At 46.7% G+C, this 72,089-nt stretch overlaps 1 long non-coding RNA gene and 2 pseudogenes across 2 annotated transcripts; 1 reads left to right on the top strand and 2 right to left on the bottom strand.

Annotated features, from left to right (window-relative positions):
- Positions 1 to 16,923: 16,923 nt before the first annotated feature.
- LOC134970031 (uncharacterized) lies at positions 16,924 to 64,724 on the bottom strand. Of its 2 annotated transcripts, none has more exons than XR_010189620.1 (5): positions 64,480 to 64,724; positions 21,070 to 21,138; positions 18,938 to 18,987; positions 17,552 to 17,591; positions 16,924 to 17,106 (listed from the first exon to the last, which is right to left on the bottom strand). It is a non-coding gene; the product is annotated as an uncharacterized LOC134970031 (long non-coding RNA). The 2 variants fall into 2 exon arrangements; XR_010189619.1 differs by lacking the exon at positions 64,480 to 64,724 and adding an exon at positions 22,917 to 23,005.
- LOC134971447 (5S ribosomal RNA) lies at positions 37,442 to 37,560 on the bottom strand (annotated as a pseudogene).
- On the top strand, positions 39,162 to 39,280 carry LOC134971301 (5S ribosomal RNA; annotated as a pseudogene).
- Positions 64,725 to 72,089: the final 7,365 nt, after the last annotated feature.

The raw sequence follows: 72,089 nt of genomic DNA, 5'->3' as shown, positions 1-72,089 counted from the left end.
TGTGCCCGATACCAACAGCGTATTCTCGCGAGCGTTTGTGTCGCTCGAGCGGCTCGCTTCCGATACAGCGTCCGCTACGCTAAGGGCGTACCCTTACGGTACCTGTACGTCCATTGCGTACTGTGTTCTTTAACCTTTTAGAGTGTTTTAAATAAGATAAATATTAGGCTTTATCATTGGGAGAAAAAGCAGCCAGTGTTTTGTTCCCCCATCAGATGAATGAATGAAGTGTGAAAAGAAGCGTGGTTTCCCCCGATAAGAAACTGGTAATTTCTAAAAAGTTACTGATGGCGTACCCTTTCCCGCCAGAGGATAGGTCACGTTGGGAGATATCACTTAGGGTGGATAAGGCGCTCACACGTTTGTCAAAAGGTGGCACTGCCGTCTTAGGATACGGCCACCTTGAAGGAACCTGCTGATAAAAAGCAGGAGGCGATCCTGAAGTCTGTATTTACACACTCAGGTTATATACTGAGACCTGCAATTGCCTCAGCATAAATAGTGCTGCTGCAGCGTGGTCTGATACCCTGTCAGATAATATTAATACGCTAAGACAGGGATAATATTTTGCTTACATTGAGCATATTTAAGACGTTGTCTTATATATAAAGGATGCACAGAGGGATATTTGCCGGCTGGCATCCAGAATTAATGCAATGTCCATTCTGCCAGGAGGGTATTAGAAACCCGGCAGTGGACAGGTGATGCTGCCTGTAAAAGGCACATGGAGATTCTGCCTTATAAGGGTGAGGAATTGTTTGGGGATGGTCTCTGGGACCTCGTATCCACAGCAACAGCTGGGAAGAAATTTTTTTACCTCAGGTTTCCTCACAGCCTAAGAAAGCACCGTATTTTCAGGTACAGTCCTTTCGGCTTCAGAAAAGCAAGCGGGTCAAAGGCGCTTCCTTTCTGCACAGAGACAAGGGAAGAAGGAAAAAAGCTGCACCAGCAGCCAGTTCCCAGGATCAAAAATCTTCCCCCGCTTCCTTTGAGTCCACCGCATGACGCTGGGGCTCCACAGGTGGAGACAGGTGCGGTAGGGGCGCGTCTCGGGAACTTCAGGGACCAGTGGGCTTGCCCACAGGTGGATCTCTAGGTTCTGCAAATAGTATCACAGGGATACAGGCTGGAGTTCGAGGCGACTCCCCCTCGCCGTTACCTCACATCAGCCTTGCCGGCTGCCCTCGGAGAAAGGTAGTACTGGCGGCAATTCACAAGCTGTACTTCCAGCAGGTGAAAGCAAGGTACCCCTCCTTCAACAAGGCCGGGGTTACTATTCCAAAATGTTGTGGTACCGAAACCAGACGGTTCGGTGAGACCCATTCTAAAATTGAAAGCCTTGAACACTTATATACGAAGGTTCAAGTTCAAAATGGAATCGCTCAGGGTGATTATTGCAAGCCTGGAGAATTTCATGGTATCACTGGACATCAAGGATGATTACCTGCATGTCCCTATTTACCCTCTTCACCAGGAGTACCTCAATATTGTGGTACAGGATTGTCATTACCAATTCCAGACGTTGCCGTTGGTCTGTCCCCGGCACCGAGGTATTTACCAAGGTAATGGCCGAAATAATTATTCCGTACTTGGACGATCTCCTTATAAAGGCGAGGTCCAGGGAGCAGTTGTTCGTCGGAGTAGCACTATCTCGGGAAGTGCTACAACAGCACGGCTGGATTCTGAATATTCCAAAGTCGCAGCTGGTTCCTACGACGCGTCTACTGTTCCTGGGTATGGTTCTGGACACAGAACAGGAAAAAAAGGGTTTCTCCCGGAGGAGAAGTCCAAGGAGTTGTTGTCTCTAGACAGAGACCTCCTAATACGTATACAGGTGTCGGTGCATCAATGCACGCGAGCCCTGGGAAAGATGGTAGCTTCTTACGAAGAAATTCCATTCGCCAGGTCCCATGCAAGGATTTTCCAGTGGGATCTGTTGGACAAGTGGTCCGGGTCGCATCTTCAGATGCATAGGCGGATAACCCTGTCTCCAAGGGTCAGGGTGTCGCTGTTGTGGTGGCTGCAGAGTGCTCATCTTCTAGGGGGCCGCAGATTCGGCATACAGGACTGGGTCCTGGTGACCACGGATGCCAGCCTTCGAGGCTGGGGGGCAGTCACACAGGGAAGGAACTTCCAAGGCTATGGAAAAGTCAGGAGACTTCCCTACACATAAATATTCTTGAACTGAGGGCCATTTACAATGCCCTAAGTCAGGCTAGACCCCTGCTTCAACACCGGCCGGTGCTGATCCAGTCAGACAACATCACGGCGGTCGCTCATGTAAACCGACAGGGCGGCACAAGAAGCAGGATGGCGATGGCAGAAGCCACAAGGATTCTCCGATGGGCGGAAAATCATGTGTTAGCACTGTCAGCAGTGTTCATTCCCGGAGTGGACAACTGAGAAGCAGACTTCCTCAGCAGGCACGACCTCCTCCCGGGAGAGTGGGGACTTCATCCAGAAGTCTTCCAAATGATTGTACACCGTTGGGAAAGGCCACAGGTGGACATGATGGCGTCCCGCCTCAACTAAAAGTTACAAAGATATTGCGCCAGGTCAAGGACCCTCAGGCGATAGCTGTGGACGCTCTGGTAACACCGTGGGTGTACCAGTCGGTGTATGTGTTCCCTTCTCTGCCTCTCTTACCCAGGGTAATGAGAATAATAAGAAGGAGAGGAGTAAGAACTATACTCATTGTTCCGGATTGGCCAAGAAGAGCTTGGTAACCAGAACTCCAAGAAATGATCTCAGAGGACCCATGGCCTCTGCCGCTCAGACAGGAACTGCTGCAGCAGGGGGCCTGTCTGTTCCAAGACGTACCGCGGCTGCGTTGACGGCATGGCGGTTGAACGCCGGATCCTGAAGGAAAAGGGAATTCCGGAGGAAGTTATCCCTACGCTATTTGAAGCTAGGAAAGAAGTGAACGCAAACCATTATCACCGCATATGGCGGAAATATGTTGCGTACTGTGAGGCCAGGAAGGCCCCAAAGGAGAAATTTCAGCTAGGTCGATTTCTGCACTTCCTACAGTCAGAGGTGACTATGGGCCTAAAATTGGGTTCCATTAAGGTCCAGATTTCGGCTCTATCGATTTTCTTCCAAAATTGAACTGGCTTCACTGCCTTAAGTTCAGACTTTTGTTAAGGGAGTGCTGCATAGTCAGCCCCCGTTTGTGCCTCCAGTGGCACCGTGGGATCTCAACGTGGTGTTGGATTTCCTGAAGTCGCATTGGGTTGAGCCACTTAAATCCGTGGAGCTATAATACCTCACGTGGAAAGTGGTCATTCTGTGGGCCTTGGCGTCGGCCAGGCGTGTATAAGCATTGGCGGCTTTGTCATACAAAAGCCCTTATCTGTATTTTATATGGATAAGGCGGAATTGAGGACTCGTTCCCAATTCCTTCCTAAGGTGGTATCATTTTTTAATGTGAACCAACCTATTGTGGTGACTGCGGCTACTTGGGACTTGGAGGATTCCAAGTTACTGGATGTAGTCAGGGCCCTGAAAAGTATATGTTTCCAGGACAGCTGGAGTCAGGAAAACTGACTCGCTATTTCTCCTGTATGCACCCAACAAGCTGGATTGCTAGCTGGATCTGTAGCACGATTCAACTTGCACATTCTGCGGCTGGACTGCCGCACCCTAATTCTGTAAAAGCCCATTCCACGAGAAAAGTGGGCTCTTCTTGGGTGGCTGCCCGAGGGGTCTCGGCTTTACAACTTTGCCGAGCTGTTACTTGGTCGGGTTAAAACATTTTTGTAAGAGTCTACAAGTTTGATACCCTGGCTGAGGAGGACCTAGAGTTTGCTCATTCGGTGCTGCAGAGTCATCCGCACTCTCCCGCCCGTTTGGGAGCTTTGGTATAATCCCCATGGTCCTTACGGAGTCCCAGCATCCACTTAGGACGTCAGAGAAAATAAGATTTTACTCACCGGTAAATCTATTTCTCGTAGTCCGTAGTGGATGCTGGGCGCCCATCCCAAGTGCGGATTGTCTGCAATACTTGTTTATAGTTATTGCCTAACTAAAGGGTTATTGTTGAGCCATCTGTTGAGAGGCTCAGTTATATTTCATACTGTTAACTGGGTATAGTATCACGAGTTATACGGTGTGATTGGTGTGGCTGGTATGAGTCTTACCCGGGATTCAAAATCCTTCCTTATTGTGTCAGCTCTTCCGGGCACAGTATCCTAACTGAGGTCTGGAGGAGGGTCTTAGTGGGAGGAGCCAGTGCACACCAGGTAGTCCTAAAGCTTTCTTTAGTTGTGCCCAGTCTCCTGCGGAGCCGCCAATCCCCATGGTCCTTACGGAGGCCCAGCATCCACTACGGACTACGAGAAATAGATTTACCGGTGAGTAAAATCTTATTTTCTATGACACAGAATCTGTGTTATAAATATCTTCTTTGTATTATGTTAATCATTATGACAGGGGAGGCTCTCCCTCCCCTGACTGCACGTCCCTGGTGTACACACGGAGCAATTTGTGCCTAATTTCTAAGCAATCTAGACAGATCGCTTAGAAAAGAGGAAAAAATTGCCCTGTGTGTATGCCCCTTTAGAGTGGTATCTGTGACTGGACTACAGGTCCGCAGATGAGCATAAACATCCCAGAATAATTGCCTATCATGGTGTGCCGGCAACATCGCCAAGCGTGTTTGCACTTGCTAATGCAAGCTTCCGTCGCATCGGCTGGGTACACATACACATAGGGGGGTACTCACGGAGCGATATTCTAAGCAATCTGACTAGATTGCTTAGAATTTCAGCATTATCGCTCTGTGTGTACCCGCTGGGTGAAGTGAGCGCCCCCCGCACGCTCAGCACAGATCGCGCTGTGCTGAGCGGCGGGAGAGATGTGTGCTGAGCGGTTCGCTCAGCACACATCTCTCCTGCATCGGCCCGTCTATATGGGCCTATACTGTGTAGTGGTACCCAGCTTAAAGCTGGGTACACTGAACGATGTCTGATCCGTCAGATCGGACCAACGTATCGTTCACATGTCGAGCAGTGGGGGTCATTCCGAGTTGTTCGCTCATTGACGATTTTCGCTATGCTGCGATTTGTTGCAAACTGCGCATGCGCAAGGCACGCAGGGCGCATGCGTAGTTATTTAACTAAAAACTTAGCTGATTTGCTGTGGATTCTGCGGCGCTTTTCAGTCACACTGCTGTTCGGTAAATGATTGACAGGAAAGGGGCGTTTCTGGATGGTAACTCAGCGTTTTCCCAGCGTTTGCAAAAAAACGCAGGCGTGTCAGGGAAAAACGCGGGAGTGTCTGGAGAAACGGGGTAGTGGCTGGCCGAACGCGGCGTGTTTGTGACGTCAAACCAGGAACTAGACGGACTGAGCTGATCGCAATCTGTGAGTAGATCTGGAGCTACTCAGAAACTGCAAAGAATTATTTAGTAGCAATTCTGCTAATCTTTTGTTCGCACTTCTGCTAAGATACACTCCCAGAGGGCGGCGGCCTAGCGTGTGCAATGCTGCTAAAAGCAGCCAGCGAGCAAACTCGAAATGAGGGCCACTGTGTATGTGTATGCGCCATGGCCACTAGTGACATAAACATCGCACATTAACATCGTTTCAGTGTGTACGGGTAATCTGGGCATTCGTTCGGATGTCGGAACACAGATGGTCACTCAAGCGCGTACCCAGCTATAATCATTATCTTAGTGCTACAGTATGTTATGTAAAACAGCCACGTGAATACAGCACACATTTCCTATTGGGTGTAGTATGGTATGCCGGCGGCCGGGCTCCCGGCGACCAGCACACCGGCGCCGGGAGGCTGACCGCCGGCATACCGACAGTGTGGCGAGTGCAAAGGAGCCCCTTGCGGGCACGGTGACTCGCACAATTTTATTCTCCCTCCAGGGGGGTCGTGGACCCTCACGAGGGAGAATAGCTGTCGGTATGCCGGGTGTCGGGATCCCAGCGCCGGTATACTGTGCGCCGGGATCCCGACATTCGGCACCCTTCCTGGGTGTAGTATGGCATGCCGGCGTCCGGGCTCCCGGCGACCAGCATACCAGCGCCGGGAGGAAACCACCGCAATACCAACAGTGTGGCAAGCACAAAGGAGTACTGTGCGCCGGGATCTCGACATTCGGCATACTGAACACCAGTGACGTGCGGTGAGGTCACTGGTTGGGGAGGCACTGGCAGCTAACAAGCCCCCCCCCCCCCCGGAAAAAAAAAAAAAGTGTGGTCCCCCGATACATCAATAAAACCAGCACTAGGCAGAACCAGCCAGGGGGAGTAATGCCATAGCAGGGGAGACACTCAGTGTGGGGTCCCCCTGCCATAACATTAATCATCCCCCCAGCCAGTCAGCCCAGGGTTGGAATTCCTCGGAAAGTGGGAACCCCAAAAAATAAAAATGGGGTCCCCCCTCCCGAGCAATAACCAGCACTGGGCTGATAGCCCAGTGCTATGCCCCGCACCCCTGGTGGCGGTGGGTGCGGGGTTCATTGTGTGTTAATATTGTTCTTTACAGGTGGCCTACAGGTCCCAGCAAGCCTGCCCCAGCATGCTGGCATTTGGAGAACCACAAGTGCCAGCATGCCCGGACATAAAGGGCCCGCTGGCACCTGTAGTCCACCTGCAAAGAATAGTAATATTGTTCTTTACAGGTGGCCTACAGGTCCCAGCAAGCCTGCCCCAGCATGCTGGCACTTGGAGAACCACAAGTGCCAGCATGCCCGGACATAAAGGGCCCGCTGGCACCTGTAGTCCACCTGTAAAGAAAATATTAAAATAAAACACCACACGGTCTTAAAAATAAGTTTTATTAAACTGGATCTTCACCTGGGGGCGGCGGCCTTTAAGCTCTTTTGCGTGGCCGCCGCCTTCCCAGGGCTTCCTGCATCTTCACCTGGGGGGGCGCCACCTCCCCAGGACTTCCAGCGTCTTCACCTGGTGGGCTGCGGCTGCTAAGCTCTTTTGCATAGCCGCCGCCCATCCAGGACTTCTGGCGTCTTCTTTCTTCAGGAGCTCTTCACAGCTCCTCCTCCTCCGTCGGACTGACGCTCCTCTGCCTCGCGCTGACTTATATAAGTCAGCCGGAGGGGGCGGGGCGATGACGCGGCCATCTTGAATTACAAAAATGACGCTGAGGCGCCATTTTTGAAACTGGTACCGCTCCGCTGCCAAACTCTGCAGGCTAAAGGTAAACCTCCGCCGCCCGCACCGCCGCCGCAACCCGCCGCCCGCTCCACCGCCGCCCGCACCACCGCCGCATCCCGCCGCCCGCACCACCGCCGCATCCAGCCGCCCGCACCACCGTCACATCCCGCCGCCCGCACCACGGCCGCATCCAGCCGCCCGCACCTCCTCCGCCAGCGTCGCCCACACAGTGATTGACAGCGGATCCAGTGACGGATCCCCTGGCCAATCACTGTGGCCTCACTGACAGGGACGTGCTTTCATAGGTTGAAAGCAAGTCCCTGTATGAAAGCGGCACCTCTAATGGTGCCGCTTTCCCATATATTTTCAATGGGCTTTTACTGCCCATGGCTAGTCCCCGCCCGTGCCCGCCCCCCGCTCCCATACCTTTCCCCAGAGACAACGGGAGGCACCACGATCGGTGCCTCCCAAACACATAAGGAGGGGAGCAATGATTAAGAATAATATTAAGAGGATACATATGACACAGAATATGTGTCATATGCATCTTCTTTGTATTATCTTAATCATTAATGACAGGGCCTCCCCTGACTGCACGTCCCTGCAGCAAACACTCCTGAACCTGCCCCGCCATCAGCTGAAGCAAGAGGTGGTAACGAGGTGGAATTCAACCCTCTATATGCTTCAGAGGATGGAGGAGCAGCAAAAGGCCATTCAAGCCTATACATCTGCCTACGATATAGGCAAAGGAGGGGGAATGCACCTGACTCAAGCGCAGTGGAGAATGATTTCAGCGTTGTGCAAGGTTCTGCAACCCTTTGAACTTGCCACACGTGAAGTCAGTTCAAACACTGCCAGCCTCATCAGGCTTTTGCAGAAGCAGCTGGAGAGATTGAAGGAGGAGCTAAAACGGAGCGATTCCGCTAGGCATGTGAGACTTGTGGATGGAGCCCTTAATTCGCTTAACCAGGATTCACGGGTGGTCAATCTGTTGAAATCAGAGCACTACATTTTGGTGCTCGATCCTAGGTTTAAAGCCTACGTTGTATCTCTCTTTCCGGCAGACACAAGTCTGCAGATGCAAAGACCTGCTGGTGAGACACTTGTCAAGTCAAGCGGAACGTGACCCGCCAACAGTTCCTCCTTCATTTTCGCTGCCAGGAAAAAGATCAGATTTCCAAAACCATCCGCTGGCGGTGATGCAGGGCAGTCAGGAGCGAAAATTGACATCTGGTCCGGACTGAAGGACCTGCCAACGATTACTGACATGTCGTCTACTGTCACTGCATATGATTCTGTCACCATTGAAAGAATGGTGGAGGATTATATGAGTGACAGCATCCAAGTAGGCACGTCAGACAGTCTGTACGTATACTGGCAGGAAAATTAGGCAATTTGGAGGCCCTTGCACAAACTGGCTTTATTTTACCTAAGTTGCCCCCCCCCCCCCCCCCTCCAGTGTGTACTCTGAAAGAGTGTTTAGTGCAGCCGGTCACCTTGTCAGCGATCGGTGTACGAGGTTACTTCCACAGAATGTGGAGAAGATGATGTTCATCAAAATGAATTATAATCAATTCCTCCGTGGAGACATTTACCAGCAATTGCCTCCAGAAAGTACACAGGGACCTGTGATGGTGGATTCCAGTGGGGACGAATTAATACTCTGTGAGGAGGGGGATGTACACAGTGAAAGGGTGAGGAATCGGAGGATGATGATGAGGTGGACATCTTGCCTCTGTAGAGCCAGTTTGTGCAAGGAGATACGTGAAAAAGAATAGAAAGAGTGCGCTGTCAAAAAGCTGCTGGTGTAGGGGGTGGTAATTCCCCAAAGAAATGTATACAGTAAAAATAGTGATCACCAGCGCTAAGTTGTATGAAATATATATAATACACTAATTATAAAAAATCTAGGACGGTAGGTTATGTTGAAAAAGTATATATAGTAAATTTAATAAGAGTAATATCTTAAAATCACAGATGTCTTTACAGCACAATTAGAAATTGATTAATCATATAAAATGACACATCCACATATCTCCTCAATAAAGTATTAGGTCATACCCCGGCTAGGACTCCCTCTGGAATTATGTCCATATAAATTGTTGGAGAATTGATGAAAGCAATGGAGTTAAGAATTTCACTCTGGAGGAAGCTGGGTGCTAATACCAGCGAAACGCGTTGAGTTAGAGACTGCCAGACACATCTTCAAAAAATCCCCTCAACACCGTTGGATATTCTCATTTCCACTACCCATACGGCACTAATTGGACAGCATTTCCCTTGGACATCACCATCTGTGGAGGAATTGGAGTTTTCCCTATCTGCTTGGAAACGCTTGCATTGGTATGCTTAAAAGGGACATTCTTAACTCCATTGCTTTCATCAATTCTCCAACAATTTATATGGACATAATTCCAGAGGGAGTCCTAGCCGGGGTATGACCTAATACTTTATTGAGGAGATATGTGGATGTGTCATTTCATACGATTAATCAATTTCTAATTGTGTTGTAAAGACATCTGTGATTTTAAGATATTACTCTTATTAAATGTACTATATATACTTTTTCAACATAACCTACCGTCCTAGATTTTTTATAATTAGTGTATTATATATACTTCATACAACTTAGCGCTGGTGATCACTATTTTTTTGTGCAAGGAGAGATTGATTGCTTCTTTTTTTGGTGGGGGCCCAAACCAACCAGTCATTTCAGTCACAGTCGTGTGGCAGACCCTGTCGCTGAAATGATGGGTTTGTTAAAGTGTGCATGTCCTGTTTATACAACATATGGGTGGGTGGGAGGGCCCAAGGACAATTCCATCTTGCACCTCTTTTTTTTTATTTTTTTATCTTTGCATCATGTGATGTTTGGGGACAATTTTTTTAAGTGCCATCCTGTCTGACACTGCAGTGCCACTCCTAGATGAGCCAGGTGTTTGTGCCGCCCACTTGGGTCGCTTAGCTTAGACATCCAGCGACCTCGGGGCAAATTTTAGGACTAAAAATAATATTGTAAGGTGTGAGATGTTCAGAATAGACTGGAAATGAGTGGAAATTATGGTTATTGAGGTTAATAATACTATAGGATCAAAATTACCCCCAAATTCTATGATTTAAGCTGTTTTTGAGGGGTTTTTGAAAAAAAACACCCGAATCAAAAACACACCCGAATCTGACAAAAATTTTTAAGGGAGTTTTTGCCAAAACGCGTCCGAATCCAAAACACGGCTGCGGAACCGAATCCAAAACCAAAACACAAAACCCGAAAAAATTTCCGGTGCACATCTCTAGTTATTAGTATTTACTTGAAAGGAAACCCCGTCTTATATCCGTCAGAGGATCATCCACTTATTGCTGGATGCTCGGGGGTGCTACCAGAGACAAATAATGTTATACAGAAAGAAGGAGAGAAAGAATGTCTCTTTGTTGGCGCACAACAAAGAGACATTCTTTCTCTCCTTCTTTCGGTATGCTGTTTGGGCAACAGCATACCTGCACTGTGGGAGTAAGTGGGGGATGGTCACCGGCCTCTTGAGGTGCATAGCTGCTTCCCCCCCTGAGGGGCTGTTTGTTCAGCGGGGCATGGCGCCGTGGCTGTCACAGCCGCAGCATACCGCACACCCCTAACGCTGCCTGAAGGTGATCATTGGTGGTGAGTACTCGCCGGCGACCCCACTAGGGGGGTCCTCCGGTTCACTGTGTGGCTGAAGCATGGGTGAGGCGTATGGATCCCGCTGTAGCCCTGCGTGAGACTGGCTAAAATACATTGTACCAAACATTTATGTGTGGCTACAAACATAGGGTGAAATGGCCAGTATAAATATAAAACAGTAGCTCCGGCGCCATGGTGGGAGGTGGAACTACCTGAGAGCGGGCTCAGCTGCATTTTGGCGCCTTCCTCTGCATAGCAGCAGCAGCCTCAAGAGCTCCTCCATAACAGTCCCTGGATCACTGGTACCGGGTGTAGAGGGGAGAGCCGCTATAGTGTGCACAAGTAACATCCCTCTGAGGGATTTTTCACAATACAGTCTCACTGTTGTTTACATATATAAAACGCTGAAAGCCTAACTGGGGCTGTACAGTGTTGGGTGCGCTGGTATTCTCTCTCCTGTGTCTCCTCTCACATGCAATAGGGCAGGCTTGTATTGTATTTCAGGCTGTGTATGTGTACTGAACCTGTTTTGCTTATTCAATATGGTAAAACAGAAGTTATGCAGTGTTTGTAATGCTAGATTCTCCCCTAGTTCATCTGGCTCAATGTTATGTGAACAGTGTAGTCAGTAATCTCAGAATGCTGATAACAATGTGGGGGAGAGTCCAGAGCACTCCTGTTTGGGGGCTATTAAAACTATGATGTCTGATATGTCATCTGAGCTCACCACAAATTCAAATAAAACTCAGGAACTGCAACAAACAGTGGCAAGTCTAACTGCTAAACATCTCCCCTGTCTGCTACAGGTGCACAAAAACGTGTCTACCTGCACTCCTATCAGATACTGATGATGATATACAGGATGATGGCGATGATGTGGACCCCATAAGGGATTCCACCCCTACCCAATGTATTGAACCCCTCATATTGGCTATTCGGGATGTGTTAAAGCTCCCCCTGGAGGATGCTAATACTCAGCAATTTTTCCTCCCACAAGATGACAGTCACATTTCCTGATTCCAAGGAATTGGATGATTTATTTAAAATAGCCTGGAAAATACAGATAAATATCAGGTGTCCAAATGGTTTCTGCATACATTCCCCTTTGCCCCTGAAGGCAGAAAATCCTGGGAGGAATCTCCAGCGGTAGACATCTCAGTCTCTCACCTTTCTAAAAAGGCGGTACTTCCTGCTCCAGGCTCCTTTATGGTAAACAACTCGGCAGATAGGAAAATTGAGGCCACTCTAAAATCTATCTACACTGCTGTAGGTGTAGCTATAAGACCAGTCATTGCTGGTGGCTGGATAACACATGCAATTCATTCCTGGGCTTCTCAAATTCAGGAAGGTCTTTCGGGTGATATGGCCTTAGTTACTACTGTAACTTTTCTAAAACACATTCAGGACATGGCAAGAGTCCTCTGTGACTCACCTTAAAGAGATTGGCAATATTAATGCGCAGAGCCATATGGTTGTGTCAGTGGATTGCTGATGCTGACTCCAAACGTAATGTGGAATCTCTTCCCTTTATTATTATTATTATTATTATCCTTTATTTATATGGCGCCACAACGGTTCCGCAGCGCCCAATTACACAGTACATAAATAAACAAACAAACAGGAAAACAGCAACTTACAGTTGATGATAGTATAGGACAAGTACAGGGTAAATAAACATAGTTACATCAGCAGATGACACTGGAATAAGTATCAGGTGGCAGAAGATTGCAGGATGTGGTACAGTGTAAGATTATTAAAGTAAGACAAAGGATAAGCACATGAGGGAAGAGGGCCCTGCTCGTGAGAGCTTACAATCTAAAGATGAATGGCTTTACAGGTGAATGGCTCTTTGGAGGTGAATTGGACGCATGGATCTCCAAAGCTGCTGCTGGGAAATCCACGTTTCTCCCTTCGGGAGCTCCACCTGCTAGACATGTCTACCCGGGACCATCTACTCAGTCCTTTCGGTCCTCTACATTTTGATCTAGGGCCAGGGGGGCCTCCAACGTAGCTAGAGGCACCAGAGGTAAGCCTAAGAAACCAGCCATTGCCGGGTCTCAGGATCAGAGCACCAGTTCTGCTTCTGTAAAGACTTCAGCATGACTGTGCCCACCCACCCCGAGGGGATCTCATGGTGGTAGCTCGGTTACGTCACTACAGACACATCTGGGATGGTTCCTGCCAAGATGCTTGGGTTAGGAACCTTATCTCTCAGGGTTACAAGCTGTAGTTCGACAGTGCTCCTCCCCAATGATTTTTCAAATCAAGCGTACCAGCTTTGGAAAATATGTGAGGTACGCTGCTACTGGTCATCAACAAGTTGGTCCAGTCCCAGGTCATTGTTCCAGTACCCCTACAACAATGAGGACAAGGTTACTACTCCTGTCTGTTCGTAGTACTAAAACCAGACGGGTCTGTGAGACCCATTCTGAATCTAAAGTCCTTGAATCCTTACCTGAAGGTTTTCAAATTCAAGAAGGAATCTTTGAGAGCAGTGATCGCAGGACTGGAACAATAAGAATTCCTAGTGTCCCTAGATATCAAGGATGCTTACCTCCATATCCCAATTTGGCCTCCTCATCAGGCCTATCTGCGGTTCACCCTACTGAACGATCACTACCAGTTTCAGGCGTTACCCTTCATCTTGTCTACAGCTCCGGGTGTGTTCATGATGGTGATGACGGAAATGGTGTTTCAGCTCAGGGTCCAGGAGGTCAACTTAATTCCATACCTCGGCCGTAGCGTACATCAATTGACAAGGAGGGACAAAAAGCAGGGCCTTCATGCAAGAAGTGTCAAGACTACTCCTCTGGGCAGAAGGAAATGCAAGACCACTGTCCGCGATCTTCATTCCGGGAGTGGACAACTGGGAAGCGGACTTCCTAAGTCGCCACGACCTCCACCCGGGGGAGTGGGGACTACACCCTCAGGTGTTTCAACAGATCATCGACAGGTGGAGATGCCCACAGATCGACTTGATGGCCTCTCGCCTCAACAAGAAGCTTTGCTGCTATTACTCACGAAACAGGGACCCTCAGGCGAGCGCAGTCAATGCGTTAACATCGCCTTGGCCTTACCAGCTGGTCTATCTGTTTCCTCCGATTCCATTGATCCCAAGGGTGCTCAAGTGGATCAGGCATCAAAGAGTGGGAGCAATCTTGATTGCCCCGGATTGGCCCAGAAGAGTGTGGTACGCAGCTCTTCTGGACATGTCCATGGAGGACCCTTGGCCTCTACCACTAAGAAGGGAGCTTCTTCAACAAGGACCGTTCATCTACCCGGACTTACGGTGGCTTCGTTTGATGGTATGGAAGTTGACCGGAACATTCTAGCTCACAAAGGCATTTCCAAAAAGGTCATTGCCACTATGGTGCAAGCCAGAAAACCTGTGACGTCAAAACACTATCATCATATCTGGCAGAGATATGTCTCCTGGTGTGAGGAACGCACATATCCCTCTGTGGAATTCCACTTGGGTAGGTTCCTATGTTTCCTGCAGGCTGGAGTGGATAAAGGCTCACGTCTGGGATCCATTAAAGTCCAGATTTCAGCTCTTTCCATCTTCTTCCAGTAGAAGTTGGCTCTCTTGCTGGAAGTTCAGACCTTCTTGCAAGGGGTGCTTCACATACAACCTCCATTCGTTCATACGGCACCTTAGGATCTGGATGTAGTGTTACGCTTTGTACAGTCCTCCTGGTTTGAACCTCTGGCGACAGTAGAAGATAAATACCTCACATGGAAAACAGTGATGTTACTGGCCCTGGCTTCTGCTAGGCATGTCTCAAAATTGGGGTCCTTGTCGTGCAAAAGTCCGGACTTGGTCTTTTACAAGAACAGAGCGGAGCTCAGGACTAGACAGCAGTTCCTGCCGAAGGTGGTCTCCACGTTTCACTTGAATCAACCTATTGTGATTCCGTCCAGTTCTGACACTTCTGCTCCTCCGGAGGCACTGGATGCAGTGCAAGCCTTGAAAGTCTATGTCAAGAGGATGGCTCGGATAAGAAAGACAGATTCCTTGTTCATGCTGTATGAGGCGCGGAAAAAGGGTTGCCCTGCTTCAAAGCAGCCCATTGCTCATTGGATTAGGTTTACTATCCAACAGGCCTATGCGTCGGCAGCCTTACCTGTTCCACAGTCTCTGAAGGCCCACTCTACCAGATCAGTGGGCTCTTCCTGGGTGACTGCCCATAGATTCTCGGCCCTACAGCTATGCCGAGCTGCTACCTGGTCGGGGAAGAACACCTTTGTGAAGTTCTACAAGTTTGATACCCTGGCCAAAGAGGATACCCAGTTTGGGCAGGCGGTGCTGAAGATGTCTTTGCACATTCCCACCCATTCTGGAAGCTTTGGGGCATCCCCATCGTACTAATCTGTCCCCAATATCCCTTATGGATGCTAGAGAAAATAGGATTTTAAATACGTACCGGTAAATCCTTTTGTCGTAGTCTATAAGGGATATTGGGTGCCCAACTCTGTGCGGTGACTTTCTGCAGGTTCTCTGTTCTGTGTTTCCTGTTCAGCTGTTGCTGTTAATGTTGCTGTGCGTTTCTGGCTAGGTTATATGTTGGTGTGCTGGTGTGTAAATCTCACCACACTTCTTCTTGTTGTGTTCCTTCTCTCAAGTATGTCATTCTCTTTCGGGCACTGTTTTACCTATAACTGACCTGTAGGAGGAGGCATAGAGGGGAGGAGCTAGCACACCCAGTTGAAGAAATTTAAAGAGCACTGGCTCCTTTGGACCCGTCTATACCCCGTCGTATTAATCTATCCCCAAAATCCCTTATAGGCTACGAGAAAAGGATTCACCGGTAGGTATTTAAAATCCTTTATTTTTTATTTTTAATAAATTTGCAAAAATCTCAAAAAAAAAAAACTTTTCACGTTGTCATTATGGGGTATTGTGTGTAGAATTTTGAGGGAAAAAATGAATTTATTCCATTTTGGAATAAGGCTGTAACTTAACAAAATGTAGAAAAAGTGAAGCGCTGTTAATACTTTCCGGATGCACTGTATATACGTTATCTCATTGAGAAATAGTAATGAAAGACACTACAATGCTTCTAATTTCACATTTCCAATGTTCGCACAACTTCTTCCCCTCTTACACACACCTGCTCTAAGCTGATGCCTAACCAGTCATTTACACTTTCATCCCAATAACCGGCTACAGCACACCAAGATAACATTATATACCTGAAGACTGTGGCCCTCATTCCGAGTTGATCGGTCGCAAGGCGAATTTAGCAGAGTTACACACGCTAAGCCGCCGCCTACTGGGAGTGAATCTTAGCTTCTTAAAATTGCGACCGATGTATTCGCAATATTGCGATTACTAACTACTTAGCAGTTTCAGAGTAGCTCCAGACTTACTCTGCCTGTGCGATCATTTCAGTGCTTGTCGTTCCTGGTTGACGTCACAAACACACCCAGCGTTCGCCCAGGCACTCCCACCGTTTCCCCGGCCACTCCTGCGTTTTTTCCGGAAACGGTAGCGTTTTCAGCCACACGCCCCTGAAACGCCGTGTTTCCGCCCAGTAACACCCATTTCCTGTCAATCACATTACGATCGCCGGAGCGAAGAAAAAGCCGTGAGTAAAATTACTTTCTTCATAGTAAAGTTACTTGGCGCAGTCGCAGTGCGAACATTGCGCATGCGTACTAAGCGGATTTTCACTGCGATGCGATGAAAAATACCGAGCGAACAACTCGGAATGAGGGCCTGTATGTACTCTCTGAACGTGCAAAATACATTTCAACAAAAGCCTTACAGTACTCATTAATTTAAAGAGCAGTTGTTTTTTTTTATTTTTTTTAATGCTCTGGGTTGGAAGGGGAAGGGGGGGGGGGGTAGGTAGTAAATCCCCCCCCATGGGTGTGACCTGTATGTGCTGGTGTGGGTAGAACTGCTGCCTTAGATGTTATTATCCATGCGAGTCAGTGGGGGGTATAAGGTGAATTTGGTGTCTGAGGTCCATGGTGAGGTCAGCTGTGATCACGCGGTAATCCTCTGTTGGCTTACTAGGAGATGGAATAAGTGGGGCAGACTGGAGGAAGTGTAGGTACTTACCCTGGGTGTAGCTGTGGGGAGTTACCTGTTTTTCTAGGTTGCTCCCCACAGCTACACCTAGGGTAAGTACCTACACTTCCTCCAGTCTGCCGGCCTCTCCTAGAGGATTACCGCGTGATCACAGCTGACCTCACCATGGACCTCAGTGTAACTGCAACCCCCCACTGACTAGGATTAGGCAGCAGTTGATGTTGTCACCCACACCAGCGCGGTCACACCCACACTAATCTCCCTGGCGGTGGTGTTTCATCTTGTTCCTGTAAAGAGAAGAAAAACCTTGTAAGTGACAAAGGTACAGGGACTCATGTACACAACACAAACAGTGTAGACAACCATAGATATGAACATTATGAGGGAAAGAGAATGGGAAAACGTTGTGGTTACCATAGCTGAGAAAAGGCGGGAGGGAGTATGTATGAGGATGAGGTTGGAGATATAGGGAGCTGAGCAGTGCAGTTGGAGGGGGCCTTGTATGTGAGGGTGAGAGATGGAGGAGTATTCTGTAAGTGAAGGAGAGCCAGCGTTAGGCAGGGGAGGCAGATGTGGATCGGCGAGACAAGTCTTGCTGCAGCGTTAAGTATGGATTGAAGGGAAGCAAGATATGAGTGAGGGAGGCCTGTAAGGAGATGGTTGCAGTAGTTGAGATGGGAAAGGATGAGTGAGTGGACAATAGTTTTATTGGCAGCTTTGAAAGTCACTTACTTATTTGATTGTCTTTTCTGTTTTGGGGGTTACGAGATCTCTGTGGTACAGGGAAGAAAATACAATACATTTTAGGAGGATTATAGAGAGTAATCACCAATACAAGCTAGTTACTACTACCCCTTTTCCACCCCTTAAGCACGGGTCGCAGCCGGGAGCCTAACACGGGTGCTACTCGGCTGCAACCCATGCTCAGCCCCCTTTCCCACTGCGCTCACCAACCCGGCATATTGCCGAGTTTGTGCCGCTGCTGGCGACGTGGCAGGGTGCAGTGCTGGGAGATCACATGATCTCCCAGCGCTGCCCTTCCATAGACTATGAACGGGAGCCGTGTCGCATCGACACGGCTTCCGTTTACACTGCACAGCTTACCGAGTTGAACTCGTGTTCGACCCGGTAAGCTACCCGGGTAGGATTCCCAGATCACTTGATCCGGGTTGACCCTTTTCCACTAGCAAAAAACATGGGTAAATGCGCGCCCCCGTGCATTTACCTGTGTTTTTTGCGCTAGTGGAAAAGGGGTACAAATGTTACAGGTTTATTCAATATCGTTCAGATTATAACAAGATGGCCATAAAGGTTGCAGATAGCCATAAGCAGACTAGGGTAAGCAGAGGTGGGGGTGTCAGTGGTGGCTGATGTAACGGGAATCCAAACACTATTGTCATTATATACACTAGTATATTAGACACAGTGGCCGCTAAAGATGGGTACACACCTACGCGACCCTCGGCTGATCGAGTAAAACGTTCCCAATCAGGCAAGCTCTGTGTGTACTCAGCTGTGACCCCTATGACCTCCTGTGAGGCGGTGGTTGGGGGGTAGTAGCTCCTCTTTGGGGTTTGGGAGGTCGCATGTGCAGCACATAAGATGTGACCTCCTGGTCCTAGCTGTTGCAGGAGCACTATAAGCCATTTATTGTCTAACACTCCTACATCCATACAGAGTACACACCTATACAATCAACGGCTGTTCACCTGATATCGGGAGAACAGGGCGATGATTGTATAGGTGCGTACTCAGCTTTATTCCCAGCTGCAGATTACCTCGGTCCCACATAGAGAATTTTGATAGACAATTAGAACCACTTGGCCCATCTAGCCTGCCCTAAATACATGTATATGCACAGACTAGGGTTAATATTGATGGGAGCCAATTTACCAGATTGTGGGAGGTAACTGGAGTACCCGGAGGAAACTCACACAAGCACGGGAAGAATATACAAACTCAGGGCCATGGTGGGTACTGACCCACGACTTCAGTGCTGTGAGGCAGTAATGCTAACCACAGCGCCATACGTACTGCCCAACTGCTGTATGCCAGAGCCATATGGCTCAGTCTCCCTCACATTCCCTAGACTGACATATAGATGTTTTATTCACTCACCCTTATTGTCTCTAACACATCCACAAAGGACAAGATATTTCTTTCAATAGCTGTAAAGAAAATGTAAAACAACAGTCAGTGTCTTGGATTCTGCAGCTGCTCATTGATGGGCAATGTGACTTGTACAATGTTTCTAATAGCCGCTGAATTCAACTTAAAATGGGTGGGCACAAATTTTTTTGCTAACTAATTAGATGTGCACATTTACCCACGTTTACTCTTCATAGGATTTAAGATGTCCATCTCTTCATAGCCCCTGAGCAAGTTTGTAAAGTTTGGGAAATCCCTATTTTAAGATAAAAATATCAGGTCTTGGTTCAGGACCCCTGGGGCACTCCCAGTCATTAATGATTAGGCACTTAGAAGTTTTAATTAGCTTAATTTGGCCAATCATGTTGTCATTTTTGGGAAGATATTCTGCAAGAATAATGGGATAACTGATGCTGGACATGTATATGGGTGTTGTGTTGAAAGGACCAGTGTTTTTAGGCTAGCAGGTGGGAGTTACAGGGGTTTTCAACACATTTTAGAAATTGGCAAAAATGATACAAAAAATCTATGTACCATGGAATTATGAGTTAAGTGTGAGCTCCACAGATGAGCTAAGTGACATTTCCCTGCAATATGTGCATTAATTAATTGCGCGTTAAACAAAATATTACAGCCTGCTAATTGAATCTGCCCCTTAGTGGGAAACAGTGTTTAGCATATATCAGCTATGTGGAGTTCTCTGTAACTGTAATATAAGTGCTGGCATCAGTATAAGACCCACAATACCTGAGCGCAAGTGTCTTATACAAGGCTATGACTGACCCATCTTCCAATGCAGATACTCTCCCACTGCTACACTGATCATGGCTGTACAATTTATGGCCGATCTCCCAATGCAGATACTCTCCCACTGCTACACTGATCATGGCTGTACAACTTATGGCCGATCTCCCAATGCAGATACTCTCCCACTGCTACACTGATCATGGCTGTACAATTTATGGCCGATCTCCCAATGCAGATACTCTCCCACTGCTACACTGCTCATGGCTGTACAACTTATGGCCGATCTCCCAATGCAGATACTCTCCCACTGCTACACTGATCAGGGCTGTACAATTTATGGCCGATCTCCCAATGCAGATACTCTCCCACTACTACACTGATCATGGCTGTACAACTTATGGCCGATCTCCCAATGCAGATACTCTCCCACTGCTACACTGATCAGGGCTGCACAACTTATGGCCGATCTGCCAATGCAGATACTCTCCCACTGCTACACTGCTCATGGCTGTACAACTTATGGCCGATCTCCCAATGCAGATACTCTCCCACTGTTACACTGATCATGGCTGTACAATTTATGGCCGATCTCCCAATGCAGATACTCTCCCACTGTTACACTGATCATGGCTGTACAACTTATGGCCGATCTTCCAATGCAGATACTCTCCCACTGCTACACTGATCATGGCTGTACAACTTATGGCCGATCTGCCAATGCAGATACTCTCCCACTGCTACACTGATCATGGCTGTACAACTTATGGCCGATCTCCCAATGCAGATACTCTCCCACTGCTACACTGATCATGGCTGTACAACTTATGGCCGATCTCCCAATGCAGATACTCTCTCACTGCTACACTGATCATGGCTTCACAATTTATGGCCGGTGTGGGGCTCCATGGCTGAACACATTACTTATTATTCCCAAGTGCATGATTAGGAATTGACATGACTATGTGAAGTGATTAGTGTTACATGTACCTGCAGCTGCCGGGTGCATACAAGCGTAGTTTAATACACATCAGTCCCAAGACGGGGCATTTAATTAGGTGCAGAGCTTTTGGGAGCAACCACTACACACTATGAGACAGGGGCGTCACTAGATATGTGTAGGCCCCATAGCAACTGTTTATAAGATCTCTTATATACCACCAAATGATACATAATCTATACAGCACAGGAACTATAACAGGGAAGATAGCTCACCTCAGGTGTGAGCTGCACCCCCATAGCCTATGGTAGTTCTGCCCTTGTATTCAGTATCCTGACTGCATAATTCCCCAAAGGTGTATTAATTGTAATCAACAAGAGAATTCACATCATTTCACAGCTTTATCTACTTTACTTACTGGTCAGTCCTTCATCCGCGCGCATCGCGCATCCCAAAACAAAATCGATGATCGATGACATTCTTAGAGCTGTTGAGTGCAAATATTAAAAAATGAGTAATCTGTATAATATATATACATACTAATAAATCTGATGGAGAAATGTAACACAGTAACAAGGACAGGCGATGTGCAATTATGATCTAGGTGGTAATTTGAGAACCTGTACGGAATTGTCTAATGTGCTTACTTTGTATTATGGGCCTGATTCTGAGGTGACAGACAAGCTAGGTACACACTATACAATTATTGGGCCGATTTACCAATAATCAGGTTCTCAGGCAAATATTTTTTATAGTGTGTATGAAAGAGCGTTTCAGCATTTTGCCGATAATTCTGGGAAACCTCTCCCACGTACACATGAGCGATCGATTTTGCAATCTGTTGCCCCAAACCAATAATCTTGGCCACAATCTCCTGATATCGAGCAGTATGTGTGTAATCTCAATAATCTGCCCATATTTCCTATGTTTTCCTGTCACTATGTCATCCTCCTTGCGGGCGGACATAGGCAAATGCGGTGTGATATGGTAACTTTAAAAAGAAAACTGTTAGTGTGTAGCTCAGATATTAGTGCCTACAATGTCCCCAAAAATTGGTTGATTGATAGGCCAACATAAAAAAAAATCTGTCAGTGAGTACCCAGCTTTAAGCAAAGATCCAGTAACTGCACCTGGACAGACTATGCTGCCATGTAAGTGGGCAAGTACACTAGATTTTTTTTGCCTGCAGGGTAAATACTGGCTTCTTTTGCATGTAGCCCACAAATGTTGGACAGCTTTATTACACTGTAATTTAGATTTGAGTTTGGACACGCCCCTCGCACATGTAACGCTTATGTTACTTCTCCCTTCCACCTGCAGTGCAGCATCGTATGTCAGCCTCAGGCCTGACATATACTTTGTTGCTGCTACAGTATTATTCTGATAATTATTATACTGTTATTCATTTCTGCATAGATGTACTAGTATAAATATAAAGCCAAGGAAATGTCACTGACAAGATAGGTCAGAGATAGCTCAGAGAGGCAGCCCGAGAGCAGTTGTAAGCTGGATGAATTACGAGATCACAATGCAATGATGAATTATGACATCACAGTGGTCAGGCCATGGCATGTAAAGGATGTAAGTGTGTTTCTGTGACATTGCTCTCTAATACGTTTTTCCATGATTTGTGCGTTAAATGATACTGGTTCAAAAAATAAACTATAATACAAGGGTAAAGCCGCCTTAATAGTGACCAAAAGACCACTGAAGAGCCGCTATTACACCCGCGTTACCGAAATGTTATACTTTGTGACAGTTTTTATTTTCATTTTACATATAAACCAAACCTTGGGGTATATTTACTAAATATCGATTTTGTTTGGTTTTGTTTGATTTTAGATCGATGTTAAAATGATTTTAATTGATTTTGGGCTTACAGGGTTAAAATACATTTACTAACATTTAAAAATTTATATAAAATATTATCTGCTAGCAAATGTGTGTTTTAACCCTGGAAGCCCAACATCGATTAAAATATATTTAACATTGATCTAAAATCGAACAAAACCAAACAAAATCGACTTTTATTAAATATACCCCCTTGTGACATTTCTGTAGAACATCGGGGGACACTTAAGATTTGGGGTGATGTTTAATAAACTCTTATCTGACATCTGCCCCACCTGCAGTGCAGCATCACATGTCAGATACTTTGTTGATGCTATTTATTATTGAATACAGGTTTATTCTGATAATTATTATACTGCTATTAGTTTCTGCACAGTTGTACTATAAATCTAAAGCCAAGGAAATATCACTTACCAAGTAAGATGTTGTCGCTCGACAGATCAGGGAGGCAATGACCTGTTGTAGCATGGGAGCAGTAGTAAGTACTGTATGATGTATTATGACATCACAATTCACTAGTCACAGTGGCCAGGCCATGGCATGTAAAGGGTGTAACTGTGCTTCCATCACATCGCTCTCTAATACGTTTCTCCATGATTTGTGCATTAAATGATATTGGTTCAAAAAATAAACTACAATACGAGGGTAACACCTCCCTAATAGTGACCAAGAGCCCGCTGAAGAGCCGCTATTACACCCGCGTTACCGAAATGTTATAATTTGTGACGTTTTATTTTATTTTACATATAAACCAAACCTCCTGACATTTCTATAGGACGACGGAGGACACTTAAGATTTGAGGGATGTTTAATAGACATAATTATCTCATAAATGCTGGAAAATGTGATATTTATATTTCCTAGAGATGGAGATAAGTTTGTTTAACACAAACAGATAAATATCTCTTCTCAGTGTTGGCTGCAGCACAATCCAAAATTCACATAGGGGGGAAACACCAACTGCCAGTGAGCCCGGACAGCGATGTGTGGCAGCAGTTCAGGTGGCAGTTGGGGCGGATCTTCTATATGAATTTTGGACGGTGCTGCAGCCGCCACTGAGAAGAGATATTTGCACTCTGTTCAAGAAGTTTATTTTCATGATAAAAGTGCGGAAACGAGTGTTTGCTATGCAGCAAAAGGGTTAACAGAGAACATAATGCAATTATCTCATCCATTCATTCCACAGCTCGCTGAATATCGCACAGTAGGGGTCTTTCTATTGATCTCTATTGTGGTTTAATGTTTTACCCTATTCAGGCCAAAATGTCATGTTATTTCATGTCATTTCAGAATGACGCTATGTAAAGAAACTCCATAAATCTGATCAAAAATGCAGGGACAGAGGGAATTTTCCCATCAGTCCCTGCAGCATCTTGTAAGACCAGCTCCAGCCTCCCAAAAGCTTCTAATACCCCTTTTACACTGACAATTTTATCCCGAGATTTTGCACGTGAACGCGCATCATCCCGGGATTTTTGTCAGTGTAAAAAGGGTACACTTTCAATTTCCCGAGACGAGCATCCCGGAATTTCAACTCAGGTCTCGACCTGGGTTGAATCCGGGACCATCCCGGGAAGCTGTGCAGTGTAAACGGGTTTACCAGGTCAAAGCGACCCGGCACCCATTCTCTGTATAGGAGGAGGTGGTGCTTGGAGAAGATTATCTCAAAGCACCGCCTCCAGTAGAGTCAGCGGTGACGTCACCGACCCGGCAATATGCCGGGTCGGGCCGCTAATGTAAAAGTATCATTCCCGGGAATGTGTCCTGGGAAATATCCCGGGACACATTACTGGGAATGACCAGAAAAACACTGGAATGGAAAGATTTGTCTCTTTGTTGGCGCACTTATAGAAAGAAGGTAAGTATAATTAAAATTTCACTTTTAATGTCATAAATTAAAATGCCTGATGATGTGAAAAATTGCAAGACAAAAATTACAATCAATTAATAAAAATCAATATCAAATTCACTAATGTGTCTTTATTGTATTAATATCACTTTTGTGTGTGTGCAAAGATTCCTGGAACCAACCTCAAAATTGTCGACTACTGGAATTATACCCTTATTCACTAAGGTACCCTATAAATTGCCTGACATTATCTATTTCAGGTTGCAGGGTGGTATATAACAGTGTCTAACGGTTGGTGTAGGGGTATATATTTAAACCCTTATTCTATATTCATGGTTTTGCGTACATACATGGAATCTGCCATGCCAATTCTATACATGGGGAATGAGCTTTTGATTCTTCAATAATACTTGAGTCAATGCCATCCGACACCATTGGAATATATTCCCAAGTATATAAATAATATAATTTAATTTATGTTTGTGGGACAGGTATCTCAGTGTTAAATCCCTGTGGCAGGGCAATTTGCATCAATAGCTTTTGCTAATATTAAGACTGTCTCTAGAGATTGATTGGAACTCTCGCTTGTGCCTTAATCCTGTACGTGAGTATCAGATGAGCGTATTGCTCTGAATTGCCTGAAATGGAATGTAACGTACTATTTGTGGTTTTCTAGTTACTTTATTCCCAATTACTATATTATGTAGTGTGATTGGGAATCGAGAGCTGTAAGGCTGCTGTAGTTATCAACAGTATTATATAGGATGTATTGGAATGCAGTAAGCCTAATCATGCCGCACATTTAACGGGGCTATTGTCGTTTGTAATAAAGGCATACTGTGACACACTGATGCTAATCATATAACTGTTGCATTCATTATCTTTCATAGTGTGAATGCAACTGATCCCATAAATTATACAATATAACTTTACTGTCGTTGTATCATACAGCTTGATTAGAGTTGAATACTCTCAAAATGTTAAGCAGACATGAGCTATTCACTCTGCTCGCTCACTATATTAGGTATCTCTAATCAATGTTGGAATACTGCCACAAGTTACCAATTGTAATTCTTAATATCCCATTTCATATGGTGTGGCTTGTTTTAGTAGCCCGTTAGCTCCTTTCCAATGTATCTATTTTGTTGCTGTCCCGAAGGTTGCAACAGTTGCGACTATTGGCCCTCATTCCGAGTTGATCGGTCGCAAGGCGAATTTAGCAGAGTTACACACGCTAAGCCGCCGCCTACTGGGAGTGAATCTTAGCTTCTTAAAATTGCGACCGATGTATTCGCAATATTGCGATTACTAACTACTTAGCAGTTTTAGAGTAGCTCCACACTTACTCTGCCTGTGCGATCAGTTCAGTGCTTGTCGTTCCTGGTTGACGTCACAAACACACCCAGCGTTCGCCCAGGCACTCCCACCGTTTCCCCGGCCACTCCTGCGTTTTTTCCGGAAACGGTAGCGTTTTCAGCCACACGCCCCTGAAACGCCGTGTTTCCGCCCAGTAACACCCATTTCCTGTCAATCACATTACGATCGCCGGAGCGAAGAAAAAGCCGTGAGTAAAAATACTTTCTTCATAGTAAAGTTACTTGGCGCAGTCGCAGTGCGAACATTGCGCATGCGTACTAAGCGGATTTTCACTGCGATGCGATGAAAAAGAACGAGCGAACAACTCGGAATGAGGGCCATAGTTACAAGTTTTTTACCATTAAATAGACACAGGTTGTTCACTGTGTCTGTTTGTTACATAGAATATTGCAGGCAGATGGCAGGGTAAATCTGTATGTTATGCTAATACAATACTGCAGGATATACTTGCATCTACGTGTCACGGCTCCGACATATAGGCTTTTTCTATTAAATAGGAGTAAGTCATTTACTGTATTTATTTGTTACTTAGAAACTATTCAATATGTGCCAATATGAACCTGTATAATATATTCATTCAATTCAGCAAAATATACTCATATTGGTATGTTAGAGATACAGCTCTCCCTTCTGCTTAACATGGGAATCCCACTGTTAGACAGATATTACCATATGCAAATTATTGCAGCAGGCACTTATCCCATCTACGACCCTATCTCTCAAGTTTACTTCATGCAGTGCACTTGGTATTAGAAATTTCTCAAATGAAGTAGAATATTGCACACATATAATAATGGTTCATATTGGTGTTACCACACAGGGAGTGAGCTGGCGTGTTGGCTCCAGTGGCGTGCGGTGAGGTCAGTGGTTGGTGAGGCATGCCCGCTAAAGCCGCTGCTATGGCCGCCGCCAGAGGTGGATTTAGACCTCATGGGGTCCTAAGCAAGACACCAATTTGGGGCCACCCTTCCTCATAAAATCCATAGCACTATCCTGTCATCACCGCCCCTGGCTGTGCCTGCTGTGCTTGTGTCTCCTTCCCTCACACGTCCATAAGGCAATAGCAGCAGCGCAGGTTCTACCTGCACTACTGCAGTAGGAGGAGATTCCGAAGCCTCTTTTTGGGCAGCATGGGGCCAGACTGTGTCCGCCTCCATTTTCCTTCAGTTGCAGCAGCAGCAAGTCTCCCAGCAGCTGCGCTGCTGCTGGAAGAGCTGCTGCTTATGGTGGAGGCTGGAGACGAGCAGAATCATCCCTGAACAGTAGCACGAGCAGCGGTGGATCTAGACTTTTGTGATAGGATTGTGTTGCTGTCAGAGGTTTGTATTGCAGTTTTGGAGGGAAGGAAGCCAAAAGTGGCCAAGAACAAAGGGGGGAGAGCAGTGACGTGCGGTAGGTCACTGGTTGGGGAGGCACTGGCAGCTAACAAGCCACCCCCCCCCCCCCCCCGAGAAAAAAAAAAAAGTGTGGTCTCCCGATACATCAATAAAACCAGCACTAGGCCGAACCAGCCAGGGGGAGTAATGCCATAGCAGGGGAGACACTCAGTGTGGGGTCCCCCTGCCATAACATTAATCATCCCCCCAGCCAGTCAGCCCAGGGTTGGAATTCCTCGGAAAGTGGGAACCCCAAAAAATAAAAATGGGGTCCCCCCTCCCGAGCAATAACCAGCACTGGGCTGATAGCCCAGTGCTATGCCCCGCACCCCTGGTGGCGGTGGGTGCGGGGTTCATTGTGTGTTAATATTGTTCTTTACAGGTGGCCTACAGGTCCCAGCAAGCCTGCCCCAGCAAGCTGGCACTTGGAGAACCACAAGTGCCAGCATGCCCGGACATAAAGGGCCCGCTGGCACCTGTAGTCCACCTGCAAAGAATAGTAATATTGTTCTTTACAGGTGGCCTACAGGTCCCAGCAAGCCTGCCCCAGCATGCTGGCACTTGGAGAACCACAAGTGCCAGCATGCCCGGACATAAAGGGCCCGCTGGCACCTGTAGTCCACCTGTAAAGAAAATATTAAAATAAAACACCACACGGTCTTAAAAATAAGTTTTATTAAACTGGATCTTCACCTGGGGGCGGCGGCCTTTAAGCTCTTCTGCGTGGCCGCCGCCTTCCCAGGGCTTCCTGCGTCTTCACCTGGGGGGGCGCCACCTCCCCAGGGCTTCCAGCGTCTTCACCTGGTGGGCGGCGGCTGCTAAGCTCTTTTGCATAGCCGCCGCCCATCCAGGACTTCCGGCGTCTTCTTTCTTTAGGAGCTCTTCACAGCTCCTCCTCCGCCGTCGGACTGACGCTCCTCTGCCTCGCGCTGACTTATATAAGTCAGCTGGAGGGGGCGGGGCGATGATGCGGCGAGCCATGATTGGCTCGCGGCGGCCATCTTGAATTTCAAAAATGACGCTGAGGCGCCATTTTTGAAACTGGTACCGCTCCGCTGCCAAACTCTGCAGGCTAAAGGTAAACCTCCGCCACCCGCACCGCCGCCGCAACCCGCCGCCCGCTCCACCGCCGCATCCCGCCGCCCGCACCACTGCCGCATCCCGCCGCCCGCACCACCGCCTCATCCAGCCGCCCGCACCTCCTCCGCCAGCGTCGCCCACACAGTGATTGACAGCGGATCCAGTGACGGATCCCCTGGCCAATCACTGTGGCCTCACTGACAGGGACGTGCTTTCATAGGTTGAAAGCACGTCCCTGTATGAAAGCGGCACCTCTAATGGTGCCGCTTTCCCATATATTTTCAATGGGCTTTTACTGCCCATGGCTAGTCCCCGCCCGTGCCTGCCCCCTGCTCCCATACATTTCCCCAGAGACAACGGGAGGCACCACGATCGGTGCCTCCCAAACACATAAGGAGGGGAGCAATGATTAAGAATAATATTAAGAGGATACATATGACACAGAATATGTGTCATATGCATCTTCTTTGTATTATCTTAATCATTAATGACAGGGGAGGCACTGCCTCCCCTGCCTCCCCTGACTGCACGTCCCTGATACACAGTGGGGCAAAAAATAATTTGGACAGCCACCGATTGTGCAAGTTGACCCACTTAAAAAGATGTGGGGTATCAATGATCTTGAGAACAGTGAGGAATCAGCCCAGAACTACATGGGGGGACCTGGTCAATGACCTCCAGAGAGCTGGGACCACAGTCACAAAGGTTACCATTAGTAACACACTACGTTGTCATGGATTGAAATCCTGCAGCGCCTGAAAGGTCCCTCTGCTTAAGCCAGCACATATCCAGGCCCGTCTAAAGTTTGCCAGTGACCATCTGGATGAGCCAGAGGAGGATTGGGAGAATGTAATGTGGTCAGATGAGAGCAAAATCAAACTTTTTGGTATAAATTCCACTCGCCGTGTTTGGAGGGAGAAGAATGATGAATGGCATCCCAAGAACACCATACCTACTGTGAAGCATGGGGGTGAAAACATCATGCTTTGGGGCTGCTTTTCTGCAAAGGGGACAGGGCAACTGATCCGTATTAAGGAGAGGATGAATGGGGCCATGTATCGTTAGATTTTGGGCAAGAACCTCCTTCCCTCATTAAGAACATTGAAAATGCAACGTGGCTGGGTCTTCCAGCATGACAATGACCCCAAACACACCGCCCGGGTAACTAAGGAGTGGCTCCGTAAGAAGCATTTTAAGGTCCTGGAGTGGCCTAGCCAGTCTCCAGACCTCAACCCAATAGAAAATATGTGGAGGGAGTTGAAAGTCCGTGTTTCCCGGCGACAGCCCCAAAACATGACAGATCTAGAGAAGATCTGCATGGAAGAGTGTGCCAAAATACCTGCTACAGTGTGTGCAAACCTGGTCAAGAACCAGGCCCGGCGCTACCCGCTCAGCGAAGGGATGCAGTGCAGGGAGGCGCTGGGACGGATAGGCGCTTCCCCTACTCTGCATTCCTTCCCTGCTGCGCCGTCCTGTCCCCCCTGCTGCTGCCACTGCTGTGTCTGTCACTGTGTGACAGGCACTGGCAGCGGGCACCTGCAGCATGATACGCCTCCTCCCTCCCTTCACCTCATCTCATCTGTGTGAGAGCGCCGAGTACGGGACAGAAGGGGGCGGAGCTACATGGGACAGTAGGGGGGCGTGGCTAAACGGGCCTTAAGGGGGCGGAGCTACACGGACCTGGCTGCTGTACAGAGGGAGACTGGATTAGGTAAGTAGAGGGTGAGAGAGAAGTGTGTGTGTGTGTGTGTGTGTATGGTGGGTGTGTATGTGTGTGTATATATGTGTGAATTGTGTGTGTGTGTGTGTGTGTGTGTGTGTATGGTGGGTGTGTATGTGTGTGTATATATGTGTGAATTGTGTGTGTGTGTGTGTATGTGTGAGGTATGTCTGTGCGCGCGCTCTATGGACGCCACTACTGGGGGGGGCATTACGTATAAGGACGCTATTACTACAGGGGGGCATTACGTGTAACAACGCTACTACTGGGGGGGCCATTACGTGTAAGGACGCTACTACTACTGGGGCTGGGGGCATTACGTATAAGGACGATACTACTACTGGGGTACACTACGTATAAGAACGCTACTACTACTGGGGGGGCATTATGTACAAGGACGCTACTATTACCGGGAGGGCATTACGTTTAAGGACGCTACTACTACTGGGGGGTATTACGTATAAGGACACGTCTACTACTGGGGGTGCACTACGTATAAGGACGCTGCTACTACTACTGTGGGTGCATTATGTATAAGAATGCTACTACTACTCGGGGGGCATTATGTATAAGGATGATACTACTATTGGGGGTGCATTATGTAAAAGGATGCTACTACTACTGGGGTGCATTACATATAAGGACGCTACTACTACGGGTGGGGCATTACGTATAAGGACGCTACTACTACGGGTGGGGCATTACGTATAAGATTAATAAGATTGTGCTACATTGTGGCGTAATTTTACTACTGTGTGGCCATGCCCCTTACTTGTGAGACCACACCCCTTTTCCCGGCGCGCGCCAAATGAATATGGGAGGGCGCAAATTTAGAGTTTGCAGGGGGGCGCCGAACACCCTAGCACCGGCCCTGTCAAGAACTGCAGGAAACGTTTGACCTTTGTAATTGCCAACCGAGGTTATATTACAAAGTATTGAGTTAAACTTTTTGATTGTCCAAATATTTATTTTCCGCAAGAATATACAAATAAATTGTTTAAAAATCATACAATGTGATTTCATAGGTTTTTTTTTTCAGATTCTGTCTCTCACAGTTGAAGTGTACCTGTGATGGAAAGTACAGACCTCTCTCATCTTTTTAAGTGGGTCAACTTGCACAATCGGTGGCTGTCCAAATACTTTTTTGCCCCACTGTGTGTGTATATATATATATATATATATATATATAGTTGATATACAACGTGAAATAGGAACAAGCAGCTCTCTGCAAAGGAGTTACTATCTACCTAAACAAGGGACAGTCAGTAATACAGATATCTTCTATCTATACCCATTATACAAGCTTCTTAAATGAACCTGGGTTTGCACCAATCAAGTGGTTCTCATACATCACCTCTGTTACTGATAATTCTCAACATTTCTAAATACCTGGGAAAATAAATAACAAACAATATGTGCACCAACGGATGAAGAATACCTGGCCAGTAGGTGAAACTAATATTGTGTGTTATCAATCTTCTAGAAGACTAAATAGAGATAGAGAGATACCTATAAAGACATTGGCCCTCATTCCGAATTGATCGCTAGCTGCCGTTGTTCGCAGCGCAGCGATCAGGCTAAAAATTGGCATTTCTGCGCATGCGTATGGCGCGCACTGCGCACGCGCAAAGTACTTTCACAAAAGCCGATGCAGTTTCACACAAGGTCTAGCGATGCTTTTCAGTCGCACTGGTGGCCACAGAGTGATTGACAGGAAGTGAGTGTTTCTGGGTGGTAACTGACCGTTTTCGGGGAGTGTGTGTAAAAACGCAGGCGTGTCGGATAAAAACGCAGGAGTGGCTGGGAAAACATAGGCATGGCTGGCCGAAAGCAGGGCGTGTTTGTGACATCAAAACAGGAACTAAACAGTCTGAAGTGTTCGCTAGCTAGGAGTAAGTCTCAAGCTACTCAGAAACTGCACACTCTTTTTTTTGTAGCAGCGCAGCGATCCTTTCGGTCGCACTTCTGCTAAGCTAAGATACACTCCCAGAGGGCGGCGGCTTAGCGTTTGCACTGCTGCTAAAAGCAGCTAGCGAGCGATCAACTCGGAATGAGGGCCTTTGTATGTAATAGGAAAGGGAAAGTCGAATCCTCTAACATAGGGTTATTACATAAATATTGTTATGTTTCACTAATTGTATCTTATATTGGTAGCAATGAAATGATACATTGCTTGCATAAGTGTACATTTTAACCAGTTCGCCTTCACAATAGCAGTCCAGAGTTCATGTTGAATAAATATTTATTTCTACTTATACAGTGTTATTGGGAACACGTATCTTTGCAACTATTGTAAATGGTGAAGCTATACATGTGTAATTGATGACTTTATCTATAATACACTCAGAGCCGGGGCTCACCGCTCAGCAAAGGGATGCAGTGCAGAGAGGCGCCAAACTGAAGAGACGCTCTCACTGCTCTGCATCCCTGCTGCTGCCGCTGCGTCTGTCACACTGGATGACAGGTAGCGGTGCTGGCAGCTTGCAGCGCGGCTCCCTCCTCCTCCTCCTCCTCCCCAGAGATAGCGCACGCATTGTGTAGCCTCAGCCCACATACAGTGCCGCTGCCGCCGACAACCCTAGCTGCCTAGAGATTTGGGGGCGTGGCTTAATTGTGGGAGCTGTGGCCACGCCCTTTTATGAGAAAAATAAAAAATAAAAAAGTCTTTGCAGTGCCGAGCAGGGTGGGTGCAGTGCCTAGTCCCTGAGCCCCCAGCCTTCAGCCCCTCAGCCAGGGTCATTTCGAGGGTGGAGTGTGATCACTGTGATCACAATCCCCCCACCCATACAGGAACACACAGTGGCTCAGCAATAGCAGCAGCCTCTCTGCCCACTGCAGCACAGCACACTGCAGCATGTGCTGTGCTGCCAAGATGAGAGCTACTGCTGCTGCCCAGTAAGGTGGGAGTACAGTGGACAAGGGCCTCCACCGGGCCCCTCCATCAGTCCCAGGCCCTAGTAAGTAGTACCCCCTCTCTGGGTCACTGACAACATCCTAGAGAGCCACTGGAGTAACGGAGCCTGTGAGATATCGGAGGAAAAGGTAGAGGAGGAGCAGCGCCCGAGCCGGGACCTCCTGTAGGTACCGGGGCCACAATGTGGAGGGAATGAAGGCTGTACCTGGCATAGGGGGTCATTCAGAGATTAATGCAGATCGCTGCATAGGCCGACGGATCTGCATTCATTAGGGAGGAGCCTTAGACTGCACACCTATATCTGCCAGTAATGTGAGGTGCTACCTACTGAGACTTGTTGTTCTACAGAAAAAAGGGGGTTGTTGTAGGTGCACTGTCTCTAGCATTACTGATATTATAAAGCATATCATATTTTCTCTTACGTTCTTGAGGATACTGGGGTCCACATTAGTACCATGGGGTATAGATGAGTCCACTAGGAGCCTTGGGCACTTTAAGAAATTAATAGTGTGGGCTGGCTCCTCCCTCTATGCCCCTCCTATCAGACTCAGTTTAGAAAATCTGCCCGGAGGAGCCGGTCATGCTTAGGGAAGCTCCTGAAGAGTTTCCTGCATTTATTTTCTGTTTGTTATTTTCAGGCACTGCTGGGTGGCACCAGCATGCCTGCTTCGTCGGACTTAGGGGGGAGAACGGCCCAACTTCCTAAAGAGTTAATGGTCCCGTTTCTCCACTGACAGAACACTGAACTCCTGAGGGAGTCATTCGCAAGCCCCACCATGGCGAGCGTACCCTCCCGAAGCACGCCACCACCCCTAACAGATCCAGAAGAAAAGAGAGTGGTGAGTAGAACGCCGGCGTCCTGGTTAGCGGGTCGCCAGCGGTAATGGTGGCACAAGGGTAGGAGCGCAGCGCTGACAAGGCTGCGGCTCCAGACTTCAGTAACATTCTTAGGTGTGTATCCACGGTGAGGGGCGAGCTGAAGTCACAAACACTACCAACACTGGCGCTATCGCTTACAGGGGTTTTAACCCACTGTTAAGCACATGAAATACTTCAAGCCAGTATAAAAAACCGGGAAGACCGCGCACCATTAAGGGGGCGGGGCTTCACTCTGAGCGGATCCAGCAGCTCACCAGCGCCATTTTCCCTCTGCAGTTCTCACTGAACAGTCTCACAGGGACGCACAGCTCCTCCTTCAAGACTCCAGTTTACCTCAGTGGTACCAGGGGTTATAGCAAAGGAAGGGGGGCAATAATGGTATACTAAGCCTCTATTGAGGGTACTTAGTTTGGGACCCAGCTAGGGCGCTCATTCCGAGTTGATCGCACCAAGCAACTTTTTGCTGCTGGTGCAATCAACTAATCTCTGCCTATGGGGGAGTGTATTTTAGCATAGCAGGGCTGTGAACGCTTGTGCAGCCCTGCTATGCTTAAAAAGTTTCCTGCAAAACAAGACCAGCCCTGGACATACTTACCCTGTGCGACGGATCCAGCGATGATGGGCTCGGCTTTGACGGTGAGTACCCACCCCGGAACGCCTTCCTGCAGTTAATCGTCTTGCGGTCGCCGCTGCGACCGCTTTGTTCGTAGTCAGCGTCGCTGCCCGGCAATGACCATCGCCGGGCAACGACGCGCGTGCGCATTACGGCCCCCGTGCGTGCACAGTAGTGACCCGGTCTCAGCTGTGCGAACGAAAGCACGCTGTGATCGGGTCGGAATGACCCCCTAAGTCTTTTATTGACCATAGGGGCGCGTTGTGGCTGGCTCTGTCATACTCTGCATCTCCCTGGATGGCTCTGGATGTGGGTTAACTGTGTTATACCCTCTTCTCTACTGTGTGGCTGTGTTTTTAATTGTTGCTATGTCAAAAGAGTGTGTGTCCTGCACTGCAGAGTGCTTCTCGTCTCCAGGGGGATCTATACAGTGTACACAAGATAGTACACCTTCTCAGGCTAGTGGGTCGGAACCAGTGTGGTTAGATTCACTGAAAGGGATGATCTCAAACATTTCTCATAAATTGTCCCAAACTGAGAAAGAGATGCAATACTTAAAACAGTCTATGAATGACCTGATGAATAGAGAGAGATTCAGTGCACATACCAGGGTCTCAGACCCCTGCCATTTGTCCACAAAAACGTATGCTGGCAAAAATCCTGCATACTGACACCGATGATGATGACATGATGCAAATGACGTGACGGTTATTTGGATTTAGATGGGGGGATGCAGGGAATACAGGCCCTAATAGAGGCTATTAGGGAGGTCCTGCATATTCCTGATACAGTGACAGAGGACACTGAGGAATCTCATTTCAATATAAAAAAGAAATCCTCTGCTACATTCCCTGCATCTAATGAGTTAAATTCTCTATTTGAAGAAACGTGGCTCACTCCTGACAAGAAGTTTCAGTTTCCTAAATGGTTAATAGCATCTTTACCTTTTCCGCAAGATGACAGGAAAAAGTGGGAAGTACCGCCAATTGTTGATGCCTCAATTTCTAGATTGTCCCATAAAATAATCTTACCAGTCCCAGGTGCAGCCTCCATAAAGGACACGGCTGACCGTAAGATTGAGACCACTCTCAAATCTCTGTACACGGCTGTGGGGGTGGCCCAGAGACCCACTATAGCTTGCGCTTGGATCTCTAGGGCCATTTCCATATGGTCAGGTACTCTAATTGAGGACTTAGATTCCTTACATGGGGGGGGGGGGGGGGGGGGATAGTTTTACTCCTACAGCATGTACAGGACTTGGCTAATTTTGTGGTGGAAGCCCTAAAAAAAATTGGCTTACTCCATGCATGCTCCACGGCCATGGCTATGTCGGTGCGTCCGGGCTTATGGCTACGTCAGTGGAATGCGGATTCCAGAAAGGGAGTGGAAAGCCTACCATTCAAAGGTGACGCCCTGTTTGGAGATGAACTGGATGCGTGGATATCCAAGGCTACGGCGGGTAAGTCTACGTTCCTTCCGTCTGCAGCGCCCCCAGCTAGGAAAACCTACTCTGCTCCAACTCTGCAGTCCTTTCAGACAGCAAAGTTCAAAGGTAAATCCAACAGTTCTTCTGCTTCATTCAAAGGTAATAGAGGTAAACCCAGAAAACCTGCTCCTACAGGTTCCTCAAAGCCTTCGGCATGACGGTGGACTGCACTGCCTGGAAGACAGGCAGGTGGGTGCCCACTTGAGATATTTCGGTTACATATGGGCAACATCAGGCCTAGATCCCTGGGTGAAAGCTCTTATCACCCAGGGCTACAGACTGGAGTTTCAGGAACTCCCACCTCACAGAGTCTTCAAATCAGGCTTACCAGCTTCTTCAGAAGCAAGTCTAACTCTACAGGCAGCTATACAAAAACTGGTACAGACTCAGGTCATTGTTCCAGTTCCACCTCACCTACAGAACAAAGGTTACTATTCCAACTTGTTTGTGGTTCTGAAACCGGACGGTTCGGTAAGGCCCATTTTAAACCTCAAATTCCTGAACCCGTACTTACGGGTATTCATATTCAAGATGGAGTCTCTGAGAGCAGTGATCTCAGGTCTGGAGGAAGGGGAATTCTTGGTGTCTCTGGATATCAAGGATGCGTATCTTCACATCCTGATCTGGCCACCTCACCAGGCTTATCTAAGGTTTTGTATAGGGGTTAAACTGCACAGAGAAATAGGATAAGCAGTAGATAGTCAAATTACCAAAATACGCTGATGAGAGAGAAAAAATATTTTCCAATCAATCTTAAATTTGGTGGTGCACCCTGAGTCAGTAATGAAACATACAACAAAAAAGGAGAAAAGAAGACTCTTTTGTGGCTGCACTCTTATATAATTGTGAAAGTATCAGAAAGATATTGGTTAAAATTTAATATTTATTAGTAACAAAAATAAAACACATAGTAGTTGAATGTACAGATAAGGAAATAAAAGAAAATAAACATCGGAACCGGTAATACTGATATTGATGAGCAATAGTGGTTCCAAGCTGTCTGGGTAAGGTCAGAATTTCAAATGTATGGTAAATCCATAGATTGGTCTCAACTAACTGCCTGAAATGTATAGTCTTAAAATGATGCAGACTGATAGGTACTTGGAGCCTCAGTGATGGCTAAGATTGTAAATGTGGACAGCTGTATTCCTTGCAACTGGCGTTGAAATGAGGGTAGAATGCAGATTGAATAAAGAAAAGATGAATCTGCTGTCAGTGTGAAGGTGGGTACACACTAGTAGATATATCTGCAGATCAATTGATCTGCAGATATATCTATGTACGGATCGGGCAGTGTGCTGTGCATACACACTGCCCGATCCGTCGGGGGACTGATGTCATGAACTGGGCGGGCGTGCGCCCACCCAGTTCACCTGTCAATCTCCGCCGGCCGCCGCAGCATGTGTACGGGCGGTCGGACGACCGCCCCGTACACACACAGCGACGCGCCGATATATCGTTAGATATATTGGCCGTCGGCTGTGCTGCGCAGCCGACGCGATACGTCTGTGAATGACGGAGTTCACAGATGTATCGGCCGTACACACTGGCCGACGGTTCCGCGATATATCGGCCGTTCAAGAGAACGGCCGATATATCGACCAGTGTGTTTGGGCCTTGAGACACTGAGCCTGGCCGCCCAAGATTCCTACTAAACCGAATATTCCTCAAGAGTCTCCCACTCGAGTACTGATTCGGCCCAACACTGCTTAGCTTTCAAGATTGAAAGGATTCGGGCGTTACCAGTGTGGTATGATAGTAGAAAATTTGTAATATTGCTCTGGAATCACTGATGAGAGTTCATGAATAACATAAAGTATTAGGAATAGTACTGAATAGGAAAGAAAAGGAAGGAACAAAAAAAGGGGGATCTGCTGCCAATGTTAGACAGGGGTGAATACCACTGAATCAATGGTGAGAGTCCCGAAATTATAGCAATAGTTGGAAAAAAGAGGAAGTAGTGAAGACAAGGTTAGTTTTATAGGTAAAGGTTCTCAATGAAACAGTCGTTCCCAATGATTGACCAAGCCAGGCGAATGGGCGAAACGCGTCTTACGACTCTCAGCTGTTCTGGGACCATGGACGTCTCCTTCTGCCAAACTGTGCCTCATCTCATGCCAGCCTAGCAGTTCCACAGCATCCCGGATCCACAGCGCATCTTTGCGGCACGACATTCGACTTGCCATCGGGACTCTGACACAGCTGCCTCAGTATTACGGACATTTCCTACTGCTAACCTGCGCCTCATCTCACACTAGCCCAGCGGTCTTTCAGTATCCCGGATCCACAGCGCACCTTTGCGGCATGGCATTCGACCTTGCATCGGGACTCTGACACGGCTGCCCTGTGACCATGGACTTTTCCTTCTGCTAAACCTGCGCCTCATCCCACGCCAGCCCAGCGGTCTTACAGTCTCCCAGATCCACAGCACACCTCTGTTATTCGACCCATCATCAGGACGCTTACACGGGTAATATCTGTTTCCAGAGTTACCCGTGCTCTTAACCGCTATATTCTGTTTTTTCTTTGCAGGTAATACTTAACCCATATCAGGCACACCATGGCTGTAGTTGCATTGATTTAGATCTATTTATTATTGACAGTGAATCTATTGATCTATTGATTTAGATCTATTTATCATTGATAGTGCATCTAGCAATATCTGACACATGATATCATATTCATTCCAGCCTAAAGAATTGCATTAATATAGCCTCAGCGTCTCAGTAGTACTGAAACCTGCCATGGTTACAGTTGTTGTTATTTACATTTTGAACAGTCTTTACTGATTCCAGCTATAATGCTGTTCTTTTCTTCTCATACATAGTTACCTTTCAGTGATTCATTTTTGTGGACATTTATTTCTGATATCTGATATTGTGTATTATTCATATCAACTATTTCAGGACTTTCATATATGTTTTTTGTGAGGTGTTATTCATCTTTTAATAGCATCAGCATTTTGACGCCAGCTGCAGTGTTGTCCTTTTCTCTTTTTATATGGCTACCGTCCAGTGATTTACCTGTGGCCATATTCACTATTTGATATTAACATCTGGCATCTTGTATCATAATATATTAAGTAGCCATTATTTTCATATTTTTTCAATCATTGGGAACGACTGTTTCATTGAGAACCTTTACCTATAAAACTAATCTTGTCTTCACTACTTCCTCTTTTTTCCAACTATTGCTATAATTTCGGGACTCTCACCATTGATTCAGTGGTATTTACCCCTGTTTAACATTGGCAGCAGATCCCCCCTTTTTTTGTTCCTTCCTTTTCTTTCCTATTCAGTACTATTCCTAATACTTTATGTTATTTATGAACTCTCATCAGTGATTCCAGAGCAATATCACAAATTTTCTACTATCATACCACACTGGTAACGCTCGAATCCTTCCGATCTTGGAAGCTAAGCAGTGTTGGGCCGAGTCAGTACTCGAGTGGGAGACTCTTGAGGAATACTCGGTTTAGTAGAAAATCTTGGGCGGCCAGGCTCAGTGTCTAACACTGACAGCAGATTCATCTTTTCTTTATTCAATCTGCATTCTACCCTAATTTCAACGCCAGTTGCAGGGAATACAGCTGTCCACATTTACAATCTTAGCCATCACTGAGGCTCTAAGTACCTATCAGTCTGCATCATTTTTACATTTCAGGCAGTTAGTTGAGACCAATCTATGGATTTACCATACATTTGAAATTTTGACCTTACCCAGACAGCTTGGAACCACTATTGGACATCAATATCAGTATTACCGGTTCTGATGTTTATTTTCTTTTATTTCTTTATCTGTACATTCAACTACTATGTGTTTTATTTTTGTTACTAATAAATATTAAATTTTAACCAATATCTTTCTGATACTTTCACAATTATATAAGAGTGCACCCACAAAAGAGTCTTCTTTTCTCCTTTTTTATCTAAGGTATGCATTACAGGACTGTCACTACCAGTTCCTGGCCCTGCCATTTGGCCTCTCAACGGCACCATGGGTATTCACCAAGGTCATGGCAGACATGATGTTCCTCCTACGCAAACAGGGAGTGAACATAATTTCGTACCTGGACGACCTGCTGATAAAAGCATCATCCAGGGAGAAGTTGCTGGACAGTATTGCAATTTCGACTTGACTGCTCCAGGATTACGGGTGGATTCTGAACCTACCAAAATCTCACCTGGAACTGACGAGGAAACTTCAGTTTCTGGGTATGATACTGGACACGGAAGCAATGAGAGTTTTCCTTGCATTGGAAAAGGCATTGGTAATTCAGTTGATGGTGCGGGCGGTTCTACAACCTCCCTGGATATGGTGCACCTGTGAATTTGTCTTCTGGGGAAGATGGTAGCGGCTTCTGAGGTGCTGCAGTACGGAAGGTTTCATGCAAGGCTCATCCAACTAGATCTGTTGGACAAATGGTCCGGATCGCATCTTCACATGCACCAGAGGATACATCTGTCGCCAAGAGTCAGGATTTCTCTGCTGTGGTGGCTTCACACTCCTAACCTCACAGAAAGCCAAAGGTTCAGGATTCAAGATTGGATTCTTCTAACCACAGACACAAGCCTCTGAGGTTGGGGAACAGTCACCAGGGGGCAACACTTCCAAGGAAGATGGACAAGTCAGGAAGCCACTCCTCTAATCAACATTCTGGAACTAAGGGCAATATACAACAGCCTTCTGCAGGCTTCACATCTTCTTCAAGATCAAGCCATTCAGGTTCAGTCGTACAATGTGACGGCAGTGACGTACATAAACCAACAAGGCGGAACGAAGAGCAGAGCAGCGATGTCAGAGGTAACAAGGATTCTCATCTGGACGGAAAGACAAGCAATAGCGTTGTCCGCAATCTTCATTCCAGGAGTGGACAACTGGGAAGCAGACTTCCTCAGCAGACACGATCTCCATCCAGGAGTGTGGGCCCTTCACCCGGAGGTGTTTGGGTGCTTGACAAGTCGGTGGGGACTTCCACAGATCGACATGATGGCCTCTCGTCTCAACACGAAACTCCAGCGGTATTGTTCCAGGTCGAGAGACCCACAGGTGGTGGAGGCAGAACCTCTGGTGACTCCATGGGTCTATCAGAGGGTGTACGTGTTTCCACCACTTCCACTGATCCCAAGGATTCTCAAAAGGATAAAAAGGGAAAAGGTTTAAGCAATTCTCATTGCTCCAGATTGACCAAGAAGGGCTTGGTACGCGGACGTACTGGAGATACTCCTGGAAGATCCGTGGCCTCTACCTCTTCGGGAGGACCTTCTGCAAAAAGGGCCGTTCATCTATCAAGACTTGCCGCGGCTACGTTTGACGGCATGGAAGTTGATCATCAAATTCTAGCCCGGAAAGGCATTCTGGTTCTGGACACTGTTCTTCCTATCTTGATCCTGTCCAGGAAGGGGGTAACATCTGAACATTACCACCGGATTTGGAGAAAATTAGAGATGAGCGGGTTCGGTTCTCAGAGAACCAAACCCGCCCGAACGTCACCACCCGAGCCCGGATCCGAGTCAGGCTCGGGTTTTCCCGCCTGCCTCGGAGACCAGAACAAGGCAAAATGTCATCATCCCGCTGTCGGATTCTCGCGGGGTTTGGATTCCATATAAATCGTCTAATCCTAATTTGACCATCTTGTTGCTGTTGTTGCTGTTAAGTAAAAGACTGAATTGAAGTCAGACTTAGAAAAGCAATTGATTATTTATTAAAAAGACCCCGCCCGTGTACAGGTTGAGAGACCACATCCTCTCAGCCCGGGTCAAAATGCTTCAACAGAGAAAAACATGGTGATACACTGTTTTTTATAATATTCATTTACGCCCCATTCTTATCACACTCCCAAATTATCTCATGCATCTGGATACAATGTTATGCTCATATTAGGACAAGGAACCAGCTAGAAGCTAATTAGCCTTATTTGGTGCTAATTCCAATTGTATTACACACAATGAGTCTGCTGGTTTCCAAACTCTGTTTAAAGGTACATGTATCTGATAAGTGAACCAATGTCTGTATGAAGGTCACTTTTCTAACAAAATGGATTAAGAGTTAAGGTATGTTATATGATAAGGTATGGTACAGTATATGATAGGTATAGCTGTATATGATAGGTACAGCTGTATGCTGTACCTATGAAATATTGAAATATGTGACTATATTGTATTAAGAGAATAAATTATATTCCTTATGCATTCAGATATTTAACAGTCGCCGCCATTTTCACTCCGGCATTGGAGAGTGTAGAGAGAAGGGGTGGTCTTCAGTATGCCGTATGTCGGGATCCCGGCGCACAGTATACCGGCGCCAGAATCCCGACACCCAGCATACCGACAGCTTTTCTCCCTCGTGGGGGTCCACGACCCCCCTGGAGGGAGAATAAATAGCGTGGCGCATAGCGCGCCACCACGCCCGCAAGGGGCTCCTTTGCACTCGCCACACTGTCGGTATGCCAACGGTCAGGCTCCCGGCGCCAGTATGCTGGTCGCCGGGAGCCCGGCCGCCGGCATACCATACTACACCCGAGAGAAGATGTGTCTCCGTCCTCAGTGTCCTGTATCAGTTCAGTGTTAGTGTCTTGTGCTGCATCAGTCCAGTCACAGTGGTTGTGTCCTCTGCTGCCATATGTCCAGTGCTGCTGTATAAGTCCAGTACAGTGGTGCTGTGTTGTGCTGCATCAGTCCAGTGGTGGTGTCTTGTGCTGCATCAGTCCAGTCACAGTGGCGGTATCCTCTTCTGCCATATGTCCAGTGTTGCTGTATAAATCCCGTCAAATGGTGCTGTGTTGTGCAGCATCAGTTCAGTGGTGGTGTATTGTGCTGCATCAGTCCAGTCACAGTGGTGGTGTCCTCTGCTGCCATATGTCCAGTGCTGCTGTATAAATCCAGTCTATTGCAGTGGTGCTGTGTTATCCTGCATCAGTCCAGTGGTGGTGTCCCTGTGCTACTGTACATGTCCAGTGATACTGCCGTATATATCCATTGATACTGCCATATATGTCCAGCGGTACTGCCGTATAAATCCAGTGATTCTGCCGTATAATTCCAGTGGTACTGGCGTATAAGTCCAGTCTAGTGATACTGCCGTATATGTCCAGTGGTACTGCCGTATAAATCCAGTGGTACTGCCGTATAATTCTAGTGATCCTGCCGTATAATTCTAGCGATCCTGCCATATAATTCCAGTGGTACTGGCATATAAATCCAGTGATCCTGCCGTATAATTCCAGTGGTACTGGCGTATAAATCCAGTGAACCTGCCGTATAATTCCAGTGGTACTGGCGTATAATTCCAGTGATCCTGCCGTATAATTCCGCACGTCCCTGTTCCAGTGGTACTGGCATATAAATCCAGTGATCTTGCCTTATAATTCCAGTGGTACTGGCGTATAAGTCTAGTGATCCTGCTGTATAATTCCAGTGATCCTGCTGTATAAATCCAGTGATCCTACCGTATAATTCCAGTGATCCTGCCGTATAATTCCAGTGGTACTGGCGTATAAATCCAGTCCAGTGATACTGCCATATATGTCCAGTGGTACTGCCATATAAGTCCAATGATCCTGCCGTATAATTCCAATGGTACTGGCGTATAAATCCAGTGATCCTGCCGTATAATTCCAGTGGTACTGGTGTATAATTCCAGTGATCCTGCTGTATAATTCCAGTGGTACTGGAGTATAATTCCAGTGATCCTGCCGTATAATTCCAGTGGTACTGGCGTATCATTCCAGTGATCCTGCTGTATAATTCCGCACGTCCCTGTTCCAGTGGTACTGGCGTATAAATCCAGTGATCTTGCGTTATAATTCCAGTGGTACTGGCGTATAAGTCTAGTGATCCTGCTGTATAATTCCAGTTAACCTGCTGTATAAATCCAGTGATCCTACCGTATAATTCCAGTGATCCTGTCGTATAATTCCAGTGGTACTGGCGTATAAATTCAGTCCAGTGATACTGCCATATATGTCCAGTGGTACTGCCATATAAATCCAATGATCCTGCCGTATAATTCCAGTGGTACTGGCGTATAAATCCAGTGATCCTGCCGTATAATTCCAGTGGTACTGGCGTATAATTCCAGTGATCCTGCTGTATAATTCCAGTGGTACTGGAGTATAATTCCAGTGATCCTGCCGTATAATTCCAGTGGTACTGGCATATAATTCCAGTGATCCTGCCGTATAATTCCAGTGGTACTGGCGTATAAATCCAATGATCCTGCCGTATAATTCCAGTGATCCTGCCGTATAATTCCAGTGGTACTGATGTATAAATCCAGTGATCCTGTTGCATAATTCCAGTGATCCTGCCATATAATTCTGGTGATCCTGCCGTATAAATCCAGTGGTGCTGGCATACAAATCCAGTCCAGTGATACTGCCTTATTTGTCCAGTGGGACTGCCGTATAAGTCCAGTCCAGTGGTGCTGCCATATAAGTTCAGTGGTGCTGTCCTGTGCTGTATATTATTTACTCCAAATATATGGGTTATTAATATTTAATCCAAATTATTTTCACAGGGTTTGCCCTGTGTGATGTAAAGGTGCGCTCACCTGTACCACATATTGTAATATAACTCCAGAAAAATAATGGAGAACAAAAATTTGGAGGATAAAATAGTGAAAGATCAAGAACCACCTCCTCCTAGTGCTGAAGCTGCTGCCACTAGTCATGACATAGGCAATGAAATCCCATCAACGTCGTCTGCCAAGGCCGATGCCCAAAGTGATAGTAGAGGGCATGTAAAATCCAAAAAGCCAAAGTTCAGTAAAAAGACCCAAAAAATGGTCTGAAGAGAAACGCATACTTGCCAATATGCCATTTATGACACGGAGTGGCAAGGAACGGCTAAGGCCCTGGCCTATGTTCATGACTAGTGGTTCAGCTTCACATGACGATGGAAGCCCTCATTCTCCCGCTAGAAAAATTATAAGAGTGAAGCTGGAAAAAGCACAGCAAAGAACTGTGCATTCTAAGATGGTATCACAAATCCCCAAGGAGAGTCCAAGTGTGCCAGCGTTTGCGATGCCTGACCTTCCCAACATTGGACGGGAAGAGGTGGCTCCTTCGACCATTTGCACGCCCTCTGCAAGTGCTGGAAGTAGCACCCTCAGTCCAGTTTATGATATTCAAATTGAAGATGTCACTGTTGAAGTACACCAGGATGAGAATATGGGTGTTGCTGGCGCTGAGGAGGAAGTTGACGATGAGGTGATGGTGATGTGATTTGTTTAAATCAGGCACCGGGGGAGACACCTGTTGTCCGTCGGATGAAAAAGCCTATTGTGATGCCTGGGCAAAATATCAAAAAAGCCACCTCTTCGGTCTGGAATTATTTTTCCACAAATCCGGACAACAGGTGTCAAGCCGTGTGTTGCCCCTGTCAATCTGTAATAAGTAGGGGTAAGAATGATAACCACCTAGGAACATCCTCCCTTATACATCACCTGCAGCGCATTCATCAGAAGTCAGTGTCAAGTTGTGAAACTTTGGGTAAGAGCGTAAGCAGTCCACTAACACCTAAATCCCTTCTTCCTCTTGTACCCAAGATCCTGCAAACCACACCACCAACTCCCTCAACGTCAACATCCTCCTCAGTCAGGAACGTCAGTAGTCCTGCAGGCCATATCACTGGCCAGACTGAGGAGTCCTCTCCTAACCGGGATTCCTCCGGAGGATCCTTGAGTGGTACGGCTACTGCTGCTGTTGCTGCCGCTGCTGTTGTTGCTGCTAGGAGTCGATCATCATCCCAGAGGGGAAGTCGGAAGACAACTTGTACTACTTTAACTAAGCAATTGACTGTCCACCAGTCCTTTGTGAGGAAGATGAAATATGACAGCAGCCATCCTTTTGCAAAGCGGATAACTGAGGCCTTGACAGTTATGTTGGTGTTAGACGTACATCCGGTATCCGCCATTAGTTCAGTGGGACTTAGAGAATTGTGTGAGATAGTGTGTCCCCGGTACCAAATCCCATCTAGGTTTCACTTCACTAGGCAGGCGATACCGAGAATGTACAGAGACGTCAGAAAAAGTGTCCTCAGTGTCCTACAAAATGCAGTTATACCCACTTAACCGCAGACATGTAGACAAGTGGAACAGGGCAGACTAAGGACTATATGACTGTGACAGCCCACTGGGTAGATGTATTGCCTCCCGCAGCTACAACAGCAGCGGTACAGTAGCAGCATCTTGCAAACGCCAACTCGTTCCTAGGCAGGCTATGGTATGTATCACCGCTTTCTGTAAGAGGAACACCGCTGACAACCTCTTACAGAAACTGAGGGACATCATCGTACAATGGCTTACCCCAATTAAACTCTTCTGGCGATTTGTGATATTGGACAATGCCACAAATATTGTGCGTGCATTACATCTGGGCAAATTCCAGCACGTCCCATGTTTTGCACATACAATTAATTTGGTGGTGAAGAATTTTTTGAAAAATGATAGGGGTGTGCAGGAGATGCTGTCGGTGGCCCGTAAAATTGCGGGCCACTTTTTGACATTCAGCCACCACATGCCAAAGACTGGAACGCAATCAAACACTCCTGAACCTGCCCTGCCGTCACCTGAATAAAGAGGTGGTAACAAGGTGGAATTCAACAATCTATATGCTTCAGAGGATGGAGGAGCAGCTAAAAGCCATTCAAGCCTATACATCCACCTACGATATAGACAAAGGAATGCATCTGACTCAAGCGCAGTGGAGAATGATTTCTGTCTTGTGCAAGGTTCTCCAGCCCCATCGAACTTGCCACACGTGAAGTCAGTTCAGACACTGGCAGCTTGAATCAGGTCATTCCCCTCATCAGGCTTTTGCAGAAGCAGCTGGAGATATTGATGAAGGAGCTAAGACGGAGCGATTCTGCAAAGTATGTGGGACTTGTGGATGGAGCCCTTCATTCGCTTTGCCAGTGTCATATCTGAGGAATTCTGTGAATCCGGTTTCGGTACAGAAGGCTCGTGAGTACTCGGATCTTTAAATACTAGTCGAGCTGGATGGATGAAGGTTTTGTGCATGTATTTATTGTCACAGGGACATAGGAGATGACTGAACGAATTCGCCAATGCCAATTACTTGAGTCTAAAGAACTATTGGCCGGCTGGAGGTGGAAAGGCACCGGTGACCCTAACCCAGGGTTAGTGGGAAGTTTCCGGCCGGTTGGTTACTGTGGCGTCTGGGAGCAGGTAGCTAGATTGGTAGCCGGAACTATAGCAGCTGGCTGGGTAGAGCGGTATGAAGCCACAACAAGGTTCGTGGGTCATCTGCGGCTGTTGTTGCGTCTAACAGGAGCCCGAAGCTGGAGAAGCTGCGGAGAAGCACAGAGAACTAAGGTCACAGTAAACTGTGAGAGACATTGCACTGGCAAATTACCTTCCCCAGGCCTTCCTGTCTTATACCAGCCACTCCAAATACTATTGGCTGCCTTAACACATAAAAGAGAAGAAGTGTGGGCAAGACAGGCATTTTGCCCATAACCAAGATGGTGACGCCGAGGACACAGCTCCCAGGCTGCATCACAGGACACGGAGACCAGCGTTCCTGGCCACCCTGCCTGCACATCCTACCCAGCGCCAGCAGCCCACACCCCCGCTGGATGGCCCCCTCCAGAGCGCCCGGACGGGTAAGTCCCGGCCCCCCCGCACCTCCCTGCGCCGGGCGGTGACAGACAGAATTCAATGGTGGTCAAGCTGTTGAAAGCAGAGCACTACATTTCGGCCACCGTGCTCGATCCTAGGCTTAAAGCCTACGTTGTATCTCTCTTTCCAGCACACACAAGTCTGCAGAGGTTCAAAGACCTGCTAGTGAGAAAATTGTCAAGCCAAGCAGAACGTGACCCATCAACAGCTCCTCCTTCATTTTCTCCCACAACTGAGGCTGCGAGGAAAAGGATAAGATTTCCTTGCCGACCCACTGGCGGTGATGCAGGGCAGTCAGGAGCAAGCGAGTGCTGACATCTAGTCCAGACTGAAGGACCTGCCAACGATTACTGACATGTCTACTGTCACTGCATATGATTCTGTTACCATTGAAAGAATGGTGGAGGATTACATGAGTGACAGCATCCAAGTAGGCATGTCAGACAGTCCGTACATATACTGGCAGGAAAAAGAGGCAATTCTCTAGAGCAGGCTTGCCGGTTCCTAACTCTGTTCATGCCCACTCTACTCGGTCGTTGGGTTCTTCCTGGGCGGCTGCCCGGGGTGTCTCGGCTTTACATCTCTTGGTCAGGTTCAAACACGTTTGTTAAGTTCTACAAGTTTGAAACTTTGGCCTCTGAGGACCTTCAGTTTGGTCAATCCGTTCTGCAGGATCCTCAGCACTCTCCCACTCGGTTTTGGAACTTTGGTACATCTCCATGGTATTAATGTGGACCCCAGTATCCTCTAGGATGTAATTTAATTACCTACAGTGTCAAAGTCGAAAAATATCACGCTACACGTTGCCATATATTCACCCCATGCGCTTGCCCGCTGCACGTGCACATTCTCTCCCGTGCGTGCGGATACTCGCAGTTGCGTAATGGAGCTTCTACGGCCGTGCGCATTGGCGCGTGGTATGTGCATTTACGGTAGAGTTTGTGTGCGTCTAGCGGGCGACTCAAATGTTACATAGTAAATCCAAATAGTATGTTTTATAGATAATGTTCCCCTTAATAATAACTGTAAGTTTGTTTATTGTAACTGGTCCCTGGACAGAGGAATTCCTCTTTGCATGATACGAAGGGTCAGACAGGGTTTGAGCAGTGGTGTTTGGTACCTAACTAAAGAACATTTTATTAGAAACAATCCGGTGCTGGTTAGGTAAAGATTAATCGCTCCTGCGTATAGTTATGTCTATTAGTAGTTTCTGGACATTTACTATATTTGCGGTTCATTATCCATGCGGCGGGAATTCTGAGATTCCCTCCCACCTGAGCAGTTTGATATAGTCACAGCCCACCTGTTCAAACTAACCTATGACCTTTTGTTATGATGCGAGGAGACATTCCTGTGTCCAATGAACAATAAGATTGTAGGGCCCTTTGTAGTACACTGTATGATGTGTATATAAGGGTCACTGTCCCCAGACCGGCCAGTACTCTCTCTCTCATCAACATTTATCTCTGATAATTGGAGGACTGGATCCGGTTGCGCTAGCGAGTGTTCCCCGTATGGTATGTTTCTCTGTGGCCACTTTGTTACCCGTTTTAATGTTAGCCATTCATTCTTAGTCTATGTATTTGTGTTTGCGATCGTTCGCTGTTGTGTATATTTCTGTTTAGTCATTCTGTTAGATATTTATGTTAGCCTGTAGTGTATGAACTGTTAACTGTTTTTTTTCCCTTTTACTTAGCTAAATATTGTTAGTAAAGGTGTTGGAACCTTAGCAAAGTATTGTGTGTTTATTACATTGCTGAGGGTAATCGGAGCGTCTCAATCGCTCAAACAGCTAGCTTACAGACCAAGGTTAAACAGTTATATCATTGTAGTATCTCAACACTAAGAATTACAGTATAAGCATACTCTGTGTAAGGTTTAAAAGGTTATTATCTGTGTGTACGCTCGCTGTGTATATCCCGTACTCACAGCGCAGCGTGTGTACGTAACTTGCGTACCACGTGCGAGGTCTTTGTACGCAAATAGCGTGCGAAGTGCGTAGCACGTGCACGAGGGACAGCGGCCATTACGGCTTCACGATATTTGTAAATAGCTTGTGTTCTAAGGTAAATAATCAGCTTTATCAATTGGGGCCTCGTCCGTCCTCCACATATCCGCACTAGCGAACACAGACTTTATCTATCAGCAAAGGGCGGGAAAGTAGTATCCCTACGTATCCGTATTAGTGGTGAGGGATACAGTAGTGCTGGCTAGATAAGCGTCTGTTTCGCTACGCTGTAGGAGTGCTGGTGGAATCCGGAACCGGAAGGTAAGAACAATACGCTATTATCTTTTTAATTGTTTATTTGTGTTTTGCGTACGCACACACGCACGCACGCACGCACACATCTGCATTGTTGCGGCTCACTCTCTTGTTGCCATTAGAATCGATTATTAGAGACGTGCTGAGGAAATCTGGTGCTATTTAGTTGAGATTATAAAGGATAATTTTTAAGGGAATAATTGCAAAGGACACGCACACAGCATAGCAAATACTGTGTGGTGTACGGTAAGCGATTACAGTTGAACATCGTTTACATTTATAGAAGCGTGTTAGTTGCCTTGCTGTGGGCATATCTGGACTTTGTGCATACGTGCCTCGGGCAACGTGCGAGATTACGTACGCAACACAAAGCATACGCACGTAGCGTGTTTACGCAATGGAGCGTACGGATACGCCCACCGGGACTCAAATCACACGATAACATTGTTTTAGTGGGGGCGGTATAATATAGCCACCTGATAATAGCACAGGTTTGTTCAGTTTTCCAAAAAGCTTAGTTAAAAGAGAACCTTTTTCTATTGCAATACTCAGGGATTGGACTACTGCCTGTATGAAAGGAATTTCTGTACAGAAAGATCAGTGTGTATATGAGTGAGTAGGAGTGAGTGTGGAAATAAAGGTGTTATTTTGTGAACCCAGAAATCGGGATCCCGTCGGAGACCACATCAGGTGAGTGAACACTTGGTGGCGTGGGACTGGCTTGCCCGATTTAACATTATACAAGGTAAAAGGAGCAAGTAGTATCCGCAGACAAAAGGACTGCGAAGGTTTAAGCGCAGCCCGGGGGGTTTTGCGTAGTACCCATATAGACAAGTTGAGCTCCGGCTGAAGGTTTCGCAGCCTAAACAACCGATTCCGTTGGTCATACAGCGTATAAATATTAAGTTACTTATGCGCAGTGCGACTGGACCGCACGTAATTGAGTGCATTAGTTTGTTACCTTGATACCCATTAAAATTTACTGTGGGATCATAAACGCTATTTGTACATTCTAATGTGATTTGTGTAGGTTTTTGTTATTTTAAGGGAGTTTCGCTGTTCACTCAGGAAATCTCCAACAACCAATACTTACTGGGGAGGGTAGCATACTCCCACACGCCCCAGTAAATAGAGGTTACAAAAAGATCCCGCGAATTGGGTACGTCCAGTGGTGGGCACATTGCTGGAACTCGTATTGGCCAATTGGGGCGTAAAGTGAGTGAAGGCACTAGTTGAACTTTCACCGTCGCCTTACCGCGGGCAACTTGGTTTGTTTTGTAAGAATTCGCTGAGACAGCAATATCTGCAAACAATGGGGGCCAATTTCTCAAAGAAGGCACGTCCAACAAGGGTTCACGTTGGTATTTGCTGGCCCAAAGGGTCAGCACGGTATATAATGTGTGAAAAATACGGATCACACACACAGGTATTTTGCAAAGAATGGGAACGAATGACAGAGGATGATGGGGAGCAGTTTCCCCGGGTAGGCAGTTTGAACCCTGAGGTATTGCAGAATCTAAGAAAAAGGATAGGTTTAATAAAATCTGCAAAGCAGAGGATCAGACATTATGATTGTTTACAGGCATGGCAACAGGAAAGTGAAATACAACAGGAATTAGCTCAGAAAGCAAATTCAAATCCTGGTAGGAGTCTGATAGCAACGGCACCACCACCGTATATAGTAGGGGAAAAAGTGGCTGCAGAGAATGACATGCGGGTGTACGATAAGGGTGCACTTAACCAATGTAGTAGTGATAAGAATAAAATTAAAGTTAATGCAAATGTTGATACTAACGCTAACCCATGCAAGTTGTATCCCATTTTAAACTTCCCCCAGGAATACGACCAGGAAGATGAGCCCACTACGATTTCAGCTCTCTCTCTAGCGGCCACCATAAACGATACTCTAGTGGGAACCGCCCAACCAGTAAGAGGGGTATCAAAGGCCCATAGTTCAGGGACAGGTGAGGTTGTATCTAGAGGTAAGTACGGCACTGCACAATATGCTGAAACTGTTGCACCACACACTGTAGAATCAACCCAGAGTGAAGTAATTAATCTTAATCCTGTTAGAGTGATAGCGGTCCCCAATGGGAAGACCGACACAAATGGGGTCACACCCATCAGGAATATTGCAATGCACTGTCCCTGGTCCCGAGCAGAATTAAGAACAATTTTGTCTGAATTTCCTGATCCCAGAAAAGATTTAGCCGCATGTCAGAGGTTCATTAAGGACCTGGGTAACTCCACTGAACCTAACAACAAAGATTGGCGGACACTACTGAGGGCATGCCTGCCCTCTAGTATTGACCCTGTGAAATTTATAGCTGACTGTAAATTAGACGAAGAAGTACCCCTTACGGATGAGTATAATCAAGATAATGTAACCAGAATCAATCTGCAGCTGGGAATATACTTCCCAGCTGTGGTAAAATGGAACAAAATTTTCTCCATTAAACAAACGGAAGGAGAAACAGCCTCTGACTATTTCCACCGGGCACTGGAGGAAATGGCTAAATATACTGGGATCGTGGACATTGAGGCAAATATACACCATAGAGAGGTAGCGGTGTCCGTCTTGATGGACGGTTTAAAGGAGGTATTAAGGAATAGGGTACAAACCACTCACTCTAACTGGAGAGGTATGTCGGTGGCCGCCTTAAGAGAGACTGCTGTTGGGCACGACAGGAACATCACAAGACGCAGGGAGTCACAGGGTGATAAACTGATGGCTATAAGTATCCAAGCCCTTACAACAAGGCCGCCTCAGTCTAAATCTCAGACCCCTGGTGGTAAGCCGTATATGGTAAAATGTTACAATTGCAACAGGGAAGGTCATTTTGCACGTAACTGCACCAGTAACCCACACAATGCATATAAAAACCCTAGACAACGACATGACATACGAGATTGGGATCAAGGACCACAGAGACGGAGTTATGAGCCACACGCAGGGGAAACAAGAAGGTATCCCCCAAGAAGAGACTGGCAAGTCTCTGATAGTTCCCATTTACCCCCTTCACAGGTAATAGCTGCCAGCGCAATGCAGGGAGGTCACCACGCACCATAGGGGTGGGGCCACACCTGTAATCTGCAGCCAGTGAAATTAATTGCGAGCCTTGGAAGTGAACCCGAGGTTACAATTGATGTAGCTGGTAAATCTCTAAATTTCCTGGTAGATACGGGGGCTGCCAAGTCAGTGATAAATTCGACCGTGGGCATGAGAACCACTGGTAAAACAATTCCAGCCATGGGAGTAACAGGAGTAGTGCGACAATATCCTTTAAGCAAACCAGCAGAGATTACGATAGGGCCTTTGCATACCAAGCATTCTTTTCTGCTGGCTGCATCGGCTCCGACTAATCTCTTAGGGAGAGATTTACTGTGCAAAATGGGATGCGTCGTATACTGTACTCCTGAAGGTGTGTTCTTGGACATACCCGAAAACCACGCTCAGGAAGCGCAGGATATGCTAGACTCCCCAACAAGATTAATGTCCCACACTGTTGTTGTAAATAGGTGTCCGTCCAAGGTAGAAGAAATGACTTCCCAGATATCGGAGTCACTTTGGACCAAGGACGGACAAGACACTGGATTAATGGCAAACGTAGCCCCAGTAGTTGTGCAAGTAAAAGATGGTAGGATAGCTCCAAAAATCCCACAATACCCTCTGAAGCCAGAGGTGGAGTTAGGAGTTTACCCTGTAATAGAGCGCTTGCTACAACAGGGCATTCTGGTAAGGACGTCCAGCACTGCCAATAGTCCCATCTTCCCTGTTAAAAAGAGTGGGGGGAGGGGTTACAGATTAGTGCAGGATCTAAGGGGGATCAACAAAATAGTTGAGAGTCAATTCCCTGTAGTGCCAAATCCAGCTGTTATCCTTATGCAAATCCCTCCCACTGCCAAATTTTTCACTGTGATTGACCTCTGCTCCGCTTTCTTCTCGGTACCTCTGCACCCTGACAGTCAATACTTATTCGCATTCACATACAGAGGAGTTCAGTACACTTGGACTCGCTTACCACAAGGTTTCATAGATAGTCCAAGTATTTTCTCACAGGCCCTGCATGATTGTTTACAGTCTTTTCAACCAGAGAGTGGATCAATATTGATACAGTATGTAGATGATTTACTGCTGTGTTCAGATTCACTGGAAGCGTCCCTGAGAGATACGAAACAACTCCTATTTCATCTTTCAGACACAGGACACAAGGTTTCCAAGGACAAGTTACAATTATGCCAGACCCGTGTGAAGTATTTGGGACACTGTCTAACACAAGGACTGAGACACCTTACCACTGATAGAATTCAAGCAATTCGTGACATGACCCTGCCACAAACCCAGCAACAGATTAGAACGTTTTTAGGAATGTGTGGGTATTGCCGTAACTGGATCCCAGGTTTTTCCATACTTGCCCTACCTTTACAGGAGATGGTCTCATCAAGCAAACCTGATCGGATTTCGCACACAGACGAATCCGAGATGGCATTTGAGAAACTTAAACAGTGCCTAACGCAGGCACCAGCATTAGGTATGCCAGATTATGGAAAACCCTTTGAACTGTACGGAACAGAGAGTGCTGGGTGCGCAGCAGGTGTCTTAACCCAGAAGCATGGTGATGCCAGCAGGCCGGTAGCCTACTATAGCGCTCAGCTAGATACGGTAGCGCGATCCCTCCCCACATGCTTGCGAAGTGTTGCAGCGATAGCATTGCTAGTAAGTAAAAGCGAAGATGTAGTGCTAGGACACAACCTCACAATTCATACACCACATGCAGTGTCAGCCTTACTGAATTCGGCCCAAACCAGACACGTCTCATCAGCGCGGTTTACAAGATGGGAATTGGCATTGATGGTCCCCGTAAACATCACCATAAGGATATGCAGCGCATTAGATCCTGCAACGTATCTCCCAGGTGTGCCTGGACAGGCACAAAGGGTGGAGGATGAGAGTGATGGTGAAGGAGGATTTAATACAGGGGATGACACGCATGATTGTATGGAATATTTGACCCAAAATTTCACGGCAAGGCCTGACATCAGTGACAACCCACTGGAAGATGTAGATTTTACTTTCTACACTGACGGTAGTTGTCACAGACAGACGGACTCGGGAGACTTGTGTACTGGATACGCAGTCGTAGATGACCAAAGTACCATAGAAGCAGAACCGCGAGGCCCACCACACTCAGCACAAGTTGCTGAACTGGTTGCCCTAACCAGAGCATGCGAATTGGCTAAGGGCAAGTCAGCCAATATTTACACAGATTCTAGGTACGCCTTCGGAGTAGTCCATGATTTCGGGGCCCTATGGCGCCTCAGGAATTTCATGACGGCAGCTGGCACACCCGTAGCGCATGCAGCCCACATCAAAAGACTTCTAACAGCGATACAGGAACCCGAAAGAGTGGCTGTTATCAAGTGTAAAGCTCACACATATAGCCAAGACCCGGTATCACTTGGTAACAGCCGAGCAGACGAAGCTGCTAAATCAGCAGCAGGTACCCCCATACAGACAGACACCACACAACTGATGGTATTTAATTCTGTAAACACACAGAAATTGTGTGAAATGCAAAACTTGTGTTCCCCACAGGAAAAGGCAGTTTGGAGGTCAAAAGGATATGGCCAGGGGTCCTCAGGACTCTGGACAGATGGACAGGGTAAGCCAGTGGCACCCAGAGCATACCTTCCAAGTCTAGCGGTAGCGGCACATGGGCTGACTCATCTAGGCAAAGAAGGAATGTGTAAGTTGGTAAGAGCTTATTGGTGCGCCCCAGGATTTTCTTCCCATGCGGGTAAAAGAGCGATGACATGTCTCACCTGCTTGAGGAAGAATATCGGAAAGGCAATACCAACAGAGCCATCCCCTATCCCTCCGACAGATGGCCCTTTTCAGGTAATACAAATTGATTTCATACAATTGCCACCTTGTAGAAATTTAAAGTATGTATTGGTCTGTATTGATGTGTTCTCAAATTGGGTTGAAGCATTTCCCGTGGCCACAAATACCGCTGTGTTTACTGCAAAGAAAATTGTGCAGGAATTTGTGTGTAGGTACGGTATCCCTAGAATAATTGAAAGCGATAGGGGTACCCAATTCACAGGTGAAGTCTTTCAAACAATGTGTAAGTTGATGGGAATTAATAGTAAGCTGCACACTCCGTACCGCCCCCAGGCGAGTGCGAAGGTGGAAAGAGTAAACAGCACTATTAAAAATAAATTGAGCAAGGTAATGACTGAAACAGGACTGTTATGGCCTGAAGCTTTGCCAATCGTATTATACAGCATCAGAACCACTCCCAGGTCCCCTCTTAATCTGTCTCCTTTTGAAATTCTGTTTGGTCGACAACCCCATGTTATGATTAACCCTCAGGATGATTTGAAATGTAACAATGAAGTAACCGTAAAGTACTTGGTTAAGATGAGTAAGCAATTGAGGAATCAGAATGATAATCTAAAGTTGGTGATTCCTGACTTGCCAGACAGTAATTGTCATGATATTGAACCTGGGGATTATGTAATGATACGGAATTTTCTACGCTCAGGTTGCCTTATTGACAGATGGGAAGGACCATATCAAGTCTTATTGACCAGCACAACTGCATTAAAGGTTGCCGAGAGGGAGACTTGGGTCCATTCGTCTCATTGTAAAAAGGTTGCTGACCCAGAGAGGTCCCGTGATAAAGAACAGACGGTAGAGGTTGTATCACTAGAGTGTCTGTTCAGGGAGGATTGAGACGACACTTGAGCGCTGAGAATAATAAGATCGGAGGCGTTTGTCGAGCCAGATTTCTTTTTCCCATTTGTTATTTTCTCCAGTTCCCACCTCCCTCCTATTTCCTTTCTCCCTTCTTATTTTTCTCCTTTTACTCCTCTAAGATGGACTTGCCCCAAGAGACTGTGATCCGGATTTTCCTGTTGACCATGATGTTGACCAGAGCAGTCTGTTTCGGTGAGAGTACCATGGAGGTCGAGAAAGGATCTGGAATGGGTTCTGATGACCAGGATGGAGGCATGGTTTTCCAAGAGCAACATAATCACCGAGTAAAGGCGAGTATCAGAAAACGATCTGGTAACATTGACAATAGAAGGAATTGTGAAGGATTGTTAGCTGAAGAGAACTGCATCTGTAGGCATTGTGACAATATAGTTGAGGATGGGTGCATCAAGAAATGTCAGTCCAGTTTTAATGTCCACATGGACCGGCATCCATTGAGTGACTATCACTCCTTAGTGGGTAAAGTGTTAAATCAGACAGACTGTTGGGTATGCTCTCAAGTACCTCAAGGTCATAGCAAATCAGGACTAGTACCATTCCCTTTAACTGTAGGAGAGGTACTTGAGATAAGTGGTGGGAGGCCGGTGGACAAGAGGTTTAATATCTCTAGTCCTCCTAGTTTGAAGCTCCACCAGTATCATGTGGATAGGTCTTTAGTATGCTTTAACATTTCCAATCCCCGAAAGCCGGGAAATTGGGAAGTGTCATGGAGTAATCAAACCATGACATTTTCATATAGAGCTGATAGAATGCCCATAGACACAGAACTTATACGCCAGATAGCCGACCATGGAAAATATTTCCGGTATAGGTACACTCTAGGAAGTAGGACCATGCGAGTTGGAGAAGTATCACCAGGATACTGTGCACATATCGTACAACCTGATATGTGTACTAGACAGATGGGAGAGTTAGGGTTAGGAGATTTCACATGGAAAATTTGTAACATGATAATGTCATACTCTGTCCCATATGTTCTCCCCGATGATGCATATTTCATATGCGGGAGAAAGGCGTATAAGTGGCTTGTCCCAAACTCAGAGGGATTGTGTTATATTGGAAAAGTACTGCCTGAAGTAATGACTGTAACCCATAACAAAATGAAAGATATTCACCGCAGTGCCCAAGCTCCTTATACTCACACTCATTACGAGCACATCGTTAAAAGGCACCTGATAGAGAGGACAGAGCACTCGGCCTCTGATCTGATCCATGAATCCACCGGGATTCAATTCCTACTCGCGTTAGATATCACTCGTACCGCCCGAGGAGTGATAAATTATAAATATATATCCGCGCTTGCAAATTTGTTAGACAATATCACCGAAATGTATGACGACACATTCAGATATACTGGGAAAGAGTTACAAGCCTACAAAACAGAACTGGTTCAGCATAGGATGATTCTCAATTACCTCACAGCTGTGACAGGCGGGTATTGTGTTACCCTAGCAACTCAATATGGAATAAAGTGCTGCACGTACATTACAAACAGCACGGAGGACCCAGCCGAGGTCATAGACCAAAAGATGGATGACATTTTACAATTAAAGTGGGAGTTTCGAAGGAAACACAATCTCACACTCGCTGCTGTGGGTAATGAGCTGACCAGTTGGGTGTCATGGTTGAACCCACGAAATTGGTTCTCGGGCTTAGGAGAATGGGCCCAAGGTATTATTATGGATGTAGGGAAATTTCTCTTGTGTATTCTGGGTGTCGTCATATTGGTTGGCCTGATATTTAGATGCGTTCGGGTTTTGACGAAGTGTAAAAGTAGTACCAGGGTGATGAGTTTAAGGAGCGAAGACACTGTAATAACAACAACTAATTTGATTTATGACCCAACGATAGAGACAATGTTGTGATGAAAATGTGATTCCTCGGTCCGTTTCTTTCACCCGTTTCTCCTTTGTTTTCCTCCAAGGTACAAAGACATCCGCTTGGAAGAAGAATTTGACAACCTCTTTTATACAGACCATTGATGAACTATGCTACAAGCCCCCAATATCCCTAGTGACTTTAACTTTTACGATAGCCAAATACTTTAGAGACTGTAACTTTATGGACAATGGAACAACTTTTGCTCGATATTTATAGCAAAAGCACCGAGAGACATCAGACAACATGTACATCAAGACAAGACATCAGACAAGACCTCAATCAGCAACTGTTTATTTAAACTCACATAGTTTACGACTGCATTTATAACAATTGTTTCTTATCTTCATCTCTACAACCTCCAGGTAACGACACACATAGTCGACAGGGGATATAGACACATATCAGCATTCACATGTTCTCCCCCCCCCCTTCATGTATCATCAACTAAATGTGCTCCCCATTTGTTGCAACCAAAAGCCGAAAAGAGCTCGGTAGAGTTTGACAGCCCATCCACAGATTCCTGATAAGGGATTTGAAGGATTCAAATGTATACTTCGCAATACCTCGAAGCTTGATTTAAAACACGTACGGCACGATGATACATGACCCCTCAAACATGGACTCATACACACATGCTTCTACTATCTCACTAGGTCATACCCTTTTCCCACCTTCTCCTCTCCTCCCTTTACCCAATCATAAAATGTTATTTACATGATGACATATATTTTTCTTTTTTGAACTGTTTTAGGAAGTGGCAGTTATTGATGACTGCCAAAGGGTGGACTGTCAAAGTCGAAAAATATCACGCTACACGTTGCCATATATTCACCCCATGCGCTTGCCCGCTGCACGTGCACATTCTCTCCCGTGCGTGTGGATACTCGCAGTTGCGTAATGGAGCTTCTACGGCCGTGCGCATTGGCGCGTGGTATGTGCATTTACGGTAGAGTTTGTGTGCATCTAGCGGGCGACTCAAATGTTACATAGTAAATCCAAATAGTATGTTTTATAGATAATGTTCCCCTTAATAATAACTGTAAGTTTGTTTATTGTAACTGGTCCCTGGACAGAGGAATTCCTCTTTGCATGATACGAAGGGTCAGACAGGGTTTGAGCAGTGGTGTTTGGTACCTAACTAAAGAACATTTTATTAGAAACAATCCGGTACTGGTTAGGTAAAGATTAATCGCTCCTGCGTATAGTTATGTCTATTAGTAGTTTCTGGACATTTACTATATTTGCGGTTCATTATCCATGCGGCGGGAATTCTGAGATTCCCTCCCACCTGAGCAGTTTGATATAGTCACAGCCCACCTGTTCAAACTAACCTATGACCTTTTGTTATGATGCGAGGAGACATTCCTGTGTCCAATGAACAATAAGATTGTAGGGCCCTTTGTAGTACACTGTATGATGTGTATATAAGGGTCACTGTCCCCAGACCGGCCAGTACTCTCTCTCTCATCAACATTTATCTCTGATAATTGGAGGACTGGATCCGGTTGCGCTAGCGAGTGTTCCCCGTATGGTATGTTTCTCTGTGGCCACTTTGTTACCCGTTTTAATGTTAGCCATTCATTCTTAGTCTATGTATTTGTGTTTGCGATCGTTCGCTGTTGTGTATATTTCTGTTTAGTTATTCTGTTAGATATTTATGTTAGCCTGTAGTGTATGAACTGTTAACTGTTTTTTTTTCCCTTTTACTTAGCTAAATATTGTTAGTAAAGGTGTTGGAACCTTAGCAATGTATTGTGTGTTTATTACATTGCTGAGGGTAATCGGAGCGTCTCAATCGCTCAAACAGCTAGCTTACAGACCAAGGTTAAACAGTTATATCATTGTAGTATCTCAACACTAAGAATTACAGTATAAGCATACTCTGTGTAAGGCTTAAAAGGTTATTATCTGTGTGTACGCTCGCTGTGTATATCCCGTACTCACAGCGCAGCGTGTGTACGTAACTTGCGTACCATGTGCGAGGTCTTTGTACGCAAATAGCGTGCGAAGTGTGTAGCACGTGCACGAGGGACAGCGGCCATTACGGCTTCACGATATTTGTAAATAGCTTGTGTTCTAAGGTAAATAATCAGCTTTATCAACAGGTAAATCTTTTTCTCGTAGTCCGTAGAGGATACTGGGTGCCCGCCCAGTGCTTTGTGTTTCCTGCACTGTTACTTACGTTAAGTGCTGTTATTGGTTCAGCCGTTGCTGTTCCTGTTCAAGTTTGGTTAGCAAGGCTTTCCTCTTGTTTGGTGTGTGCTGGTTCGAATCTCACCACTGTTCTGTTAAATCCTTCTCTCAAGGTATGTCCGTCTCCTAGGGCACAGTTTCTAGACTGAGTCTGGTAGGAGGGGCATAGAGGGAGGAGCCAGCCCACACTACTAATTTCTTAAAGTGCCCAAGGCTCCTAGTGGACCCGTCTATACCCCATGGTACTAATGTGGACCCAGTATCCTCTACAGACTACGAGAAAAGGATTTACCGGTAGGTATTTAAAATCCTATTTTTTATCACCTATTCCTTAATACATTTCACAACACATAATCATTCCCTGTGATGCCCTGGGGTCGCTTGGCTGTGGTGGTTTGGGGGGGTCCCGTGCCCTAGGTTTGAACCCCTATAGTGTTATGTACTGCAGCAGAGTGGCATTCCTTGCCGTGGGGCTGCAGCTACATGCATTGATCAATTTATATCTAAACTTAACTATTTATTATATGCTAAGCTGTATGATATCAGTGATGCTAGAGACAGTGCACCTACAACACTCCCCTTTTTCTGTGGTTCTTCATTAATCCATACTTGCCTACTTTTGAAAAGTAGTTTCAGGGAGATTATAGATCGCACTCTTAATGTGCCGCTCGGCGCACCATTGAGGGGGCGTGTCACATACCACCCAAGGGGTGTGTCTATCTCCACCTATGGGCGTATCTGTCAAACAGGGGTGTGTCCTGCAGCGGTAGGTGAAAACTGAAGTACAAAGCTCAGTACTGGCTACACACTGACATTGCAGCTATATTACACAGCAGGGCGACACACTGACATCACAGCTACATTACATGGCTACAAACTGACATCACACCAACATTACACAGCAGGGCTACACATTGACATCACACATGGGGGCTATATACGGTCATCACACCTAAATTACACAGCAGAGCATAATACTGACATCACATCTACATCATTATACACATACAGTATGTGTCATATACGGGATGTAGCCATGTGACCGGCAGACACATAACCTCCACCTACATCCCGTGACCAATAGGGACTTTTCCCACTTGGCACAGTCGCCACCGAGCCCGCAAGGGGCTAGCTAAACTTGCCCCCTCCCGCCAGGATTCCACTATCGGGATCCTGGCATCGGTATGCTGACTGACGGTCTCCTGACCGCCGGTCACGCTTACCACTCCCGTCATATACATTTGACAGACGTTAATCCGGCCCTGGTGAGTACTACTAAATTTGACTTCTAATGTTGATTATTTACGTGTCACCTGGGGTGGGGGGATCTTATTCAGTGTCAGGGAAAGGTGGGGGGTTAGAGAAAGTGAGTAAATGAGAAGCAGAGCACGAGAGTGTGTCAGGGTGAGAGGGGGAGAGGAATGCGAGAGATAGAGGATGTCAGAGAAAGTGAGGTAATGACAAAGTGAGAAGGGAGAGCGAGAGTGTCAGGGATAGAGTGGTGAGAGAGAGAGAGAGAGAGAGAGAGAGAATGTGTCAGGGATAGAGAGAGGGGGTGAGAACGTGTGTCAGGGATAGAAAGAGAGAGGGAGTGAGAGAGAGGGTGTCATTGATAGAGAGAAGGGGTGAGAGAGAGGATGTCAGGGATAGAGAGAGGGTGGGTGAGAGAGGGTGTCATTGATAGAGAGAGAAGGGGTGAGAGAGTGTGTCAGGGATAGAAAGATAGGGGGGGTGAGAGGTTGCGCGGGATAGAGAGGGGGAGTAAGTGAGAGAGTGCGGGGGTGGGAGTGGGTGTCAGGTATAGAGAGGGAGAGAGTGTGTGCCAGGGATAGAGAGAAAGAGAGAGGGAGTGTGTGTGACGGATAGAGAGAGAGGGAAGAGAGAGAAAGGGGGTGAGAGACGGTGTCTGCGATAGATAGAGGGGGTGAGAGGGAGAGAGAGGGAGTCATGAATAGAGAGGGTGAGAGAGACAATGTCAGGGATAGAGAGACAGGGAAGAGAGAGAAAGGGGTGAGAGGCAGTGTCAAGGATAGGGGGAGAGGTAGAGAGAGGGAAGAGAGAGAAGGGGATGACCGAGAGAGGATGGCAGGGATAGAGAGGGAGGGCAGAGAGAAAGGGGGGTGAGAGAGACGGTGTCAGAGATAAGAGAGAGGGGGGTGAGAGAGACGGTGTCAGAGATAGAGAGAGGGGGGTGAGAGAGAGGATGAGAGGAAAAAGAGAAGGGAGTGAGAGAGGGAAGAGAGAAAGGGAGTGAAAGACTTGGTGATAGAGAGAGGGGTGTCAAGAATAGAGAGAGAGAGGGGTTAAAAGTGTCAGGGACAGAGGTGATGAGAGAGACGGTATCAGGGATAGAGGGGGTGAGAAAGATGAATGAGAGAGAAGGGGGTGAGAGAGGGTGTCATTGATAGAGAGAGGGGGAGAGAGGGTATCAGGGATAGAGAGGGGGGTAAGAGAGAGGGAAGAGAGAAATGGGGTGAGAGAGAGATGGTGTTGGAGATAGAGAGAGAGGAAGTGAGAGTGGGTGTCAGGAATAGAGAGAGGGGGTGTCAGGGTTAGCGAGAGAGGGGGTGAGATGGTATCATTGATAGAGAGAGGGGTCGTGCAAGAGGGGGTTGAGAGAGAGGGTGTCAGGAGTAGAGAGAGAGAGAGGGAGTAAGAGAGAGATGGTGTCAGGGATAAAGAGAGGGGGTGAGAGAGGGTGTCAGAGATAGATAGATAGATAGATAGATAGATAGATAGTGAAAGAGAGGGAAGAGAGTGTGTCAGGGATAGAGAGAGGGGGGTGAAAGAGAAGGGTTTTCAGACAGAGAGAGAGATCTGAAGGCAGATTTTTCCAAACCCCTCCCCCCCCTCAATCCCAACAGGAATCCGGTCCTGCAGCAGAGAACACTAACCAGTCAACACGAAGGTGGCTGTGGGGAGTTGCCGGCGTCAGACTTCAGCAGCCGGGTCCCGCCCATGCTGGAGTCGCGCGCTGGGAGAGGGGACAGCAATGAAGAATGTACTGCTTCCACACTCCAGCCCTCACCTAATTGACACCGCCGGAGTCAGGACCCTGTGAGGAGAGAGAGAGCATGAGAGGGGAAACTGTGGGAAGGGGGCATTGGGGGTGCCGTGGATGGGGGAGGGGGATGTGAGGAGAGAGGGGGCAGGGGAAAGAGGGTGGGTTGGGGGTGCCGTAGATGGGGGATGTGAGGAGGGAGTCAGCAGGAGAGGCGAACCTGTGTGGTGAGGGGTGGGGGGTCAGGGGTGCTGTGGATGGGGGAGGTGGATGTGAGGAAAAAGCGAGCAGGAGGGGAATCTGTGTGTGTGTGGGGGGAGTCTGGGGTGGCCTGGATGGAGGAGGGGATGTGAGTAGAGTGTGAGCAGCAGAAGGGAACCTGTGTCGGGGGTGCCGTGGATGGGGGATGGGATGTGAGGAGGGGAGGGTCAAGGGTGCCGTGGATGGGGGAGAGAGTGAGCAGCAGAGGGGAACCTGTGTGCCGAAGGGGTGGTGGGCTGTACTTCAATTTGCAGGGCAGTGGGGGACTCTGGTAAAAAGCAGGAGCCTGCCCCTATATTACCCCCAGTGCAACATTACACCCAGCATACACAGCCTCCCTTCTCCATAATACACCCTGCACATTAAAGTATATACAGCATACACCCCCCATATTACACCCAGCAATTGCATTACACACAGTACCCCCCATACTACACCCAGCAATGACATTACACACAGTATCCCCCCATTACACCCAGCAATGACATTACACACAGTCTCCCCCATATTACACCCAGCACATTACATTACAGCCCCCCCCATATTACACCCAGTACATTACATGATACATACCCCCTCCCCATATTACACCATGTACTAGATTACACACAGTCCCAGTGCCACATTGCAGGACACACAGCCCCATTTCCACACAGCACCCACCTGGCTATATGTAGTTCCTTCCAATAAGGACTGGGGCCGGCCCCAGGACACTGTGGGTCTGTGGGAAGGCAGCACTGCACAGGCACATCGTATGGAGGAGCAGGAGGAGGGAATGTGCTGCTACACGCTGCCATCTGACTCAGTGTGGTGGGAGGGGCCAGCAACCAGGAAGCAAAGCCCAGCTTCAGACTGCCTCGCTCTCTGTGTACACGGCAGGGGGGAGATCGCTGCACACAACCCTGCGGTGGCCGGCTTTGAAGTCTCCCGTGCCGGCCCCGCCCCCCCCCCCATCTCCGGACTTGCGCATGCGCAGTCCAGAATTTGAACTTAGGACCCTCAAAATCCAGGAGGGTTGTCTAGGGGTGCGGGGCAGCGGGAGGCTCGTGTAAAAATCGGGAGCCTCCCGCTGAATGCGGGAGGGTAGGCAAGCCTGCATTAATCTCTGCACATGCTCAGGGCCGCTCAGCACAAAACAAAGCTGCCCAGCATGTGTAGCGCCGCCTCCCGATGCATCTGTGGAGATGTGTCCTGTTCCCCAGGACACATCCCAGCTACAACACGCAGGGGATCTGTGTCCCCTGCGGGAGGGCGTCTCTGACAGCGATGGGACAGTGTGTCTGTCCCTAGCGCCTGTCAGTAACCAGCAGCGGCGGGTGTCCGGTGCAGGGATCAGATATTTCCCTGCACCAGACTGTCGGCGGCAACGGGCAGCGGCGCCATGGCGTTTCAAACTTGGCGCCACTTGGGCCGCCAATGAGAAGCGCCGCCGGCGTCTTTTCAAACCCGGCGCCGCCCGCGAGCCAATCGCGGCTCGCGGGGCGCCGGCCAATCGGAGGCGGGCGCGGCGAGCCAATCGGCGCTCGCCCCGTCATAGGCCCCGCCCCCGGCGTCTGACGACAGACGCCGGGCGGGAGCCGAGGAAGAGGCCGGGCGCGCAGAGGAGCGGAAAAGATGACGCCGCGAGGAGAAGAAGACGGCCGTTTGAAGAGGAGCTCCGGTGGCCGCTGAAAAGGCCAGAAGACGTCGGCCTGCAGGAGGAAGATGTCCAGCGGACATGTCAGCAGCCTTTTTTTTTTATTGGACACTACTGTGCAGTGTAATGTGACTAACAGACACTACTATGCAGTGTAATGTGACTAGTGAACACTACTGTACAGTGTAATGTCACTAACAGACACTACTATGTGGTGTAATGTGACTAGCGAATACTACTGTGCAGTGTAATGTGACTAATGGACACTACTATGCGGTGTAATGTGACTAGCGAACACTACTGTGCAGTGTAATGTGAATTGGTACTATTCTGTGGCCCCTATATTTTTGGTGCTGTCCCTGTTTTGAGCATGGCGGGCACCAAAGGAAACTTTTGCACTTAGCTCCTCAAGGTCTAGAACGGGCTCTGTTATCGATTTTAAAATATCCTTTTTTTTTAAAAATGTAACGTACCCCCAATTCAATACAGAGGAGGGGGCACTGAAACATAACTTTGCTCCGGTCACCATGGCACCTAGCTACACCTCTGATAAGGAGCACTGTGTATAAGGGATAGTACTGTGTGGCGAAACGTGTATAAGGGGCACTACTGTGTGACGTAATGTGAATAAGGGGCACTATTATGTGGCGTAATATGATTCAGGGGCACAGATTGTAATACTGTGTGGCATAATTTGAATTGTGGGTACCATTGTGATCATGCCTCTTCCTGTGTGCTGGGAAGGGGATTGTCATTAATGTGTGCTGGGGAGGCGGTCATAGTAATGTGTGCTGGGGGAAGTGGTATGTGTAAAAGGGTGCTCTACCTGGCGCAAGGTGTAAATGGGAACTCTACCTGGCTCAGTATATAAAAGGGTGCTCTATCTGGAATAATGTGTGACTGGCTCTACCGTGTGTTGTAAAAGGGGCTCTACCTGGCACAATGTGTAAAAGGGGCTCTACCTGGCACAATGTGTAAAAGGGACTCTACCTGGCATTGTAAAAGGAGACTATACCTTGCACAATGTGTAAAAGGGTGATTTACCTGGAATAATGTGTGACTGGCTTTACCTGGTGCAATATGTAAAAGGGGGCTCTATCTGGCGTAATGTATATAAGGGGATCTACCTGGCGTAATGTGTTTAAGCGGTACTACTGTGTGGCGTAATTTTGAATAATGGAAACTACTGTGTATCATAATTATTTTACGCCCCTATAGTTTATGTAATTTTTCTATGACCCTATATTTTTGAGGAATGTCTAGTTACAGCTCTGAGGATGAGATCGGCCACATCTGTATATGTAGAAAGGTGCAAAATTGATAGTTTACAGGAGGGCACCATACACCCTAGCACCGTCCCTGAATACACGTAAACTTTCCTTGAATAAAGAAATTCTTCTTAAGAAAAAGTCTATCATTCATGTCTTGTATCATCCTCCTTACTTCTCTGGTGGAAGAAGTAGACAAGGGAAACCAAGATAGTACAGAATGATCCGTCCTTACCTGGTGCGGTACAAGAACACCGTAACTCAACTTAACCCTTAATATATTTACCCCTCAGTGTAGTGCTACTGCTTAAAGGACATTTTAAGAAGGTGTAAATGTGTGTCCACATATTTATACCTATGTTTTATTCTTAATTATCATAATGTTTTATTGAAGCAAGAAACATAATTGTATACATTACATACAAGGGATATCAATGGAAAACTTGTATGATGTTTATTAATTAATTTTTAAAAGTGGGTGATATACAGTATCACACTAAATAGAAAGACATTTATGCAAAATATTGGTTAAAAAACATATAAAGTGGTGTAAATGTATATGACAATGTGAATGTCAAGGAGAAAAAAAGAATAAGCATATAGTTTTAAAACAGCCTAGACATCTTTAATATGTCTACTCCTATCTAATGTGTAGACCTAGTGACTGTAATTAGTAGAGATGAGCGGGTTCGGTTCCTTGGAATCCGAACCCCCCCGAACTTCAGCCTTTTTACACGGGTCCGAGGCAGACTCGGATCTTCCCGCCTTGCTCGGTTAACCCGAGCGCGCCCGAACGTCATCATCCCGCTGTCGGATTCTCGCGAGGCTCGTATTCTATCGCGAGACTCGGATTCTATATAAGGAGCCGCGCGTCGCCGCCATTTTCACACGTGCATTGAGATTGATAGGGAGAGGACGTGGCTGGCGTCCTCTCCGTTAGAATAGATAGAGACACTTGAGTTGATTTACTACTAACTTAGTAATTTTGGGGAGCATTAGGAGTACTCAGAGTGCAGAGTTTTGCTGATAGTTACTAGTGACCACCACCAGTTTTATTTATTATTTAATATAATCCGTTCTCTGCCTGAAAAAAAAACGATACACAGTCACATACCATATCTGTGCTCAGCCTCAGTGTGCTGCATGATTGATAATATCATCTATGTATATCTGACTGTGCTGAGTGCTCACTGCTCACACAGCTGAATTGTGGGGGGGGACTGGGGTGCAGTTATAGCAGGAGTACAGTGCACACTTTTGCTGCCAGTGTGACTGACCAGTGACCACCAGTATATTGTCTGCCTGAAAAAGTTAAACACTCCTGTGTTGTTTTTTTTTTTTATTCTATAAACGCATTCTGCTGACAGTGTCCAGCAGGTCCGTCATTCATTATATTATATAAATATTTACCTGCAGTAGTGTTATATTTTTTTTGTTCATCTCTATCATCTTTATCATCTCTATATTAGCAGACGCAGTACGGTAGTCCACGGCTGTGGCTACCTCTGTGTCGTCAGTGCTCGTCCATAATTGTATACCTACCTGTGGTGGGTTTTTTTTTTCTATCTTCTTCATACTAGTAGTTTAGGAGTCTGCTGACAGTGTCCAGCAGGTCCGTCATTATATTATATATACCTGCAGAAGTGATATATATATATTTTTTATATCATTATCATCTCTATACTAGCAGACGTAGTACGGTAGTCCACGGCTGTAGCTACCTCTGTGTCGTCAGTGCTCGTCCATAATTGTATACCTACCTGTGGTGGGGTTTTTTTTTCTATCTTCTTCATACTAGTAGTTTAGGAGTCTGCTGACAGTGTCCAGCAGGTCCGTCATTATATTATATATACCTGCAGTAGTGATATATATATATTTTTTATATCATTATCATCTCTATACTAGCAGACGCAGTACGGTAGTCCACGGCTGTAGCTACCTCTGTGTCGTCAGTGCTCGTCCATAATTGTATACCTACCTGTGGTGGGGTTTTTTTTTTCTATCTTCTTCATACTAGTAGCTTAGGAGTCTGCTGACAGTGTCCAGCAGGTCCGTCATTATATTATATATACCTGCAGTAGTGATATATATATATTTTTTATATCATTATCATCTCTATACTAGCAGACGCAGTACGGTAGTCCACGGCTGTAGCTACCTCTGTGTCGTCAGTGCTTGTCCATAATTGTATACCTACCTGTGGTGGGGTTCTTTTTTCTATCTTCTTCATACTAGTAGTTTAGGAGTCTGCTGACAGTGTCCAGCAGGTCCGTCATTATATTATATTATATATACCTGCAGTAGTGATATATATATATTTTTTATATCATTATCATCTCTATACTAGCAGACGCAGTACGGTAGTCCACGGCTGTAGCTACCTCTGTGTCGTCAGTGCTCGTCCATAATTGTATACCTACCTGTGGTGGTTTTTTTTTTTCTATCTTCTTAATACTAGTAGTTTAGGAGTCTGCTGACAGTGTCCAGCAGGTCCGTCATTATATTATATATACCTGCAGTAGTGATATATATATTTTTTTTATATCATTATCATCTCTATACTAGCAGACGCAGTACGGTAGTCCACGGCTGTAGCTACCTCTGTGTCGTCAGTCACTCGTCATCCATAAGTATACTAGTATCCATCCATCTCCATTGTTTACCTGAGGTGCCTTTTAGTTGTGCCTATTAAAATATGGAGAACAAAAATGTTGAGGTTCCAAAAATAGGGAAAGATCAAGATCCACTTCCACCTCGTGCTGAAGCTGCTGCCACTAGTCATGGCCGAGATGATGAAATTCCATCAACGTCGTCTGCCAAGGCCGATGCCCAATGTCATAGTACAGAGCATGTAAAATCCAAAACACAAAATATCAGTAAAAAAAGGACTCAAAAATCTAAAATAAAATCGTCGGAGGAGAAGCGTAAACTTGCCAATATGCCATTTACCACACGGAGTGGCAAGGAACGGCTGAGGCCCTGGCCTATGTTCATGGCTAGTGGTTCAGCTTCACATGAGGATGGAAGCACTCAGCCTCTCGCTAGAAAAATGAAAAGACTTAGGCTGGCAAAAGCACAGCAAAGAACTGTGCGTTCTTCGAAATCACAAATCCACGAGGAGAGTCCAATTGTGTCGGTTGCGATGCCTGACCTTCCCAACACTGGACGTGAAGAGCAGTGCCACTCCTAGATGGGCCAGGTGTTTGTGTCGGCCACTAGGGTCGCTTAGCTTACTCACACAGCTACCTCATTGCGCCTCTTTTTTTCTTTGCGTCATGTGCTGTTTGGGGAGTGTTTTTTGGAAGGGCCATCCTGCGTGACACTGCAGTGCCACTCCTAGATGGGCCAGGTGTTTGTGTCGGCCACTTGGGTCGCTGAGCTTAGTCACACAGCTACCTCATTGCGCCTCTTTTTTTCTTTGCGTCATGTGCTGTTTGGGGAGTGTTTTTTGGAAGGGCCATCCTGCGTGACACTGCAGTGCCACTCCTAGATGGGCCAGGTGTTTGTGTCGGCCACTTGGGTCGCTGAGCTTAGTCACACAGCTACCTCATTGCGCCTCTTTTTTTCTTTGCGTCATGTGCTGTTTGGGGGGTGTTTTTTGGAAGGGCCATCCTGCGTGACACTGCAGTGCCACTCCTAGATGGGCCAGGTGTTTGTGTCGGCCACTTGGGTCACTGAGCTTAGTCATCCAGCGACCTCGGTGCAAATTTTAGGACTAAAAATAATATTGTGATGTGTGAGGTGTTCAGAATAGACTGAAAATGAGTGGAAATTATGGTTATTGAGGTTAATAATACTTTGGGATCAAAATGACCCCCAAATTCTATGATTTAAGCTGTTTTTTAGGGTTTTTTGAAAAAAACACCCGAATCCGACAAAAAAATTCGGTGAGGTTTTGCCAAAACGCGTTCGAACCCAAAACACGGCCACGGAACCGAACCCAAAACCAAAACACAAAACCCGAAAAATTTCCGGTGCACATCTCTAGTAATTAGTCCTGGTTTGGATAAGCGCAACTATCTATACAGAAGTTTGCAACGAATGTTGCTATTAGAGCTCAGCACTGATTCTTGGCAGTCAGTGTGTAAATTCTTTTACCCTAAGTGGGGTCATTCCGAGTTGATCGCATGTTGCAACTTTTTGCTGCTCGTGCGATCAACTTGACGCCGCCTATGGGGGAGTGTATTTTAGCATAGCAGGGCTGTGATCGCTTGTGTAGCCCTGCTATGCTAAAAAAGTTTCAAGCAAAACAAGACCAGCCCTGCACCTACTTACCCAGTGCGACGGATCCAGCGATGAAGGTCCCGGATGTGACGTCAGACAAACACCTGCATTCGCCTTACCACGCCCGGGAAATGGTGAGTAGACGCCCTGATCCTCCTTCCCGCTGTCAATCTTCTGCGATCGCTTTCATCGGTCCTGGCGTCGTTGCTGGGCAACGATGCGAGTGCGCAATGCGGGTGCCGCAGTTCTGACCCGTTCGCACCGCAGCGAAGAACTGCTGCGTGCGAACGGGTCGGAATGACCCCCTATGGGTGGTGTATCGTATTGTATCCAATTGATGGAATGTGCAATACTGATACCAAGGAACCGTGAGGGAAGTATACTGCACAGAGATAATTTATAAGGTCAGAACTTCTCTTTCTGGTCCTGATGATAACCCAATAGTAATGCAAGTACACCTTATGCTGTTCTTCAAATGAAAAATCTCTCACCAGATGATATTCAGTCACTGTCACAGTTTACAATACTCTCTAAAGTCAGTGGTTTATTTATACAAATGCATCAATTTGGTGCTGTGATATAATATTTACTGATCCCTCTTTAATCTGTTCACAAGAAGCTCATAATTCCTCATGTATAACTTACTGTATTTGGGAAAAATTTCTGCAACAGTAATTTGCAGTTATGGGGTGATCTGGTGTAAGTGACCCCCTATCTGCACTATTGTGTACATGTACTGTTAATTATTTATGTTCAACTATTATCGTAATGATAATTATTGTGCTACTTTAAATGGTCCAGAGCAGAGAAATATAAGCTGTAATTTAATTGTTGTTAAGGTTAAGTATTCCTCTGTGTTATGTCATTGAGTATCCGACATATATAATGCAGGGAACCTGATATTTATGGTAAACGTTACAGTCTGTCTGGTCTGTAGCTGTATCATACAGGTATGCCAGTGGTAACACTATATCTAACACATAACCGCACAATACAGTTAGATCTTGGTAAACCCAGTGTGCGCAGTGACAATCACAGCAACTGCTGTGTCTTGTCCTCTATACAGCTGTGCCATTGGATGTTTGATGTATTGTTGTTATAGGCGTATTAGTTTTAATAGCTCCTTATTTACACTAGGGATGTGC

This window comes from Pseudophryne corroboree, chromosome 11 (genome assembly GCF_028390025.1).
Source record: "Pseudophryne corroboree isolate aPseCor3 chromosome 11, aPseCor3.hap2, whole genome shotgun sequence".
NCBI classification, from domain to species: Eukaryota; Metazoa; Chordata; class Amphibia; order Anura; family Myobatrachidae; genus Pseudophryne; species Pseudophryne corroboree.
This window is presented reverse-complemented; position numbering and strand designations above follow the sequence as displayed.